Source organism: Pseudoliparis swirei, chromosome 13, assembly GCF_029220125.1.
Source record: "Pseudoliparis swirei isolate HS2019 ecotype Mariana Trench chromosome 13, NWPU_hadal_v1, whole genome shotgun sequence".
NCBI lineage: Eukaryota > Metazoa > Chordata > Actinopteri > Perciformes > Liparidae > Pseudoliparis > Pseudoliparis swirei.
Genome location: NC_079400.1, coordinates 18,353,777 through 18,409,752, shown reverse-complemented (window position 1 = coordinate 18,409,752; position 55,976 = coordinate 18,353,777). Strand labels below are relative to the sequence as shown.

The 55,976-nt window shown below is 43.2% G+C and overlaps 3 protein-coding genes, 2 long non-coding RNA genes and 1 pseudogene across 5 annotated transcripts; 5 read left to right on the top strand and 1 right to left on the bottom strand.

Moving 5' to 3' along the window:
- The first annotated feature begins 3,550 nt into the window (after nucleotides 1–3,550).
- Nucleotides 3,551–14,018, top strand: LOC130203178 (gastrula zinc finger protein XlCGF57.1-like). Its single transcript, XM_056429101.1, has 2 exons — nucleotides 3,551–4,540; nucleotides 12,150–14,018. Exons 1-2 carry the CDS (start codon nucleotides 4,411–4,413, stop codon nucleotides 13,847–13,849), a joined length of 1,830 nt encoding a protein of 609 aa, XP_056285076.1. The 5' UTR covers nucleotides 3,551–4,410; the 3' UTR covers nucleotides 13,850–14,018.
- Nucleotides 14,019–16,154: 2,136 nt separating this feature from the next.
- On the top strand, nucleotides 16,155–18,362 carry LOC130203195 (uncharacterized). The gene is made up of 2 exons (XR_008833469.1): nucleotides 16,155–17,389; nucleotides 17,537–18,362. It is a non-coding gene; the product is annotated as an uncharacterized LOC130203195 (long non-coding RNA).
- Nucleotides 18,363–20,413: 2,051 nt separating this feature from the next.
- On the top strand, nucleotides 20,414–24,971 carry LOC130203983 (gastrula zinc finger protein XlCGF8.2DB-like; annotated as a pseudogene).
- A 3,607-nt stretch (nucleotides 24,972–28,578) lies between these two features.
- LOC130203196 (uncharacterized) lies at nucleotides 28,579–34,083 on the bottom strand. Its single transcript, XR_008833470.1, has 2 exons — nucleotides 34,046–34,083; nucleotides 28,579–28,896 (listed from the first exon to the last, which is right to left on the bottom strand). It is a non-coding gene; the product is annotated as an uncharacterized LOC130203196 (long non-coding RNA).
- Nucleotides 34,084–34,441: 358 nt separating this feature from the next.
- Nucleotides 34,442–40,433, top strand: LOC130203981 (piwi-like protein 1). The gene is given in 16 exon segments (XM_056430451.1): nucleotides 34,442–34,542; nucleotides 35,015–35,212; nucleotides 35,300–35,408; nucleotides 35,722–35,851; nucleotides 36,100–36,217; nucleotides 36,431–36,545; nucleotides 36,643–36,830; nucleotides 37,165–37,237; nucleotides 37,425–37,625; nucleotides 38,853–38,956; nucleotides 39,117–39,187; nucleotides 39,280–39,433; nucleotides 39,714–39,839; nucleotides 39,914–40,061; nucleotides 40,318–40,333; nucleotides 40,336–40,433. Coding segments are annotated over 16 exon segments (1,950 nt in total).
- Nucleotides 40,434–53,580: 13,147 nt separating this feature from the next.
- LOC130203980 (gastrula zinc finger protein XlCGF57.1-like) lies at nucleotides 53,581–54,699 on the top strand. Its single transcript, XM_056430450.1, has one exon. The coding sequence runs from the start codon at nucleotides 53,581–53,583 to the stop codon at nucleotides 54,697–54,699; it is 1,119 nt and encodes a 372-aa protein (XP_056286425.1).
- The last annotated feature ends 1,277 nt before the right edge of the window (nucleotides 54,700–55,976 follow it).

Here is a 55,976-nt window from a genome sequence, read left to right as displayed (position 1 = left end):
TGGCGGCCCATCTCAGTTTCGCCTTCCGTGGTTTCCAAATTGTAAAGTATTCTCAAAACTGGGCACTACGCAGATGGTGGAGAAACAGGCTTCCGGACACGCATGGATTAAGTTATCAACATTTAATGGCAGGAAATGTGAATCAAACATTCAACGCGCTCTCTCCTCGTGTCAAGGCTGCAGGCTCTCGGCACCTCCCGAGAGCACAACCTTCCCTTCGGGGCTTACCTGAGAAAAGAGGCCGGTCTCTCTGAGATCACGGAGTTTTCTCTCACCGGTCGAAACGTCACTTCCGGTTCCGTCGCTAAAGTATTTTCACAATAAGATTCCAGTCTTGGTTTTGACTGCATTAAAAGTCACCTTCACGGAATTCAACCGGCTTCATCAATCTATAATACAAACATACAGTCACTCTCATGCAACATACATTAATTCTTGCCATTTACATTTGCATAGAGTAAACATTACCCCTATGCTTCATAATACATTAACAATATCAATATTCTCCTTAATATTGTCTATTATAATATCTTTCTATATGTATTAATTTAAAACATAAGACCTCTGCAGATGTTATCAAAATAAACTATTACAACTTAACAATGTATACATTTATAAATATAGTTAATATTATACTATTATTGTATTTATTATTATTAATATTATGATGATGATGATTTGTGTGATTTGATCTACAATATTATTATAATATATTGCTAATTATTGTGGTTAATGTTAAAATTATAAAAAAATTATAGTGTACAAGTTTTTAAATCTAGCATTAGATCAACTACTCTTATTCTTATTAATATGAAAGCAAAACCACATGTATAAACGTGTATAATGATTATTTACAAGGACAAACACAGACGAAACCTCAGAGGCTCCTTCTAGACATTTTTGAAACCTTTGTACACGCCGACAGAACAGATGTTGGTCTCATCTCGCAGCGTGTCGTTCAGGTCGCAACCACACGGGGCGCCCTCGAGCCGCGAGGAATCAGGAATGAAGTTTAATACATCTGGATTAAAAAAACAAGTCTTGTCATTGTTTATATAATTAAATTAAATCATCTTAACTTCTCTACACATTAAGAAATGTTTCATATATGAATATATATATATATACATCCATAATATATATTCATAAATATATATAAATATATATATCCAGAAATGTATATATATATTATAATTATTTGTATTAATATTATAAGAGTGACGGTCCAGTAATGGCGACGATATTGATTTGGGACTGTTGTTGTGTTTAACTACAGAGATACAAGTACATATTCACAAATCAACTCTGGATGCACGGACAGTGCATGAAACTAAATGTATAAACCTCAAATTAAAACAAACTATTTTGGACAAAACTTTAGGTTGGGGTCATGACATGTTAGGAAGTGTTATTAATTCTATCATGTCTGTAATACTCTCACATTATTTCAGGAATGGACGACATCAAGCAGCACATGGAAGAACCCTCCCTGCAGCTAGGTGATGCCACCAGGTCCAGTTCATCTGATGAAGAGGACTTCTTCGTCATCTCAAGCGCATGACAGCAGCAAACAGCTGGATGGAGACGTGGATCACGTTGACTTGCTGAAATGCTTCCCAACTGTGTGCAGGCTGTCTGTGAAGCTAGACACACTCTACCTGCACCATCAGGGCCTGTGAAGCTAGACACACTCTACCTGCATCAGGCCTGTGATGCTAGACACACTCTACCTGCATCAGGGCCTGTGAAGCTAGACACACTCTACCTGCATCATCAGGGCCTGTGAAGCTAGACACACTCTACCTGCACCATCAGGGCCTGTGAAGCTAGACACACTCTACCTGCATCAGGGCCTGTGAAGCTAGACACACTCTACCTGCATCAGGGCCTGTGAAGCTAGACACACTCTACCTGCATCAGGGCCTGTGAAGCTAGACACACTCTACCTGCACCATCAGGGCCTGTGAAGCTAGACACACTCTACCTGCACCATCAGGGCCTGTGAAGCTAGACACACTCTACCTGCATCAGGGCCTGTGAAGCTAGACACACTCTACCTGCATCAGGGCCTGTGAAGCTAGACACACTCTACCTGCATCAGGGCCTGTGAAGCTAGACACACTCTACCTGCACCATCAGGGCCTGTGAAGCTAGACACACTCTACCTGCACCATCAGGGCCTGTGAAGCTAGACACACTCTACCTGCACCATCAGGGCCTGTGAAGCTAGACACACTCTACCTGCACCATCAGGGCCTGTGAAGCTAGACACACTCTACCTGCACCATCAGGGCCTGTGAAGCTAGACACACTCTACCTGCACCATCAGGGCCTGTGAAGCTAGACACACTCTACCTGCACCATCAGGGCCTGTGAAGCTAGACACACTCTACCTGCACCAGGCCTGTGATGCTAGACACACTCTACCTGCACCATCAGGGCCTGTGATGCTAGACACACTCTACCTGCATCAGGGCCTGTGAAGCTAGACACACTCTACCTGCATCAGGGCCTGTGAAGCTAGATACACTCTACCTGCACCAGGCCTGTGATGCTAGACACACTCTACCTGCATCAGGGCCTGTGAAGCTAGACACACTCTACCTGCACCACCAGGGCCTGTGATGCTAGACACACTCTACCTGCACCATCAGGGCCTGTGAAGCTAGACACACTCTACCTGCATCAGGGCCTGTGAAGCTAGACACACTCTACCTGCACCATCAGGGCCTGTGATGCTAGACACACTCTACCTGCACCATCAGGGCCTGTGAAGCTAGACACACTCTATCTGCACCATCAGGGCCTGTGAAGCTAGACACACTCTACCTGCATCATCAGGGCCTGTGAAGCTAGACACACTCTACCTGCACCATCAGGGCCTGTGAAGCTAGACACACTCTACCTGCACCATCAGGGCCTGTGATGCTAGACACACTCTACCTGCACCATCAGGGCCTGTGAAGCTAGACACACTCTACCTGCACCATCAGGGCCTGTGAAGCTAGACACACTCTACCTGCATCAGGGCCTGTGAAGCTAGACACACTCTACCTGCATCAGGGCCTGTGATGCTAGACACACTCTACCTGCACCATCAGGGCCTGTGAAGCTAGACACACTCTACCTGCACCATCAGGGCCTGTGAAGCTAGACACACTCTACCTGCATCAGGGCCTGTGAAGCTATACACTCTACCTGCATCAGGGCCTGTGAAGCTAGACACACTCTACCTGCACCACCAGGGCCTGTGATGCTAGACACACTCTACCTGCACCATGTGAACGGCTCTTCAGCATCGCAGGACTCGTCTTCAGCCCCAGAAGAGCGACACTAAAATCTGTCCATTTTGAAAATCAACTTCTTTTGAAGATGAACAAGACATTTTTCACTTTAAAGTGATGATTCTGTTTTTTACTTTTGGTTCTGCTTTTTTCTGTGTTCATCGTGTTTTTATATTTTAGTAATTTCATAGTATTCATATATTGCTAAATTCATCCTAGACCTAGCTCATACTCCTTGTTCATGGCGGCCACAGCACCCAAACAAATAAACTTCATAATTCTCAAAATTCTGACCCTTTGTTTTTTTTATTAACAGCATTTACTTTTACTTTTACTTTCAATACTTAAGTACATTTAATATCAGAAAATTACTTTTGATACTTAAGTACAAAAAAAATCAGATACTTTAATACTTTTACTCAAGTAGTATTCTCATAGGTGACTTTTACTTTTACTTGAGTAATTTTCCAGTCAAGTATCTTTACTTTTACTCAAGTATGACTTTTGGGTACTTTATACACCACTGCATTCGGGTCAAATCCACAGAACAAGAGAGAGAGAGAGAGAGAGAGAGAGAGAGAGAGAGAGAGAGAGAGAGCTCTGTTGTCCCTCAGACATGAAGAGTTACTGACTGCTGACCCCTGGTGGTGACAACAGGTAAATGCACCAGAATATAACGAGTAGAAAAGACACACAAACACGTTTCAATGTAAAATAGCTTTGAACCTGTCAAATTAAACTGAAATTATTTCAAATCAAGATTTCTTGTTCAGTATAAAAACCAGATGTGTGTCTCTTAACACGGTCCTCCTTTGACCCAAGCCCGTTGGTTCCTACTGATCCATTCAGTAATAATCAGGAGGAATGTGTTTACATTCTTTACTTGATGGGACAAAGTATGGATTCATTAAATAAAGTCGGACAGATTTCAGTTTCCTTAAGGAATAAGCAGCAAGCCAAAGAAACGGTGACATCCAGCTCGAGCTTCACGTTGATCACGTGTTGGTGACGTCAGAGCAGGCGGGCTCACGTCGGACACGCACCCCCCGCGCATGCGTAGTGCGCAGGTGGACTCTGCGGCTCCTCTCCAGCGAGCCTCTGTGTTGTCTCCGTGTCTCCAGGAGAAATGCTGAGACTGTTGGTGAAGCAGCAAGTCGACGCGGTCGTTGAAGAGGCTTTTGTGCTGTTGGACACATTAACAGCAGCTTATGAGGACACCGTGTCTCGTCTAGGAGAACATGAGCTACACACATCAGGTTGGTGCTGCTTCACGATGGTTCCCGGGCTTCATCTCGTTTTACGGCTTCAAGTCACATGGAGTCCGTTTCTGGAGTTAGCGGGACTTCTGGTGGACATCCGAGTTGTTGGATAGTCCATTTAGTTCCAGACGGTTCCTACTGAGTTGGTTCTGAACGCTAAGGAAAGGAGCTTCAATGCTTCCTTTATTTGCTCCTTTAGCATAGGAAACACTGGAGCTGCCGCCCCACAATCCCTTGCGGCGGTAACATTTAAAGTGACGTTCAATAGAACAAAGGATTATGAAGATGAACGCAGATCATGCAAATAACAGTTAACTCAACTTAAGTTAACTTTCAATAATCTGTTAAACCGGCTGAACTGATGATTCCTGTGTATTTACTATTATTAGTACAGTGATGGTTCCTGTGTATTTACTCGTATTAGTCCAGTGATGGTTACTGTGTATTTACTAGTATTAGTACAGTGATGATTACTGTGTATTTACTAGTCTTAGTACAGTGATGGTTACTGTGTATTTACTAGTATTAGTACAGTGATGATTACTGTGTATTTACTAGTATTAGTACAGTGATGATTACTGTGTATTTACTAGTATTAGTACAGTGATGGTTACTGTGTATTTACTAGTATTAGTACAGTGATGGTTACTGTGCATTTACTAGTATTAGTACTGTGTATTTACTATTTACTAGTATTAGTACAGTGATGGTTACTGTGTATTTACTAGTATTAGTACAGTGATGGTTACTATGTATTTACTAGTATTAGTACTGTGATGGTTACTGTGTCTTTACTAGTATTAGTACAGTGATGGTTACTGTGTATTTACTAGTATTAGTCCAGTGATGGTTACTGTGTATTTACTAGTATTAGTACAGTGATGATTACTGTGTATTTACTAGTATTAGTACAGTGATGATTACTGTGTATTTACTAGTATTAGTACAGTGATGATTACTGTGTATTTACTAGTATTAGTACAGTGATGGTTACTGTGTATTTACTAGTATTAGTACAGTGATGGTTACTATGTATTTACTAGTATTAGTACTGTGATGGTTACTGTGTCTTTACTAGTATTAGTACAGTGATGGTTACTGTGTATTTACTAGTATTAGTCCAGTGATGGTTACTGTGTATTTACTAGTATTAGTACAGTGATGATTACTGTGTATTTACTAGTATTAGTACAGTGATGATTACTGTGTATTTACTAGTATTAGTACAGTGATGGTTACTGTGTATTTACTAGTATTAGTCCAGTGATGGTTCCTTTGTATTTACTAGTATTAGTCCAGAGGGTGAGCCGTCTGACCAGAGGTGGTGCCCCTGTGTGTCGGAGGCTCTGGTAACTCTAGTCCAGGTCTCCTTCGGGTCTGTTTGATGGACTCGTTCAGACCATTTGGGCTTTGTAAATGATGCTGGCTTCTTTAAGGCTGATGCGGTTGTTAAAACTTCAAAGCGTATGTTTGTTCAGGATGTGGCAGTGATGATGGGTTTGCGGTTGCTTGTCAAAGACTGAGTGCTCTCTTATTAGGGCTGCAACTAACGATTATTTTGATAATCGATTAATCGGTTGATTATTTTATCGATTAATCGATTAATCGGATAAAAAAACAAAAACTTTAATTTTCAACCCTTTATACAAAACAGGGTCCGTACGGTCATGGAAAACCTGGAAAAGTCATGGAATTTTTAAATGGCTATTAGCAGGCCTAGAAAAGTAATTAAAAAAAATAAAATCCCAAAATATTTGGAAAAGTAATGAAAATTTGTTTCATTCACATTTTAATTTACACGGTATATATACAGTATGCTTTGGAATTCTCATTGTTAGTTTAAATACTAAATCTTCTCACTTTGTCACGTATAGACAGAGTTTTCACAAAATGTTTCATCATGGAAATTTGGTTTAAAGTCATGGAAAGGTCCTGGAGATCCACTGGTCAGCATGTGATGAACCTGTTCACTGGTCACCATGGTGATGAACCGTCACAAACAGACTGACAGCTTTCCTCTCCTGAGCAGTGGTCCCCATGTGGCCCCGCCCCCTGAACAATATCAGAGACGCGTTCCGATTTATTATTTTTTTCACCTCGCCCGCTGCCGTTGAGATTGCAGTGAGACACGGAAGAAATGTGAAGTGGTGCTCTTCACAATAAAACATCTTTGATGGGACGTGTCGAGTCTCGGCCAATCAGCGTTCAGATGTCCACAGCGTTTGGGAAGTTAGGTTAGCTTGAATGTTAGTCCACTACATCTGCTGCTGTCACGCTGCAGCGATACCAACAAAGTACCCGTACGTTAAACACGATGTGATTCAGCATATTTTTAGTATCGATACTTCATTAAAAGAGCGATCAGAGCGCACGCGCTGCTCCGCTCCGTTAAATGTTGTCTGCACGCGCAACGCAGCGCTCAGAGCGAGTGGCGTCGTGGTTTATCTCCGTTACCTTTCTCCGTGGAAAAATATTTTCCGCTATCCGCCACGGAATAAATAACCACGTTTTCTACGTTATACTCTTGTGGAAATGCCACACACGTCGTGACATGTCGCGCCCTGGTGTCTGGGGTCATGACGTCACCCGGAGGCGCACTCAGCTCCGTGAATGTCTCCGACTACGTGAATGACTTCCGCATCCAGCGCCACGTGAGCAGCAGCAGCCAATTAGATTCATCAACAGAGGAGCAGCTCAGCGCTGATTGGCTCTCACAACGCAGCGTTCAGTCTCTCCTCTCCCTCTCGCTATGCTCTGGTTTCTCCTGCGCCGCTCTGCGCTCAACTCAACTTTGTTTATACTCCGTGACTTATTGAGCGCCGTAATAATCGCGCGACACAACGAATCGATAATGAAATTCGTTGCCAACTATTTTAATAATCGATTTTTATCGATTTTATCGATTCGTTGTTGCAGCCCTATCTCTTATACAGAGATGCTATGGGCTTGAGTGCTGCTGTGCATGTGAGTGACCAGCTGGTCAGATCATGGACTGTAGGAATGACCTGGCTGCGTTCTCTGTCGAGCTGTTTCTGATGTGCCTGAAGTTTCCTAGGTTGAATGTGATGTAGGTCGCTACCTTTTTGACATGGCTCTTAAAGGTCAGGGTGGAGTCTAGAGTTACTCCTACGGGCTTAAACTCGGTTACCAAGTCTAGCTCTGTTCTCTTTACGAATATGTTCGAGTTTGTTATTTTTTGGGCACGTTTGGAAAAAGCGATACATACAGTTTTTTTTAGCATTCAACAGGAGGCAGGATTTAGTGAGCCACGCCTGGACATCAGACATAGCGGATGATAGGATGCGTAAAGCTTCTTGGTTGTTTTTAGCTGATGTAAAGATTACAGCATCATCCGCATACATCTGTGTATGTATATTCTGACAGGAGTTGGGTAGTGTGTTAATAAACAAGGGAAATAAAAGCGGCCACCTTCCAGGCTGAGGGGACCCCTACATAGAGATAGATAGATAGATATATACTTTATTAATCCCCAAGGGGAAATTTGTCGAGACAGTAGCAGCAACACACAAGAATAAAAAAAAAAAAACACAAAATATAAGAAGGGTTAGGGTGATCTGGCAAGAGGTGGCAAGAGGTGAACTCATAGCCTCACAGCAGCGGGCGAATGTTCTCCTGTATCTGTCCTTGTGGCAGCGGAGCTGGAGAAGACGCTCTGAGAAAGTACTCCCTGTAGGAGGTGGTGGAGGTGGTCCGGGTTGGGTCCAATATGGACACCAGTTTCTTCAACGTCCTCCTCTCCACCACCTGTTCCAGGTGCTCCAGCTGGCAGCCGATGATGGAGCCAGCCTTCCTAACCAGTTTGTTAAGACTGGTGTCACCGCCGATGCTGCTCCCCAGCAGACAATGGCAAAGTGCAGTACACTGGCCACAACCGACTGGTAGAATAACTCCAGCATCATCTTCTTGGATCAGCTGAAGAAACTTTCTCAGAAAAAGAGTCACTCCCTTCTTGTACACAGCGCTGATGTTGATGTCCAGTTCAGTCGGCTGTCGATGGAGAGCAGTACTTGTACTCCTCCACCATGTCCACGCCCACCCAGGACACTCAGAGGTGTAGGAGCTGTTCCCTCCTTGTCCAGTCCACATGTTTGAGGGATAGTTAACCAGACGAGTTACGGGGACCAAGGAGTCCTTCTGTTCCTGATGCAGCAGGTACCATGGGGAAGAGAGACAAACCATGGTCCTCGCCATCTTGGAGTTCACTACAGATCTGAGACACATCAGTCAAGGAAAACCTGAGTCCAGGAAAACCTGGACCATAACAAGATGGCTGGGGATCAGGTTACTGGACCCGGACGTAGGTTGGAGGAAGTCAATGAGGAGGGGCTGAGGGGAGGAGGTTGGTGGGCCCCTGTCCCAGGTGACACCCAGGCAAGACGTTGGTGGCAGAGAAGTTGTAGCACGGATGCGGATGGAAGGTGGGCCGGACTTGTGTTGAGTGTGGCAGCACGGTCCACCGTCACACAGAGGCCTCTTTGGCTCAGTTCTTGGTACCAGAGAAGAGGTTTGATCAGGTAAATGTGGACTTAGTAGGACCGTTGCCCCCATCCCGTGGGTTCACACACCTCCTCACAATGGGAGACAGCGCCACTCGCTGGCCAGAAGCTGTTCCGTTGTCATCTAAATCGGTGGATGAGGTGGTTTGGGCTTTTGTTCGGACCTGGGTCGCCAGGTTCAGAGCCCCAGTGCAATGGCAAGAAGCCTGTGTGTGATGCCAGGGCTCCAGACTGCGACCAAATGGTCGCATTTTGCGCCTAAAATTAGACACAGTGCGAGTAAATTTTTCATCAACTCGCGCATGCGCGACCAGTAAATTAGCAGATTTTTATTTTTTTTAATTAAATATTTTTGTTGCTGACAAACTTGTTCTAGACTTTAGCCCACTATAGTTAGCGGTAATGCCTGAATGACTGGTTTGCTAACCGACATTAACTCCAGAAGAAGAAGAAAGGAGACGAAAACCGAAGAAGGCTGGCCTGTGTGTGAGCGGGGGGGGGCTAATGTGTGAAAGAGGCGCACCGCGGCGGAGGCAGAGTGAGAGGAGGTCAGAGGATCTTCACCACCGAGCAGCGCCCGTCCCCGAGTTGAATCACTGGGTCAACTCAGCCGACTCATGTCTGCCCCTATAGACTGATGTTCACGGTAAACGCATTCGATCAGGAGCTGCGAGGGTTTTTTGATAAAGTTAGCGGAAGGATTTAAGTGACAACATCCGGTTTTGCAAAGTTAGCGGAAAGAACCACGTGAAACAACATCCGTTTTCAAAATAAGATATCGACAAATCATACACGAACATATAAAAGTAAACAATGAACTGATTTTGTATCTTTATAGATCGTTTCTGAGATTTAGCTGTAAAAGTCCTAAATGTTTAAAGAAATCGGTAATTTATTTAATGTTTGAGTTGCTTTATATATGTATTTCCTCATAGTCCTCATAGCAATAATGCTACACAATAAATAGAATGCTTCAATCAACACCGTGATCGGTGATCGGTATTATCGGATCGGCAGATACTGATTTCAGTGATCGGTGATCGGCACCAAAAACCTGATCGGTGCAGCTCTAGAAACCAATAAATGTTTTGATTGGCCACATCAAGTGCAACATGCACATGCTCAAGGTATGTTTTCTTAAAATATGTTTAAACTCAATACAGTAACTTCTGAAGAGTTCTGTTGTGAATTTTTTGCAGTTCATGAAGGCAAACAGGCATAAGATTGTATATTGTCAAATTATTTATCAGTAATACAGTAAAATGATGGGAAAACTTTGCAAGTCGATTCATAGTGTGCAGGATTTTTCCTGCATAGAGGAAATGTGGGTGCGCCTAAGCCGTTTTCCCGAGCGCCTATGACAAATTCCGAGCGCCTAAGGCAAAAAAAAGTCTGCGTTGAAAAAACAAAAAACAACTGTGTTCATCAGGTTCATGTCAGCGAATATGTTCTCAATAGTATGTTTCAAGGAGGTGTGCTCACCTGTGTGCGCGTATCACGGCAGAGCGGCCAGCTGCTGATCACGCACTCAATAGCTCGACTGCATGAATAGAAGGTGCGCGCATAACGCGCAAAAATTTTTTTTGGGAGCACCCAAGACCCATTTTGACCCAGGAAAAAGTGCGCCCCTAAATTTTCTGCTTGCGCCCCTAACATTTTAAGTTAGGAGCGACTGTGCTCCTAGTTAAAAAAGTTAGTCTGGAGCCCTGGATGCTCCATCGAACAACGGCCTTCCACCCGCAGGCTGATTGTTGATGGGAGCGGTTCCATCGCTCTAGTAAAACTACTGGGAATGTTGCTGATGGTTTTGTGGATTGAAATAAACGGCCACAAGTTGCGGCCAAAGGGAATACTTCCCTCTTCGTTATTTCCACGCTCCAACACTAGCTTGTTATTCAGGAGGACCTCTGCTATGTCATGGTTATTTTGGTGAGAATTTACTGTACAGTTTTTGAGAAATTCAGATGTATTTGAGAGTGTAGGTCCTGTATGAGGTGAGAGAATGAGACCGTTGAGTAGCTTTGTTCTCTCTGACATGTGGAGCTTCTTGCTGACGTCTCCCCGTCTCTTATCATTATTATGTCAGAGCATCCCGGCCCTCGCTCTACAGTCTCCTTTCTACCGGTTAATACTGGAACAGCACACGGTCGCTGTGTCTCTCTACGTCTGGCGTTCTTGTAACTCGTGTCTGGGAGAGAGATGTGTGTGTGCTCTAAGTCATCTTTGTAGTTTTAATTTAAGCCTAATATAAAACTTTGCACAAGTATAACACACTTTCCTCTATTTTTTGTGGCAGCACACAGCACAAAACATTTGATCTTCCACATATTCCAACCACGGGGTCCATCCCACGTCTCTTATTTAGTCATTTCCTCACTTCAAGCGGAAGTTGTTCTGAGTCGACATATTGACCTCCGTCCCAAAGCTCTGATTTCTGATGTGAGGAGGGATCTCTGAGGAGCCATGAGCGAGGACGCAAGAGAGCTACCAGGAAGTGTAGGGTTAGGGAATACTTCTGTGACTCATGGTGTTACTTATGGTATTACTCATGGTGTTACTCATGGTATTACTCATGGTGTTACTTCTGGTATTACTTATTGTATTACTCATGATATTACTCATGGTGTTACTCATGGTCTTACTCATGGTCTTACTTATGGTGAAATATTACTTTCTTGGTTCTATTTGTTCTGAGTTTGTACTCGTGGTTGAATTCACTGATTGTAAGTCTCTCTGGATAAAAGCGTCAGCTAAATGACATGTGATGTAATATAGTTTGAATAACTTGTGTCACTTCACTTTAAATCAAAGCCATTTTAGCTGAGCCTGTAACACCCTGTTAATGTTGTGTCCGTCTCCCCAGAGATTGGTTCATTCCCATCACCTTTTCCATCGTCTCCTGATTGGTTCATTCGCTTCACCTTCCCCCAGCCTCTCCTGATTGGTTCATTCCCTTCACCTGCCCCCAGACTCTCCTGCTTGGTTCATTCCTTTCACCTGCCGCCAGATTCCAAATTCCTTGAATGTCTCCAGTAATGAAAGTTGATATCAGTCTGAAGTCACCGTTGTTCATCATGTGCTCCTTGCAGATGTTCCCCCTGAGGGCCTGGACCAGGGCCCGGAGGACCCGGAGCCCCTTCACATGAAAGAGGAGCCGGAGCCCCTCCACATAAAAGAGGAGCCGGAGCCCCTCCACATGAAAGACCTGCAGGATCTCTGGACCCGTCTAGAGGGAGATCAGCTCATTGTGCTGCAGGAGGCCGATATCGCCAAGTTCTCATCCATTGTTGTTACTTTGAAGAGTGAAGATGACGAACCTCAGACCTCACAGCTTCATCAAAGCCAGACAGAGGACGACAGAGAGGCGGAGCCTCCTGCCGGCAGCTCAGCTACACCGATAGAAACAGAAATGGATGGAGAGGACTGTGGGGGATCAGGACCAGCCTGGAACCTAAATCCACTTAGTCTTTCACATCCAAATGCTGATGATGAAAAGGCTTCAGGATCTTCTGAGACTGAAGTCATTCATGGGGATTGGCAAGAACCGTTGTCAAATTCTGGACCTGAAAGTGAAGACGGGGATGATATCTGGAAGGAGACCAGGGAATCCTTCAGCTTCTTCAAGTGTAGTACACGGTGTTACTACAAGGGGTTTCTGCAGAAACACATGAGGTGTCATTTTGGAAAAATATCCTCCAGCTATTTGGTTAGAAAGAAATGTTTTAGAGAGAAGCCAAAGAAAGAATCACGGCCAATAGGTCTAACAGGAGAGAAACCATTTAGTTGTGATGTTTGTGGGATGAAATGTCCAACCCAGGAATCTCTGAAGAGACACATTAGAGTCCACACAGGAGAGAAACCATTTAGTTGTGATGTTTGTGGGATGAAATGTACAACCCAGGAATCTCTGAAGAGACACATTAGAGTCCACACAGGAGAGAAACCATTCAGTTGTGATGTTTGTGAGAAAAGATTTACACAACAGGGCTTGCTGAAGACACATATGAGAGTCCACACAAGAGGGAAACCATTCAGTTGTGAAGTTTGTGGGAAAAGAGTCGCAGGCCAGGGACATTTAAAGTCACACATGACAGTCCACACAGGAGAGAAACCATTCAGTTGTGATGTTTGTGGGAAAAGATTTACAGCACAGGGAAGCGTGAAGACACACATGAGAGTCCACACAGGAGAGAAACCATTCAGTTGTGATGTTTGTGGGAAAAGATTTACAGTACATGGAAGTGTGAAGACACACATGAGAGTCCACACAGGAGAGAAACCATTCAGTTGTGATGTTTGTGGGAAAAGATTTGCAGTACAGGGACATTTAAAGTCACACATGAGAGTCCACACAGGAGAGAAACCATTCAGTTGTGATGTTTGTGGAACAAGATTTACAGGCAAGGAACATCTGAAGGTACACATGAGAGTCCACACAGGAAAAAAACCATTCAGCTGTGACGTTTGTGGGAAAAGATTTACAGCACATGGAAGTGTGAAGACACACATGAGAGTCCACACAGGAGAGAAACCATTCAGTTGTGATGTTTGTGGGAAAAGATTTGCAGTACAGGGACATTTAAAGTCACACATGAGAGTCCACACAGGAGAAAAACCATTCAGCTGTGACGTTTGTGGGAAAACATTTACAGAACAGGCAAGTGTGAAGACACACATGAGAGTCCACACGGGAGAGAAACCATTCAGTTGTGATGTTTGTGGGGAACGATTTTCAGAACGGCGACAGCTGAAGAGACACATGAGAGTCCACATGGGAGAGACCATTTGAAATTAATGTAAAATGTTTTCACGGCTGAGTGTCGGCTGAATGCTGTGGTCCGGCTTGATGCAGCCAAATGTGAGCCAGCTGTGGCGCATTTAATTTGAGCCATATATGTGTGTGTGTCTGTTCTGTATTTCTAGTCCTGTTATAATCTAATATAGTTTGTAAAAGTTGATTCTAGTTCTGCTTATTAATTTTGATATAAATGCAGATAAGGATGCGGGGCCTGGTACATTATAACAGATATAATTGTTTTCCAGGTTGGATGTGAAGGACTAAGAACAAGGCTTTCAAATGAGTTGTAATTTCATTTAGGATGTATTAATAGGCTCGAGTCAAAGATGGCTGCCACTCCACCTCCATGGCCGGTGACTCGAGGAACCACCGGGCTCGGGTCTGAGTGCCACACCCCGGCTCCAGAAGTAAGACCGTGTTCAGTGACACGCAACTGGTTTTGATACTGAACACAACATCAAGTTGAGTCGTGTCTCTTGGCAACGCGCTGTATCTCACGGTAACAACACACGACTCCCCAGAGACTGATGGCACGACGCGCTCCGAGTTGCTCAACATGCTCTTTGGTGAGTTGGTAACTCTGGTTCCAACCGTTTTCTTTACGACATTCAGAGCACGAAGCAGCAACCGACGATTATCTCTGGAGATATAGAGGAGTGATGCAGAATGAAGTCTCCCTCCTTCGGTGTGGTTGTTGTCAGAGTCTGGTTGGTTGACGTGGACGTGCTCCACAGCAAAGTGCTGCAGGGACGACGTTGTTTTGAACTTAGCGTCTCACTGGGTCCCTCAACAAAAGGCTGTTGGGATTTGTTTTTTAAAGTTTGCAATATTACGAATTAAATATATTCTGGCTGACAGTAGACACTGAGTGTGGACGCTGGATCTCTGTCTCATGGGACATGTTTCATGTATTTCATCATGAGAGTCAACTGTAATTGGGTTTGCTTTACTTTTTATATAAATCATCTTATTGTAACTGGAACCATCGATTCAGACAGATTTGAGTGAGTAGTAGAGTCAGTAATAGTCAGTAGTAGTGGAGTCGGTAGTAGTAGAGTCAGTAGTTATAGAGTCAGTCGTGGTAGAGTCAGTAATAAAAGAGTCAGTAGTAGTACACCGTGGACAGATCCAAATCCATCACAGACTTCTCTTCCTCCTTCTACCAAGAGTTTACCCCACCCAGAAGTTTCCCCACTAGGAACCTTTCCCACCAGGAAGTTGCCCCATTTTTAAGTTTCTCCATCAGGAAGTTTTCCCACGAGGAACTTTCCCCACTTTTCCGAACAGGAAATTTCTCCATTAGGAACTTTCCCACCAGGAAGTTTAAGTTTCCCCACTCGGAAGTTTCCCCACCAGGAGTTCTCCCGACGTTAACATCTCAACATGAATAGAGCAGTGTTCTGCACCTGTGCAGTAGGAGCTCTTTGGTTCCTTGTTGTATTGGTTCTGTTGGGAGGAGAAACCCACCGTGTGGCGTCTCAGTGTGTGAACACGATGTTTCCAGAAGCAACCACAGCGGCTGCTGAATCCTCTGCAGCCAGACTGGACCACCACGGAGGTCTGGGTCTTTCCTCGTGGACTTCCTGCTTGCTCTCTCCATCCGTCTTGGAACTCTTCTCAGCCAATCAGCTTCCTCCTCTCTCGATGTTTCATTGCTGATGTTACACACTGAAGGAAGACAATGTCCATTCAGCATTCCAGATGTTGTTGTTGTGCTCTGTCAACACACCAAGACAGACTCACCTGAGCAGCTGCGTCTGTGATCTGCTGGTCTAACTTGTTTAAGGCAATAACGACATTAATTGTGACCAGACGACCTAAAACATCATCAAACACAACTGTTTATATCTGTCATGGGACACAACATGTAACTATCTAATCTTTCATTTCATTTATTTGTACAGGGACCGTACACATTAATCAACCCAGGGGTAAATGTTTCATGGAACAATGTTTCATGGAACATTGTAATTCTCAGGCAGGTTACTGATGCTACAATGGTGCTAAAATGCTAGTGCGCAATTAGCATCCACGAGCTAAACGGCGCTAGCCTTAATTAACTGTCTTCTCTTTAACTAGTACACACTTAATAACTATCAGAACATAGCCCCGCCAAAGAGAGCGAACATAACATTAATATATATATATATATATATGTATGTATATGTATATTTATATATGTATGTATATATCTATATGTATGAATATATATATGTATATATGTATGTATATATATATATATGTATATATATCTATATGTATATCTATATGTATATATGTGTATATATATATTAGTGCTGTGAAAAATAACGCGTTATGATTAAATTACAGGATTAATTAGTTAATTTTTTTAACGCATTTAACGCATGCGCAGAATGAGCTTCCAATATACCGATTCAATCTGAACTATTTCCAGTTCTAATGCAGTCAGACGTTAACTGCTATCCAAGCAAGCAACATGTATAATTCCGATGAGCCTGGGGACCTTCTGGATGGGAAGTTTGTGTTCCAAAAATTCAAAGATGGAACATTAAATAAATCAAAAGTGATATGTACATTCTGCGGCAAGACGTTGTCGTTTCACCATAGCACAACCAGCCTTAAGTACCATCTCAACGCGAAGCATGCGTTTGTCGGTGAGGTGAGTGGAATGCGCCAAACCACCCTCACTGAACAACGTCGGCCCCTCACTAAGTCTGCCTGTGACAAGCTAATGAGCACAGTTGCGGAATGGATTGCAAAAAGCTGTCGACCAATTAATATTGTTGAGGATGAGGGGTTCACCAAAGTTTTGTGAGTGGCAACGGGGGACCCGAGCATCAAAGCACCGCAAAGACGCACTATCATGACAAAAATCCACGAGCTGTATGAAGCTGAAAAGAACAAAAAGGAAAAAGACTTGGCTGCTACGGAACATGTGGCGCTGACAGGGGATCACTGGACCTCTGTGAGTAATGATAATTATCTGGGTGTAACTGCACATCTAATAACCGACAAATGGAAATTAAAGTCGTTTGCACTGACGTGCATGAAAACCGAAGAGCGCCACTTTGCAGAGGCATGTGCTGAACAGTTCAAAACTGTTGCAAGCAACTGGGCAATTGATCAGAAAACGACCACGATAGGGACAGACAGTGCACGCAATATGGTAGCCGCGGCTAGACGACTGTCATCTGAGCACACGCCGTGCATCGCTGACATTTAGCAGAGAAGCATCACCGTGAGCCTCGCTGACAGCGGGTTTGTGAATGCGTTGTCCAAGTGTCGCAAAATTGTCGGCCACTTCAAGCACAGCCCAGCAAACACGGCGGAGCTCAACGCAGAGCAAGAGAACCGCATGCAGGCGCAGCAGCCACTGATCCAAGACGTCCCAACACGCTGGAACTCAACGCTGGACATGGTGAAACGTCTGATCCGCAATACGGATGTAGTGACGGCAGCCCTGGACCAGCAGAACCACAAACTAGTGATGCTGACGCCACAGGAATGGGACCGACTGCAGAGACTGGAGTCTCTTCTAGAGCCCTGCAAGTAAGACATCCATGATAACGTGACTATTATAACATTAAATTGGACTGATTAAATTCAAATTATATTTGTGTACCTGTTTTAATAACTTAATTATCTCTCTCACCTCCTCCATCTTCCTCTCTGTGTGTGTGTGTGTTTCCACTGAAGGTATGTAACTGGTATTCTGGGTGGGGAGGCCTCTGTCTCCTGCTCTGTGGTACTGCCTGCACTCTGCCACCTGCGTCATGTAATGGAAGTCACCGAAGATGACCCTGCATATGTGGTCAAATTTAAGACGGCATTCAAGACAGACCTAGCCTCCCGCCAAGAAAATACCAACAATGAAGAATGACTGCTCAAGATTGCAACAGTGCTGGATCCACGTCTTAAAGACCTGAAGAGCCTACCCAAGAGTGACAGACCAGAGGTGTGGACCACACTTGAGAGATTGCTGCAGGAACAGTCACCCGGGGCCAGGAGGCCACAAGCTGCTGAAGATGGGCCACCCAAGAAGAACATGAGCCTTCTGGTAATGGGCTCAGATTGTGACTCGGATGAAGAGGTGCAGCAGCCTCACAGAGCAGAGCCCAGCGTTGGTCTGGAGGTCTGGCCCTTGGAGTGGTGCTCATCTCATTCAGGAGCCCATGAGCAGTTGGCCTCACTAGCTCGCAAATATCTAGCCACTCCTTCTTCCACGGTTCCATGTGAAAGACGGTTCTCAGTCGCAGGACACATTGTGCAAAAGAAGCGGTCAGCTTTACTGTCAGAGAATGTGAACAAGTGAGTTTGCCTCACCAGCTGGCTAAAGGAAGACTAGCTAGGCGGGCCTTTAGATTGTGTCATGGTGTTAATGGTTGAAAAAAAAGAGAAACATGTTCTGTTTAAACATTCTGTTTAGAATGAGGTTATATTAATGTTCCTAAACTGATAAATAACTGCTGAGTTGCAGCACCATTGTTTGTTTTTTTATGAATAAAAAAGAATGTATAAATGATACGTCTTTTGTCATAAATCTTTATGTTCTCACAAAAATATACAGAGAATATTGGTAATATGTGATTAATCATGATTAATCCACAGAAACCTGTGATTAATTTGATTAAAAATGTTAATCGTTTCACAGCCCTAATATATATATGTATAAATATATATATATATATGTATATGTATATATACATGTATATATATATATACATATATATATGGCGCTTGTGTACGCTTCTCATCTGTAAACACCAAGACTGACTCACCTGAGCAGCTGCGTCAGTGTCTGTGATCTGCTGGTCGAACTCGCTTGTTTAAGACAAGAATTATGGCGCCAGTCATGGGAGAACCCGCGACTGCCCCCTACTGGCGAACACAAGTATCGCACTGCAGCTACTTCAGGTGAAAGCAAGTGAGTTTGAAGTTAACACAACACGTTTAAAATGATAATAACAAGAAAATACGTCTGGTGGGGGCAAGGTACTAACACAATACAAAAACAATTCTGACAACAGTATTTCCCCGTACATCGCCCAGGCTGCCACCCTGAGCTGAAGAGGCGTGAAACGTTATCCATCATATTGATGCTGAGAGGGAAATGAAGTTTAGCAACGAGTTTTCTTTAAATTTCCATTTAATGTCTTAAAATCATGACTGACATTAAGACAATACTTAGTTTGGTTACACATTTTCAGAAAATCTTATGTTTGAATATGCAAATGAAGCATTACGTAATGGTAACTTTAGGATACTGCTCCTGAACGCATCATCTCACTCTTCCGGTAAGCTCCGGTTGCCAGCTCAGCAGCGAGCATGACTTATTCTTCTCTCCCTCCCGCTCCCTCTTGCTCAGTGTGTCTCATGTATAGTTATCCCTCTGCCTCCCTTAATGATAACGATACATGCAACAAGTGTAGCTTATTTGCTAGGTTGGAGGCAGGTCTAAGTGGGTTAGATGCACGGCTCTGCGCCATCGAAGCTCAGACAGCTATGCTAGTTAGCCCGCCCTCTCCCGTAGCCGGCGCGGAGCTACCGTCAGCTGATAGCTGTTCCCCGGCAGTAACCGTGCAGCCGGGTGGTTGGGTAACTGTTCGCAGGAGTAGTAAGTCTACACAGAAGCCCGCTGTGCACCAACCACTTCACGTTTCCAACCGGTTTTCCCTGCTCAGCGACACACCCGCTGAGGAACACACCCTGGTTATCGGGAGCTCTATAGTCAGGAACGTGAAAATTGGGAGACCGCGGACCACAGTCGTGTGCCTCCCGGGGGCCAGAGCGGGCGATGTGGAGTCTTGTTTGAAGCTGCTGGCTAAGGACAAGCGGAGATACAGTCAGATTGTAATACACGCCGGTGGTAATGACGCCCGAGCCCGCCGCTCGGAAGTCACTAAAATTAATGTGGAATCCGTGTGTGCTTATGCCAAGACGTTGTCAGACACCGTCGTTTTCTCTGGCCCTCTCCCAAATTTGCAGACAGACGAATTGTATAGCCGAATGTCGTCTTTCAACCGCTGGCTGTCGAGGTGGTGCCCAGCGAATAATGTGGGCTACGTAGACAACTGGAAGACTTTCTGGGGAAAGCCTGATCTGATGAGGAGAGACGGCATCCATCCCACGTTGGACAGAGCGCGTCTCGTTTCTGCAAACATAAGCAAGTTGATCAACGGACAGCCGTATCTGTGACAACGCAGGGTTAATGTCATAAAGCAGAAACAGAGTAGCCCCACGCCCCTGTCATCCCTGTCACCCAGTGTCCCCCATAGCACATCCTCCCGGGCATCCGCCCCTCTCACCCAGTCCCTCCTAGAGCTCCATAGAGACTGTGTCTGACCCACGGCCACTTAATCTTTAATTAATTCTCGAGAAACCATTTAGTTGTGATGTTTGTGGGATGAAATGTACAACCCAGGAATCTCTGAAGAGACACATTAGAGTCCACACAGGAGAAACCATTCAGTTGTGATGTTTGTGGGAAAAGATTTACACAACAGGGCTTGCTGAAGACACATGAGAGTCCACACAAGAGGGAAACCATTCAGTTGTGAAGTTTGTGGGAAAAGAGTCGCAGGCCAGGGACATTTAAAGTCACACATGACAGTCCACACAGGAGAGAAACCATTCAGTTGTGATGTATGGGAAAAGATTTACAGCACAGGGAAGCGTGAAGACACACATGAGAGTCCACACAGGAGAGAAACCATTCAGTTGTGATGTTTGTGGGAAAAGATTTACAGTACATGGAAGTGTGAAGACACACATGAGAGTCCACACAGGAGAGAAACCATTCAGTTGTGATGTTTGTGGGAAAAGATTTGCAGTACAGGGACATTTAAAGTCACACATGAGAGTCCACACAGGAGAGAAACCATTCAGTTGTGATGTTTGTGGAACAAGATTTACAGGCAAGGAACATCTGAAGGTACACATGAGAGTCCACACAGGAAAAAAACCATTCAGCTGTGACGTTTGTGGGAAAAGATTTACAGCACATGGAAGTGTGAAGACACACATGAGAGTCCACACAGGAGAGAAACCATTCAGTTGTGATGTTTGTGGGAAAAGATTTGCAGTACAGGGACATTTAAAGTCACATGAGAGTCCACACAGGAGAAAAACCATTCAGCTGTGACGTTTGTGGGAAAACATTTACAGAACAGGCAAGTGTGAAGACACACATGAGAGTCCACACGGGAGAGAAACCATTCAGTTGTGATGTTTGTGGGGAACGATTTTCAGAACGGCGACAGCTGAAGAGACACATGAGAGTCCACATGGAGAGACCATTTGAAATTAATGTAAAATGTTTTCACGGCTGAGTGTCGGCTGAATGCTGTGGTCCGCTTGATGCAGCCAAATGTGAGCCAGCTGTGGCGCATTTAATTTGAGCCATATATGTGTGTGTGTCTGTTCTGTATTTCTAGTCCTGTTATAATCTAATATAGTTTGTAAAAGTTGATTCTAGTTCTGCTTATTAATTTTGATATAAATGCAGATAAGGATGCGGGGCCTGGTACATTATAACAGATATAATTGTTTTCCAGGTTGGATGTGAAGGACTAAGAACAAGGCTTTCAAATGAGTTGTAATTTCATTTAGGATGTATTAATAGGCTCGAGTCAAAGATGGCTGCCACTCCACCTCCATGGCCGGTGACTCGAGGAACCACCGGGCTCGGGTCTGAGTGCCACACCCCGGCTCCAGAAGTAAGACCGTGTTCAGTGACACGCAACTGGTTTTGATACTGAACACAACATCAAGTTGAGTCGTGTCTCTTGGCAACGCGCTGTATCTCACGGTAACAACACCGACTCCCCAGAGACTGATGGCACACGACGCTCCGAGTTGCTCAACATGCTCTTTGGTGAGTTGGTAACTCTGGTTCCAACCGTTTTCTTTACGACATTCAGAGCACGAAGCAGCAACCGACGATTATCTCTGGAGATATAGAGGAGTGATGCAGAATGAAGTCTCCTCCTTCGGTGTGGTTGTTGTCAGAGTCTGGTTGGTTGACGTGGACGTGCTCCACAGCAAAGTGCTGCAGGGACGACGTTGTTTTGAACTTAGCGTCTCACTGGGTCCCTCAACAAAAGGCTGTTGGGATTTGTTTTTTAAAGTTTGCAATATTACGAATTAAATATATTCTGGCTGACAGTAGACACTGAGTGTGGACGCTGGATCTCTGTCTCATGGGACATGTTTCATGTATTTCATCATGAGAGTCAACTGTAATTGGGTTTGCTTTACTTTTTATATAAATCATCTTATTGTAACTGGAACCATCGATTCAGACAGATTTGAGTGAGTAGTAGAGTCAGTAATAGTCAGTAGTAGTGGAGTCGGTAGTAGTAGAGTCAGTAGTTATAGAGTCAGTCGTGGTAGAGTCAGTAATAAAAGAGTCAGTAGTAGTACACCGTGGACAGATCCAAATCCATCACAGACTTCTCTTCCTCCTTCTACCAAGAGTTTACCCCACCCAGAAGTTTCCCACTAGGAACCTTTCCCACCAGGAAGTTGCCCCATTTTAAGTTTCTCCATCAGGAAGTTTTCCCGAGGAACTTTCCCACTTTTCCGAACAGGAAATTTCTCCATTAGAACTTTCCCACCAGGAAGTTTAAGTTTCCCCACTCGGAAGTTTCCCCACCAGGAGTTCTCCCGACGTTAACATCTCAACATGAATAGAGCAGTGTTCTGCACCTGTGCAGTAGGAGCTCTTTGGTTCCTTGTTGTATTGGTTCTGTTGGGAGGAGAAACCCACCGTGTGGCGTCTCAGTGTGTGAACACGATGTTTCCAGAAGCAACCACAGCGGCTGCTGAATCCTCTGCAGCCAGACTGGACCACCACGGAGGTCTGGGTCTTTCCTCGTGGACTTCCTGCTTGCTCTCCATCCGTCTTGGAACTCTTCTCAGCCAATCAGCTTCCTCCTCTCGATGTTTCATTGCTGATGTTACACACTGAAGGAAGACAATGTCCATTCAGCATTCCAGATGTTGTTGTTGTGCTCTGTCAACACACCAAGACAGACTCACCTGAGCAGCTGCGTCTGTGATCTGCTGGTCTAACTTGTTTAAGGCAATAACGACATTAATTGTGACCAGGCGACCTAAAACATCATCAAACACAACTGTTTATATCTGTCATGGGACACAACATGTAACTATCTAATCTTTCATTTCATTTATTTGTACAGGGACCGTACACATTAATCAACCCAGGGTAAATGTTTCATGGAACAATGTTTCATGGAACATTGTAATTCTCAGGCAGGTTACTGATGCTACAATGGTGCTAAAATGCTAGTGCGCAATTAGCATCCACGAGCTAACGGGCGCTAGCCTTAATTAACTGTCTTCTCTTTAACTAGTACACACTTAATAACTATCAGAACATAGCCCGCCAAAGAGCGAACATAACATTAATATATATATATATGTATATATATATGTATATGTATATTTATATATGTATATATATCTATATGAATATATATATGTATATATGTATGTATATATATATATATGTATATATATATGTATATCTATATGTATATATGTGTATATATATATTAGTGCTGTGAAAAATAACGCGTTATGATTAAATTACAGGATTAATTAGTTAATTTTTTTAACGCATTTAACGCATGCGCAGAATGAGCTTCCAATATACCGATTCAATCTGAACTATTTCCAGTTCTAATGCAGTCAGACGTTAACTGCTATCCAAGCAAGCAACATGTATAATTCCGATGAGCCTGGGGACCTTCTGGATGGGAAGTTTGTGTTCCAAAAATTCAAAGATGGAACATTAAATAAATCAAAAGTGATATGTACATTCTGCGGCAAGACGTTGTCGTTTCACCATAGCACAACCAGCCTTAAGTACCATCTCAACGCGAGCATGCGTTTGTCGGTGAGGTGAGTGGAATGCCAAACCACCCTCACTGAACAACGCCGGCCCTCACTAAGTCTGCCTGTGACAAGCTAATGAGCACAGTTGCGGAATGGATTGCAAAAAGCTGTCGACCAATTAATATTGTTGAGGATGAGGGGTTCACCAAAGTTTTGTGAGTGGCAACGGGGGACCCGAGCATCAAAGCACCGCAAAGACGCACTATCATGACAAAAATCCACGAGCTGTATGAAGCTGAAAAGAACAAAAAGGAAAAAGACTTGGCTGCTACGGAACATGTGGCGCTGACAGGGGATCACTGGACCTCTGTGAGTAATGATAATTATCTGGGTGTAACTGCACATCTAATAACCGACAAATGGAAATTAAAGTCGTTTGCACTGACGTGCATGAAAACCGAAGAGCGCCACTTTGCAGAGGCATGTGCTGAACAGTTCAAAACTGTTGCAAGCAACTGGGCAATTGATCAGAAAACGACCACGATAGGGACAGACAGTGCACGCAATATGGTAGCCGCGGCTAGACGACTGTCATCTGAGCACGCCGTGCATCGCTGACATTTAGCAGAGAAGCATCACCGTGAGCCTCGCTGACAGCGGGTTTGTGAATGCGTTGTCCAAGTGTCGCAAAATTGTCGGCCACTTCAAGCACAGCCCAGCAAACACGGCGGAGCTCAACGCAGAGCAAGAGAACCGCATGCAGGCGCAGCAGCCACTGATCCAAGACGTCCCAACACGCTGGAACTCAACGCTGGACATGGTGAAACGTCTGATCCGCAATACGGATGTAGTGACGGCAGCCCTGGACCAGCAGAACCACAAACTAGTGATGCTGACGCCACAGGAATGGGACCGACTGCAGAGACTGGAGTCTCTTCTAGAGCCCTGCAAGTAAGACATCCATGATAACGTGACTATTATAACATTAAATTGGACTGATTAAATTCAAATTATATTTGTGTACCTGTTTTAATAACTTAATTATCTCTCTCACCTCCTCCATCTTCCTCTCTGTGTGTGTGTGTGTTTCCACTGAAGGTATGTAACTGGTATTCTGGGTGGGGAGGCCTCTGTCTCCTGCTCTGTGGTACTGCCTGCACTCTGCCACCTGCGTCATGTAATGGAAGTCACCGAAGATGACCCTGCATATGTGGTCAAATTTAAGACGGCATTCAAGACAGACCTAGCCTCCCCAAGAAAATACCAACAATGAAGAATGACTGCTCAAGATTGCAACAGTGCTGGATCCACGTCTTAAAGACCTGAAGAGCCTACCCAAGAGTGACAGACCAGAGGTGTGGACCACACTTGAGAGATTGCTGCAGGAACAGTCACCCGGGGCCAGGAGGCCACAAGCTGCTGAAGATGGGCCACCCAAGAAGAACATGAGCCTTCTGGTAATGGGCTCAGATTGTGACTCGGATGAAGAGGTGCAGCAGCCTCACAGAGCAGAGCCCAGTTGGTCTGGAGGTCTGGCCTTGAGTGGTGCTCATCTCATTCAGGAGCCCATGAGCAGTTGGCCTCACTAGCTCGCAAATATCTAGCCACTCCTTCTTCCACGGTTCCATGTGAAAGACGGTTCTCAGTCGCAGGACACATTGTGCAAAGAAGCGGTCAGCTTTACTGTCAGAGAATGTGAACAAGTGAGTTTGCCTCACCAGCTGGCTAAAGGAAGACTAGCTAGGCGGGCCTTTAGATTGTGTCATGGTGTTAATGGTTGAAAAAAAAGAGAAACATGTTCTGTTTAAACATTCTGTTTAGAATGAGGTTATATTAATGTTCCTAAACTGATAAATAACTGCTGAGTTGCAGCACCATTGTTTGTTTTATGAATAAAAAGAATGTATAAATGATACGTCTTTTGTCATAAATCTTTATGTTCTCACAAAAATATACAGAGAATATCGGTAATATGTGATTAATCATGATTAATCCACAGAAACCTGTGATTAATTTGATTAAAAATGTTAATCGTTTCACAGCCCTAATATATATATGTATAAATATATATATATGTATATGTATGTATATATACATGTATATATATATATACATATATAGGCGCTTGTGCTTCTCATCTGTAAACACCAAGACTGACTCACCTGAGCAGCTGCGTCAGTGTCTGTGATCTGCTGGTCGAACTCGCTTGTTTAAGACAAGAATTATGGCGCCAGTCATGGGAGAACCCGCGACTGCCCCCTACTGGCGAACACAAGTATCGCACTGCAGCTACTTCAGGTGAAAGCAAGTGAGTTTGAAGTTAACACAACACGTTTAAAATGATAATAACAAGAAAATACGTCTGGTGGGGCAAGGTACTAACACAATACAAAACAATTCTGACAACAGTATTTCCCAGACATCGCCCAGGCTGCCACCCTGAGCTGAAGAGGCGTGAAACGTTATCCATCATATTGATGCTGAGAGGGAAATGAAGTTTAGCAACGAGTTTTCTTTAAATTTCCATTTAATGTCTTAAAATCATGACTGACATTAAGACAATACTTAGTTTGGTTACACATTTTCAGAAAATCTTATGTTTGAATATGCAAATGAAGCATTACGTAATGGTAACTTTAGGATACTGCTCCTGAACGCATCATCTCACTCTTCCGTAGCTCCGGTTGCCAGCTCAGCAGCGAGCATGACTTATTCTTCTCTCCCTCCCGCTCCCTCTTGCTCAGTGTGTCTCATGTATAGTTATCCCTCTGCCTCCCTTAATGATAACGATACATGCAACAAGTGTAGCTTATTTGCTAGGTTGGAGGCAGGTCTAAGTGGGTTAGATGCACGGCTCTGCGCCATCGAAGCTCAGACAGCTATGCTAGTTAGCCCGCCCTCTCCCGTAGCCGGCGCAGAGCTACCGTCAGCTGATAGCTGTTCCCCGGCAGTAACCGTGCAGCCGGGTGGTTGGGTAACTGTTCGCAGGAGTAGTAAGTCTACACAGAAGCCCGCTGTGCACCAACCACTTCACGTTTCCAACGGTTTTCCTGCTCAGCGACACACCCGCTGAGGAACACACCCTGGTTATCGGGAGCTCTATAGTCAGGAACGTGAAAATTGGGAGACCGCGGACCACAGTCGTGTGCCTCCCGGGGGCCAGAGCGGGCGATGTGGAGTCTTGTTTGAAGCTGCTGGCTAAGGACAAGCGGAGATACAGTCAGATTGTAATACACGCCGGTGGTAATGACGCCCGAGCCCGCCGCTCGGAAGTCACTAAAATTAATGTGGAATCCGTGTGTGCTTATGCCAAGACGTTGTCAGACACCGTCGTTTTCTCTGGCCCTCTCCCAAATTTGCAGACAGACGAATTGTATAGCCGAATGTCGTCTTTCAACCGCTGGCTGTCGTGGTGGTGCCCAGCGAATAATGGGCTACGTAGACAACTGGAAGACTTTCTGGGAAAGCCTGATCTGATGAGGAGGCGGCATCCATCCCACGTTGGACAGAGCGCGTCTCGTTTCTGCAAACATAAGCAAGTTGATCAACGGACAGCCGTATCTGTGACAACGCAGGGTTAATGTCATAAAGCAGAAACAGAGTAGCCCCACGCCCCTGTCATCCCTGTCACCCAGTGTCCCCCATAGCACATCTCCCCGGGGCATCCGCCCCCTCTCACCCAGTCCCTCCCAGAGCTCCATAGAGACTGTGTCTGTCCCACGGCCACTTAAACTTAAATTAATTCTATCAAAAGAAAGCAGAAGAGGAGTCGTACACAATAACCTTATTCAAGTTAACACCATTATTTCAGCAGTGCAACAAAACAGGACTATTAAATGTGGTCTCCTAAATATTAGATCTCTGTCATCTAAAGCTGTGTTACTAAATGATTTAATATCAGATAATCACATTGATTTATGTTGTCGAACTGAAACCTGGCTGAGCCATGAAGAATATGTCTGCCTAAATGAATCGACTCCTCCAAGTCATATAAATACTCACATTCCTCGAGGCACCGGTCGAGGAGGTGGAGTAGCAGCCATCTTTGAATTGAGCCTATTAATTAATCCTAAACCAAAATTACACTACACCTCATTTGAAAGCCTTAGTCTTTCACATCCAACCTGGAAAACACTACAGCCAATTCTATTTGTGATTCTGTACCGGCCACCAGGTCCATATTCAGAGTTTATATCTGAATTCTCAGAATTTATATCAAGTTTGGTTCTTAAAACTGATAAAGTTATTATTGTAGGAGATTTTAATATCCATGTGGATGTTGATAATGATTGCCTAGGTGCTGCATTCATCTCATTGTTGGACTCGATTGGCTTCTGCCAGAGAGTACAGAAACCCACTCACAGCTTTGGCCACACGCTTGATCTTGTTCTTACCTATGGCGTTGACATTGAGCATTTGAAGGTCTTCCCACAGAATCCTCTTCTGTCAGACCACAACCTCATAACTTTTGAATTTATACTCCCGGAGTGTACTCCGTTTGTCAAAAGTTTCTACACCAGATGTCTAACTGACAGTGCTGTAGCTAAATTTAAAGCGATTCCTTCTGTATTTGATTCGATACCACGTCTCAATATAACAGAGGACTCCTGGTCTAACTTTAGTCCATCCCAGATTGATCATCTTGTTGACAGTGCCATAGGCTCTCTGAGAATGACACTGGACTCGATAGCCCCTCTGAAGAAGAAGACAGTGAGGAAGAGGAGGTTTGCTCCCTGGTATAACCCTCAGACCCGCAAACTAAAGCAAACGTCACGAAAGCTTGAAAGCATATGGCGTTCAACTCATCTGGAAGAATCCCGCTTAGTTTGGCGAGATAGTCTTAACACTTATAAGAAGGCCCTCCGTAATGCCAGAGCAGCCTATTACTCATCAGTAATAGAGAAAAATAAGAACAACCCCAGGTTTCTCTTCAGCACTGTAGCCAGGCTGACAGAGAGTCACAGCTCTGTGGAGCCGAGTATTCCTATAGACCTCAGTGGTAATGACTTCATGAACTTCTTTAATGAAAAGATTTTAACTATTAGGGACAAGATTAATAATCTCTTGCCCTTAACCAGTGCCAATCTGTCCTCAAGTGGAATGGCCTTGAAAACCGCTGTATGCCCTGGTGTATATTTGGATGGCTTTTCTCCCATCAACCGTGACCAATTATCTTCAACGGTTTCTACTTCGAAAACCTCTACCTGTCTCTTGGACCCCATCCCGACGAGGCTGCTTAAAGACGTTTTGCCTTTAATTGGCAGCTCTCTATTAGATATTATCAATGTGTCTCTGCTAACAGGCCACGTACCACACTCCTTCAAAGTGGCTGTTATTAAACCTCTCCTGAAGAAGCCCACTCTGGATCCAGAGGTGTTGGCTAACTACAGACCGATCTCTAACCTCCCTTTCCTCTCCAAGATCCTTGAGAAAGTGGTCGAAAATCAGTTGTGCGACTTTCTACATCATAATAGTTTATTTGAGAAATTTCAATCAGGATTTAGAAAACACCACAGCACCGAGACAGCACTGGTGAAAATTACAAATGACCTCTTAATGGCAGCAGATAAAGGACTCCTCTCTGTCCTGGTCTTGTTAGACCTTAGTGCTGCATTCGACACCATTGACCATGACATCCTATTACAGAGACTGGAGCAGTTGATTGGCATTTCAGGCACGGCACTAATTTGGTTTAAATCCTATTTATCAGATCGATCTCAGTTTGTATTTGTAAATGACGCCTCGATAACCACCAACGTTAATCACGGAGTTCCACAAGGTTCTGTGCTTGGACCAATTTTATTTACCTTATACATGCTTCCTTTGGGCAATATTATCAGGAAACATTCCATAAACTTTCATTGTTATGCAGATGATACTCAACTATATTTATCGATAAAACCAGAGGAGAGCAACCAACTCGGTAAAATTCAAGCATGTCTTAAAGACATAAAAACATGGATGACCTGCAACTTCTTGATGTTAAACTCAGACAAAACCGTAGTAATTTTAATCGGCCCTGAGCACCTCAGAGATCAATTATCTGGTGATGTGGTTTCTGTAGACGCATTGCCTGGCATCCAACACCACTGTAAAGAATCTTGGCGTTATCTTTGATCGACTTGTCCTTTAACTCCCGTAAAGCAAATCTCAAGGACTGCATTCTTTCATCTACGTAATATTTCAAAATCAGGCACATCTTGTCTCAAAAGATGCAGAAAAATTGTTCACGTTCGTTACTTGAGACTGGATTACTGCAACTCCTTATTATCAGGCTGCTCTAATAAATCTCTTAGGTCCCTCAGTTGATCCAGAATGCTGCAGCTCGTGTTCTCACTAAAACTAGAAAGAGCTCACATCACTCCTGCACTAGCTGCTCTGCACTGGCTCCCAGTAAAATCAAGAATCACTTTTAAAATTCTTCTCTTAACGTACAAAGCCTTGATTGGTGATGCACCATCATATCTTAGGAGCTTGAGTACCATATTGCCCACTAGAGCCACGCTCACTAAATGCGGACTACTTGTAGTTCCTAGAGTCTTAAAAGTAGAATGGGAGCCAGAGCCTTTGGTTATCAAGCTCCTCTTTATGGAACCAGCTTCCACCTTCAGTCCGGGAGGCAGACACAGTCACCTCGTTTAGAGTAGACTTAAGACTTTCCTCTTGACAGAGCTTATAGTTAGGGCTGAATCAGGTTCACCTGGTCCAGCCTTGATACTGCTATAGGCTTATAGCTGCCGGGGCGTTTAGGATGCACTGAGTACCTATCTCCTCTTTTCTCTCCTTAAGGATGAATTTTCATCTCTCAATCACACATTACTAACTCTGCTTTCTCCCCGGAGTCCTTTTGACTTCACGTCTCATGGGGTCATCGGACCCTATGAGACGACATAGATCCTATCTGCCTGATGGATCATCGAGGTCTGGGCCGTGGAATTCCTGCTCCTGACTACGCCACTGTCCTGTTGAGACTCCGCCCACTGTTGAGACTCCGCCCACTCCTCCTCCCCACCGCCATCTGCCTGATGGATCGTGGAGGTCTCCATCGTGGAATATGCCTACTATGAACTATTCATACACTCTGTCACATTCATTGAATGTATTTAAACTCTAAATCTGTCCTTCTGTACACATTACATCTATTGCATTCAATTCAATTCAATTCAGTTTATTTGTATAGCCCAATTTCACAAATTACAAATTTGTCTCGGAGTGCTTTACAATCTGTACACATAGACATCCCTGCCCCAAAACCTCACATCGGACCAGGAAAAACTCCCAAATAACCCTTCAGGGGGAAAAAAAGGGAAGAAACCTGGAGGAGAGCAACAGAGGAGGATCCCTCTCCTAGGATGGACAGATGCAATAGATGTAATGTGTACAGAAGGACAGATTTAGAGTTAAAATACATTCAATGAATATGACAGAGTGTATGAATAGTTCATAGTAGGCATATTCCACGATGGAGACCTCACGATCCATCAGGCAGATGGCGTGGGGAGGAGGAGTGCGGAGTCTCAACAGGACAGTGGCGTAGTCATGAGCAGGAATTCCACGACCCAGACGATCCATCAGGCAGATAGATTTATGGCCTCATAGGGTCCGATGACCCCATGAGACGAAAGTCAAAAGGACTTCCGGGAGAAAGCAGAGTTAGTAACGTGATTGAGAGATGAAAATTCATCCTTAAGAGAGAAAAAGAGGAGATAGGTACTCAGTGCATCCTAACGTCCCCCGCAGCTATAAGCCTATAGCAGCATATCAAGGGGCTGGACCAGGGCAAACCTGATTCAGCCCTAACTATAAGCTCTGTCAAAGAGGAAGGTCTTAAGTCTACTCTAAACGAGGTGACTGTGTCTGCCTCCGGACTGAAATTGGAAGCTGGTTCCATAAAAGAGGAGCTTGATAACCAAAGGCTCTGGCTCCCATTCTACTTTTTAAGACTCTAGGAACTACAAGTAGTCCGCATTTAGTGAGCGTAGCTCTAGTGGGGCAATATGGTACGACAAGCTCCTTAAGATATGATGGAGCATCACCAATCAAGGCTTTGTAGGTTAAGAGAAGAATTTTAAAAGTGATTCTTGATTTTACTGGGAGCCAGTGCAGAGCAGCTAGTGCAGGAGTGATGTGATCTCTTTTCTTAGTTTTAGTGAGAACACGAGCTGCAGCATTCTGGATCAACTGGAGGGACCTAAGAGATTTATTAGAGCAGCCTGCTAATAAGGAGTTGCAGTAATCCAGTCTCGAAGTAACGAACGCGTCAACCAATTTTTCTGCATCTTTGTGAGACAAGATGTGCCTGATTTTTGAAATATTACGAGATGAAAGAATGCAGTCCTTGAGATTTGCTTTACGTGGAGTTAAAGGACAAGTCCCGATCAAAGATAACGCCAAGATTCTTTACAGTGGTGTTGGATGCCAGGGCAATGCCGTCTACAGAATCCACATCACCAGATAATTGATCTCTGAGGTGCTCAGGGCCGATTAAAATTACTTCGGTTTTGTCTGAGTTTAACATCAAGAAGTTGCAGGTCATCCATGTTTTTATGTCTTTAAGACATGCTTGAATTTTACAGAGTTGGTTGCTCTCCTCTGGTTTTATCGATAAATATAGTTGAGTGTCATCTGCATAACAATGAAAGTTTATGGAGTGTTTCCTGATAATATTGCCCAAAGGAAGCATGTATAAGGTAAATAAATTTGGTCCAAGCACAGAACCTTGTGGAACTCCGTGATTAACGTTGGTGGTTATCGAGGCCATCGCTTACAAATACAAACTGAGATCGATCTGATAAATAGGATTTAAACCAAATTAGTGCCGTGCCTGAAATGCCAATCGACTGCTCCAGTCTCTGTAACAGGATGTCATGGTCAATGGTGTCGAATGCAGCACTAAGGTCTAACAAGACCAGGACAGAGAGGAGTCCTTTATCTGCTGCCATTAAGAGGTCATTTGTAATTTTTACCAGTGCCGTCTCGGTGCTGTGGTGTTTTCTAAATCCTGATTGAAATTTCTCAAATAAACTATTATGATGTAGAAAGTCGCACAACTGATTTGCGACCACATCTGTCCATCCTGGAGAGGGATCCTCCTCTGTTGCTCTCCTGAAGGTTTCTTCCCTTTTTTTCCCCCTGAAGGGTTATTTGGGAGTTTTTCCTGGTCCGATGTGAGGTTTTTACTGGGAGCCAGTGCAGAGCAGCTAGTGCAGGAGTGATGTGATCTCTTTTCTTAGTTTTAGTGAGAACACGAGCTGCAGCATTCTGGATCAACTGGAGGGACCTAAGAGATTTATTAGAGCAGCCTGATAATAAGGAGTTGCAGTAATCCAGTCTCGAAGTAACGAACGCGTGAACCAATTTTTCTGCATCTTTTTGAGACAAGATGTGCCTGATTTTTGAAATATTACGTAGATGAAAGAATGCAGTCCTTGAGATTTGCTTTACGTGGGAGTTAAAGGACAAGTCCCGATCAAAGATAACGCCAAGATTCTTTACAGTGGTGTTGGATGCCAGGGCAATGCCGTCTACAGAAACCACATCACCAGATAATTGATCTCTGAGGTGCTCAGGGCCGATTAAAATTACTACGGTTTTGTCTGAGTTTAACATCAAGAAGTTGCAGGTCATCCATGTTTTTATGTCTTTAAGACATGCTTGAATTTTACCGAGTTGGTTGCTCTCCTCTGGTTTTATCGATAAATATAGTTGAGTATCATCTGCATAACAATGAAAGTTTATGGAATGTTTCCTGATAATATTGCCCAAAGGAAGCATGTATAAGGTAAATAAAATTGGTCCAAGCACAGAACCTTGTGGAACTCCGTGATTAACGTTGGTGGTTATCGAGGCGTCATCGTTTACAAATACAAACTGAGATCGATCTGACAAATAGGATTTAAACCAAATTAGTGCCGTGCCTGAAATGCCAATCAACTGCTCCAGTCTCTGTAATAGGATGTCATGGTCAATGGTGTCGAATGCAGCACTAAGGTCTAACAAGACCAGGACAGAGAGGAGTCCTTTATCTGCTGCCATTAAGAGGTCATTTGTAATTTTCACCAGTGCTGTCTCGGTGCTGTGGTGTTTTCTAAATCCTGATTGAAATTTCTCAAATAAACTATTATGATGTAGAAAGTCGCACAACTGATTTGCGACCACTTTCTCAAGGATCTTGGAGAGGAAGGGGAGGTTAGAGATCGGTCTGTAGTTAGCCAACACCTCTGGATCCAGAGTGGGCTTCTTCAGGAGAGGTTTAATAACAGCCACTTTGAAGGAGTGTGGTACGTGGCCTGTTAGCAGAGACACATTGATAATATCTAATAGAGAGCCGCCAATTAAAGGCAAAACGTCTTTAAGCAGCCTCGTCGGGATGGGGTCCAAGAGACAGGTAGACGTGTTGGATGGACCGGGCGGCTCCAGAATCTTACATAGCGGAGTTATTTCCCCACAGACCCCCGATGGCAATAGCGGAGACGCAAATCGTCATATTAAAAGTCATTGTAGCGGCAATTTTTTTTTCAAGCTGTTATTTTAAGGTCCAAAAGTTACATAGTGTTGCTTTAATGCACGTAATATGTATATGTATCAACCAAATTAAATATCCTAAAAATGTAATGTAAATATGGTTATTGATGGTGCATTTTCAAATATGAGTGAATCATTACATCTGATTACAAAAACGTAACTGCCGATAACATTCAATATAGCTTTTTAGATCTTTGGAAACTTAAAAATGTAAAATAAATGTTGCTAACATTTTACAGGATCTTGAGAATGCTCAACATGAAGCAGATTGGATGCAACTACTACAACCCCAATGATCCACTCAACATCCCACAGCACAGGTCTATACATTTACCTTGCATTTTGATTAAGCTGTACAAAAGAAAACTGAGTACAGATTAAGCTAGTTGAAAACTAATGGCAGGGCTATATGCCAACACAAGGAGTGTGCATGTATAACAGTCTACGAAATGGTTATTTAAAACTGGTAAATGTAGAATATTTACACAGTTCTGTTAAAATAAGTCTTATTTGCACTCAGGGAGGTTTAATGAACTTAACATCTGCTTTTGTAAATGTAGGCTAAGAAATGTAAGTCTCTGTTTTGCTGCTTTCTTTAAACAAATACAATCAGATGGTAAGAACCATCTCTAAGGTTTTTACCAGTTATGGTGTTTTTAATAGCTAAAATAATGCTCCCAATAGACTGGTTTAAATCAAGTAAAAAGCTGTAGCAGAGTTCAGTAAATGGGCAGTCATCGATGATTAACTTTGATTAGGTTTGGTGTGAAAAAAGTGAATGTCTCTCCTTAGGCTGACCATCTGGCCAGGCTACACCACCACCATTTTGAGGTTGGAGTCAGCCATTATGCTGTGTACTGACGTGAGCCACAAGGTGCTGCGTAGTGAGACGGTCCTCGACTTTATGACCAACCTGAGAGAGAAGTGTAGAAATCAACGATTCCCTGAGGTCTGCGCCAAGGAGCTGATTGGACTCATCGTCCTCACTAAGTAGGATCCATGTTTCTGACAATGTTGCCCAAATAACCAAAGGAAAGGGATGTCTATTATTTTTTCTGCCTCCTTTTTTTCCTAGGTATACAACAACAAGACCTACAGGGTTGATGATATTGCATGGGATCACACTCCCAACAATACATTCACAAAGGGAGACACCGACGTTTCATTCAAGAGCTACTATAAGACGGTAGCTGTCATGCACTCGACAAGTGTTTGTAACTCGTAAAATAATCGAATGAAGCTTTTCTGCGTCAACAGGTGCACACTGACACGCTCACAAATTTAAGTTTGCATTGAATGCTTTTTGACACTCAGTTTGCACAATTTAGAATTGGTATATTGACCAAAGGGAAGGCAATGTATATAGACTCAGTAGATTTTGAAGTCTTTAGGGATGATTTTTAGGCTAAATCTAGTGAGTTATGCGCCTAAATATAACCTTATTCATGGACATTTTCTATTCTGGTTTGCGCTCAGATATTCATACTTTCTGTTTTAAGCAATACGACCTGGACATCGCTGATGGGAACCAGGTGCTGCTGGTGAGCCATGTGAAGAAGGTGCTGGTTCCTTCTGGAGGTCCTCCTCCTGGCCCGGCCATGCTCATCCCAGAGCTGTGCTTTCTGACAGGTTTGCAATCTTATTCTCCAGTGTGACTAAATTCACTTTTAGCAATGGTATGTATATTTATGTTTAAAAACTGTTAACACTTGTTTTCAGTTTTGACAAGCGTAACCTTCTGATCACAACATGACTATCAATATCCTTCGTGGTTATTGATGATGGTAGTTGGCTTATTTGGCTGGCATCCATGGTAAACTCTAAACATTCAGTGAAATTTATCGTAGGTTCAAATGCAAACTCAATGTTTTTGGCAGGCTTGACCGACAAGATGCGAGCCGACTACGTCATCATGAAGGACTTGAGCATGCACACCAGATTGGAACCAAATCAAAGGGAGGGACGCCTCAACAGATTTGTCAGTAATATCCACAAGTAGGTGACTGCCCTGGGTTCTTTTGTCTGTTGTTATTGCCCCAAGTTTCCTAGTCACATGTTACTCTTTTCATCCCTGACTATTTTTATACTCTTAACACTTCAGCGAGAATATATATTTTAAGTGGTCCTCATCCTAGCAGCTTGTGTAATTCCTCTGTTCGGAAGTTCGACTGCAAGGCTTTTATTTAATTCCTAAACATTATTTCATAGGAATAAAGATGCTCAAGCTGAGTTGGACAAGTGGGGACTACATTTTGAAAAGCATCTTCTACAGCTGACTGGCAGAGTCCTTCCAGCGGAGAGGATTTTCCAGAGACAGAAATCGGTATAATATCCTTGTAGTTGCACCAAATTGTTCTTTTGAATTACTCTAATTTTATTTGTATGATCTTAATTGAGAGATTATCATTTGTGTCACCCAGTTTGATTACAACCCCATGCAAGCTGACTGGTCCAAAGAGATGCGTGGGCTGCCTCTGATCAGCTCTCCTCCACTGGATAACTGGCTCTTGTTCCACACCCGTCGTAACGGCACTGAAGCCCAGGCCCTGATGCAGACCCTCGTCAGAGTCTCGGGTCCACTCAATATTAAAATACGGAGGGCCGTCGTGTGAGTTCTAGCATAAGAACGGTGGGGCGGGGGGGATGGGGGAGGATTTTGAGCTTCATGTTGTGCAGACGGATGCCTGTTTTGGGAGGTTAATTTTTAAGGTTTAGTGTAATTTCTACTTCAATATACATATTCTGACTTTCACTGGGAAAGGCTTTTTTGCTTGCTATACGTGATAAACTGGCAACTGGGTGCATAACCATGTCACACTTTACTTCAAATGTTTTTAACATGATTATTTAGGAAATAAAAACTTCATAATTGTATTTATTAACCTTAGACTGTTTATCGTTGCCTATATAAGCACATTAAACTCTCCTCTTTTTTCATTCAGGATTGAGTACAACGATCATCAGGAGTCTCTCCTCAGAGCCCTGCAGAGTAATGTTACAACCCAAACACAGATGGTTCGTAACTAAATATATAATGCATAAAGGTGCAGATGACCTTCATATGTTTACATATTTACTCATTTCTTAACGACAATTGATGAACGTGAAACTTTTACTTGTAGCCAGGTTTGCATGCTGTGTGGTTTTTGAGGCATAGAGATGTGCTCTTCCAAGCAGTTAAGACCTTCCAATTGTTTGTTAGGTCGTGGTGGTCCTCTCCAGCAACAGGAAGGACAAGTACGACACCGTCAAGAAGTTCCTTTGTGTGGACTGCCCCATTCCCAGTCAGTGTGTCGATGCCCGTACCCTCGCCAGACAACAAATACTCATGACTGTTGCAACCAAGATTGCTCTTCAGATGGCTTGCAAGATGGGAGGAGAGCTCTGGAGTGTGGAAATCCCTGTAAGTCATGTGCACACTAATTCATATCTACGTTGAAGTGGTTAGGCGCATTTGAAAAAGCAAGATGAGTCGATCTCGAGTGGATTAAGCTGTTGGATGTTTGAGAAGATGGAGAATGGAACTGTTCTTGTATTAATGTCTTATCATTTTTGCACATTTGTATCCGTCATATTTATACAATACACTCCAGGATATAGATATAAAAGTGAATAGATTACAATTGGGTTTAATTGATTTGGAGCTGGTTGCACAAAGTCTCAGACCAGGGGGAGGCAACCGTTAATCAAAAGGCCAGTGTTTGTGAGGTCGGAGTGAGACGAGGAGAAGGGTGATGACGTGATCTTCGCAATACAACATCTATGTCTCTCGTCTTCGCTCATCAGTGTTAAGAGTTGAGTTAGCTTGAATGTCAGCCCGCAACATCTTATGGAAGGACCTATGTAGTCATCTGGTCGGATACAGACAGAAGGCCTACATAGTGTCTCATCAATGCTGTAATGGCACCATGTAGTTCATTCATATCTTGCTGTAGGCTAATACTAATATTAATGCCATTTGTTAAGTGTTCAAAAAGCTGGGCAGGAATCAAGCTGGTAAAAAGGGAACCATACAGATGTTTTATGTATTATTATAAATAAATATACCACAATTGTCTCTGGTATCATATTTATGGCAGGTATCATATCAAAGTTAAAAATGTTGGTATCGTGACAACCCGAGCAGAAGGTAGAGGCAGAACACTGCAAGTCAAAGGCCTATGGCTAAGCACCGCTAAAGAGTCCTTCAAGGACTTGTTCAGGCCACAAAAAAGGAAGTTTGTTCATGAATGACTTTACCCATATTGCATATAATGAAAATGTATATTTATTATTGAGGCCCAAGCACTGACTTGGTCGGAGCGGAGGACCTATTCATATATTTAATACCCTATGTGTTTTCTGCTAAATGTTCTTAATCAGATCAGTTGAGAGTTTGTTCAAAAGACCGTAGTTATAAAAAGCTTTGTTTCATCAAACGATGCAGTGTAGCTTTACCCATATGTTACTACTGTGTTTTCACAAGTCTGGCTCAGTAAATTAATTCTGTAACTGCTTGAAATCAAATGTCTTTGTCCAAGGTTAAAGGAGACGCATGGTTCAAGGTCGTGTTCGTCCATTTAAGCTTGAGAGGGGTACAAATGCAGACATTGCTAACCTGTACTGGTAATTCCTCCCACCTTTTGTGCAGCTCAAACAGCTGATGGTTGTGGGCATTGACTGCTACCATGACACCGTTGCTGGGAAACGGTCTATTGGAGCTCTAGTGGCCAGCCTCAATCAGCGCATGAGCAGGTTAGTTTCTACAACAGTTTCTTTCAATTCTCTCCCTTGGTCTACAGCCTAAAGAAGGTTGCACAAGTCTGCTTTAGAGTAGTATTAGTTACTTCAGTTCTGGATTTAGTACCACAGTACAACTATTGCGTTGTCTGACATTTCTAATGTCTTTGTCAAGGTGGTACTCAAAGTGTGTGCTACAGCACAGAGGCCAGGAAATCATGGATGAACCGAAGATGGCTTTATGTGGCAAGATACTTTCTAGGAATTTATTTTATTATACACATTCATTCTCCATCAACAATGTTGGCATACCTGTCTTACATTTTTCTCTTTTCCAGGTGCACTGAAAGACTATCGGAAGTTCAACAACTGCTTGCCTACACGCATCATTGTGTACAGAGATGGCGTGGGAGACGGCCAGCTGCACAGCGTGGTCAACTACGAGGTTGCACAGCTCGTCAAAGCCATCCAGTCCATGGGGCATGACTACATGTGAGGTTTTCATTGTTAATGGCGCTCAAAGAGCTGCTGCACCAAGTAGTTTATCAAATGTGCTGAGGACATAATCGCCCATATTTAACGGTTTCATGTCTTTTGATTTGTGACTAACAGAACAGCTAAAAACAACTTATACCATTTACTATGGTTTAAATGTGGACTTTTTAAATATTAGTTGGCTGGAAGAGTTCACACACTATAAGGAGTTGACATGGCTCAAACTTATTTGTAAATTGACATTTATTCATGCACCCTCTCCGTCCGCTCGTCATAGGCCCACGCTGAGTGTGGTGGTGGTGACGAAGCACATCAGCAGTCGTTTCTTTGCCTCCATAAAAGGCAATGTCGCCAACCCTCCCCCAGGCACCGTTGTGGACTCTGAGGTTACCCATCCAGGGTGGTATGTCTTTGTTTTGAGCTGTTGTTGTTTTGTGTGTTTTCAAAGTGGCTACCGGTAACCATTTTGTTTTCTAGGTATGACTTCTACATTGTGAGCCAGGCTGTCCTCAACGGAAGCATTTGTCCAACACACTACAATGTTGTGTATGACACCAGTGGACTCAAGCCCGATCACATGCAGCGGCTTACCTACAAGCTGTGCCACATGTACTACAACTGGCAGGTAGGCTTGTTTTATCCTGGACTCTTTTCTCAAACGTTGACTGCAATTATACTGAAACTTTCAGTTCAGGAGTTGTTTTAAAATATATATATATATATATATATATATATATATATAGTTAGGTTCAACTTGTTATTGAATTTCAGATGTTTAAAGAATAACTGGTCAGAACCCACATTTAATCCAGCAAAGCATTAGTAAAGGTCGATGTTTTGTAGACTTCAAATGCTGTAGTTTATTTTTCTCTGTGCTTTAGGGGATCATCAGAGTGCCGCTCCCTGCCAGTATGCCCAAAAGCTGGCTTACCTTGTGGGTGAAAGCATCCATAAAGAGCCCAGTGGGAAACTGGATGACCTCCTCTTCTTCCTTTAACAAATCACTTTATGTCCTCAAATTATTTTAATAAACTTTGTTTGTGCTATTTCATTTTGTCATTAGTTAAATCATACATGCAAACTTTACAAAATATCAAATTGATTTTGTTTTGTTTTATAGAAAAGATTGCACTTGCACACCCACACAATATTTGTAACCATCAATATAGGCTGATAAATCTCATCATAAAGCTAGCACACAACTGCAGACTTTAAACAATATGGTCTTCAAGACACCATGGGGAAAGCTTGCACTGTTTCATTATAAAGTTAACTGTACAAAAAAGGCAGTTTGAAAAAGTATAAACATTTAAAACAATTTTTACAAATGGACAGTACAAAAAGCAACAATCTCTCAAAATGAATAGAAGCAATGTCTGACGACGTGATAAACAGGAAAAGCTGTACCTCAGTTTATCGTGGCTCTTCGGCCGAGAATTGTACGGAAAGTTTTACAGTGTTTTTCGTACATTCTTTTTTTGGCAGTTTCAGTTTAACGTGTGTATATAAAATTATAAAAATTGCTAGATTTTCAAAGACATGAGGATGAAATGGCAAACAATGGTCTGTGGGGGGGGGGGGGGGGGTGGAATGTTTCATTTCACACACAGACGGACATCTGCACAAGCCTTTTGGGCAGCTTTGAAAATACATTGGTTTTCAATTCATACATTCACTACTCTACATTAAGGTCTCGATATATATTGATGTACAGACTTGTTTTCTGCTCCAACTAAACGGGCACACTGAACAGGCTTCAATGACGGATTGGCTTGACTCATGTTTATAATCTACTAGATTTTGGGTTTGAGGGTACAAGGGGCAGCCTAGAGCCTTGTGTCATCGTCAACAATTGTGCAAACCTTCAGTCTTCTAGTGCATGTTGTGAATCAAATGCAGTACAGAAAGGGACTTCATTTGGTGAAGCTCGTCCCAGATTTAACTGTCGTTTTTTTATGTTGTATGGAGGAGTCATTGTTTAAAATCCAATCGGTGTGGCATGAAAAACTGAACTCATTAAAAAAATCCCTTGATTCACTGTCTAGAAAAATTGGTATGCAGACATTGTTTTCCCTTTTAATCACCTGTTCCCTACGATGAGAGAATTAAGAATGAAGTATTCATATCAAGTACTTAAAGGGCATGTGAACGCGGGTGTTGAACAGTTATATGTCCGCCCTGGTCCTATGGAAATTAGCACAGTCACCCATTACCCTGCACATAACAAGTCAGGATTAATGTTTGCTTACAGATTTCATAAAGTACCAAGATAAATGATTAGTAGGCATGGAACTGCATGCTTTACTTGGCCAAGTACAAACCATTGTGCGATTATAAGGCCAATACATGGAGGTTGGGTCGAGGCATTTCCATTCAACCCGATGTCATGCAGAGACCACTCTAGAGACGGGATGGGCTTGTATTGGGTGTCTGACATTGTGTGGGGAACACTTGCCTATCACAGATGTCGAGAGGGCGGTAAAAGTTAACTTTGACGATTTGTCAGTTTACAGCGAAGCCTGTCGGCCACGCTGTATTTCTGTACTGCATGCTCCAGTGTCCATGTTCTAAGCCTGTCACAATGCCTGTGTCCAAGAGGTCAGATGGGAATGTGCTGAAGTAAAGCACGCAAACCTCTCGTACAATGCAACTGACTGGCTGCCTGAAACAAGCTTGTGGCCCTCGGGCCATTTTCTTCAGATTTAAAATGGAGGTTTACTTGATCCCCCAATGTTTGTATGACATTGTGATTGATGGACACCGAGACACTGCTCAGGCTTGTAATGTGGTGTAATCGGTGCCATGAGACATGACATGGGGCTAAATGGAGAGTGCCCCGTCTCCGTCTACACTAAAACATCCGCTGGAGACTCAGAGGCAAGATACTCACACACATCCGATCACAATATGACATGTTATTGAAAATATGCGGTTGCATTTGTTAAACTCACAAATGCCACCTGTCCATGATAGATTTTGTAAAACACTACAAGGAAGTGGATGACACTCCAAAGTATACCAAGAAATTGTTTTACAGCGCCAAGTCTTTGCAATAGTGTCGTCTATTTTGTAGAGCAGTCCCCTCTTCTTTGTGGAGAAGTACATGTCCAGTGGGGCCCTGATGGGACTTCAGGGATGTGTGGATGCAGTGTGGGAGAGCCTGCTCTTCTGGGCGGAACCCGATTTCTTTCCATTGGAACCTAATGGGAGACCCGTCAGGGTGTTAAACATCCCTCTCTCTGCCAAGTAGAAACATGTGTTTTTAAATGCTAGGATTTATCTAGTTGTAGGCATTACTTTGACAACGTCCACATCACGGTAAAGTGACAACATTTCCAAACAATGAATATCAAGGGGCAGGGCAGTACCTCACACATAAACATACATTTGCTTTTTGGGACAAGTGGGACATATTTACTCTCCTTACCATAAAATGTACACATTGAATATACTATGATTTATACGGACGGTGCTAAGAAACCTGAGACAGGAGTGACAGGATTTGGGGTGGCAATACCAGATAAAGGAGTAGGGATCAACAGGAGAACATCTGATAGGCTAGGGGTCTACAGTGGAGATGGTGGCAGTGCTGGTGGCGTTACGATGGGTGGAAACGGCAAAACAGGACAAGGTAATAATATGCTCCGATGCAGCTTCAGTCCTAGCAAGCCTCAGATCTTTTCATTCAAGCAGTCGGCGAGACATACTCTCTGAGGTCCTTCAGTCGGCCTCACGCGTTACCAACCAGGGAGGTCAGGTCAAATTCATGTGGGTTCCAGCACATATAGGGGTGAGTGGGAATGAGAGGGCAGACAAGTTGGCAAAGAGGGCTTTAAAGAAAGGAGACATAGAAATGAGAATTAGCATCAGTAAGGCGGAGGTCAAGAGTATTAACTGGGAAAACGTCAACCAAATGTGGCACAATAGGTGGGACAGAGAGAAGAAAGGGAGACATTTGTATCTTATTCACAGGAGTTTTAAGGCAACCAGGGTGGGAAGTTGGAACAGGAGAGAGGAAACGGTGCTGACAAGGCTACGGTTGGGCCACACTGCACTCAACATGACACTGGAAATGATCGGAAAACAGCAGACAGGGCTGTGTGAAGGATGTGGAGAAGAGGAGTCAGTGGAGCATGTGGTGGTTAATTGTAAGGCGCATGAGACTCATAGAGAGGTGATGAGGAAGAAACTGGGGGAATTGGGGGTGCGTGAGTGTCCACTGAAGGGAATACTGAGCATGGGGGGAGCACAGATTAGAGTACTGTTCACGTTCTTATAGGGTATAGTTGAAATGTAGGGATGAGGGTTACATTTATTTTATATTATTATTTTATATATATATATGTTGTTTTGTTTGTTTTGGGGGCAAGGCGTCAACTGACAGATTAGTCCTCCAGAGGGTGGCGGTAATGCACCAATTATATGGATGCCAACCGCCGTTAAAAAAGAAGCAGGGATCGTGGGGACAGTGTTGCCAGGTCTGCGGTTTTCCCGCGGAATTGGGCTACTTTTGAAGTGCTGCCGCGGGTTGAATTTTTTGTCCGCTGGTTCGGGTAGACCTATTTTGCATGCAAATTACATGAATGTGACTGTGTCTGTCCCACGGCCACTTCAACTTCAATTAATTCTATCAAAAGAAAGCAGAAGAGGAGTCGTACACAATAACCTTATACAAGTTAACAACATTATTTCAGCAGTGCAGCAAAACAGGACTATTAAATGTGGTCTCCTAAATATTAGATCTCTGTCATCTAAAGCTGTGTTACTAAATGATTTAATATCAGATAATCACATTGATTTATGTTGCCTAACTGAAACCTGGCTGAGCCATGAAGAATATGTCTGCCTAAATGAATCGACTCCTCCAAGTCATATTAATACTCACATTCCTCGAGGCACCGGTCGAGGAGGTGGAGTAGCAGCCATCTTTGAATCGAGCCTATTACAGTTTTTTTCGTTTGCTAAACGACAGTGGGCACAACTGGAGTCACATGTGCAAAACTCTAACTCCAGTCTGCACAGCAGCAGTTCATGTGGACCAAACTCTAGTTTGTTTTTCATTGCTTGAACACAGTTTTCAAAACTCTAACACTTATCCCACGACTTTAACCACAACCTGCACAACACTGTGGATTTACAGCACTTTGTTCAAATGCTAACACACTGCTGTCCAAACTGTGAACCACACATTCAAAACGGAATAGATTTCAGCCTGGTGCCTTTCAAACACTGCGGATTGCAATTTCAGCTGAAAGGCTAAGCAGGTGTCTTGTTTTAGACTTGTTAGTGAACACATACATATATATATATATATATATATATATATTACAGTATATATAGGTAGAGCTCAGAAAGACTCATTTTGGAAATGGAACAAGGAAGACGGGTTCGTGGAGGGAGAAGGCTGGCAGGGAGAGGGGGATGCGTGGAGGAAGACAAAGAGCTGTTATTCCAGATGAAATAAGGGCTCCACTTATAGACCATGTAATGTAATGTCGTGAACCAAGTGTTTGGTCACCACCCACATGACCAAATGTCTCTTTTGTGAGGACACAAGTCCAGAGGACTGCCAGGGATGGATAAGGCCCTCCAGAAGGTTCTTCCCCAGGTGCATGGCAAGAGAGAACATTAGATGTGGTCTGATGCTAGAGAGAGGCAGGATTAGCCCCTCAATTATTTGTTTGAATTATGTACTTTTTGTTTCTACCTTTTTTTTCTCATTACTGTAATTCCGTAAATTACTGCAGACTATTGAAGCAAGCTGCTAATTCTCATTTACCTTAAAGAATTGTTTTGTTCTAAAAAATTTCATAAATCATGTGAAAGAATGTCACTCTTTTCTTTGAAGAAAATATTACTTTGTTTGAAGTCACTGAAATTGTTCAAACTGTAAAGATGAAAAGTTAGTATTTTCTGTATTGGTGTTTGATGCTCGTGTTTTTACTCTCCGTGTGTTCTGAGTGACAGTGTGTGTTACCTCAGTGAGGGGTGTGCAGAGTGTTTGGCTGCACTGAGCGTGTTTTGAATCATGTGTTAAGAGTTGTGTTGCTTGGAATGAGTTTTGCAGGTGATGTGAACTGTTTAGCTCAGGTGACTGTTGGTAGTGCAGACTGTGGTTAGAGTTTTGCACATGTGACTCCAGTTGTGCCCACTGTCGTTTAGCAATCGAAAAAAACTGTAAAAACCCGGAAAAAAACAAAATTCCTTCCTTCAAAGGTTAACAACTCCTCAAATGTTTGTACTATATGAACAATTTCAATTGTATTCTACCCCATTTGGGAGTGGCTACAACCTGGAAAAGAAAGCTAAGCTCTGACATGTTTACCCAATTTGACCCTTTGGACCTGTTTTTGGGGCCCTTAGCTCAGAGCTATCGGTCCAAAACTGTAGGGTATATCATATTCAGAGGCCCCTCTTTGGATCTGAAAATAATCCAGATCTTTAAGTTGATTGAAAGTGTGCAAAATTAACAAAAAGACTGGTTTTAAGGATCGTATAAGGGTTATTGGCACGGTGACAATTTTCTCTTGTGAATCTTTTGGAGGGGATTCCCCTCACGACCTCAAAGTATTATATTTAGGTAAATATAATATATTTAATATATAGCAGTAGGGTTATATCTGAGAGACAATTGGGAGGTCAAAGGTCAGTCTGCAGAGTATGCGTGTGTGTGCATGTGTATTTGTGTGTGTGTGGGTGTGTGTGGGTGTGTGTGTGAGAGTGTGTGTCTGTGTGTGTCTGTCATTCTGTGTGTGTGTGTGTGTGTCTGTGTGTGTCTGTCATTCTGTGTGTGTGTGTGAGTGTGTGTCTGTCTGTGTGTGTGTGTGTACGTATGTGAGTGTCTATGTGTTTCTGTCAGTGTGTGTGTGTGTGTGTGTGTGTGTGAAGCGATGTATTAGTTTGCATGCATATCAGTGGAAGTTGAAGGGTAAATCATGTTTTATTTACAATTCCCAAATTATTTTCCAGATTTTTCCAGATACCTGCTCTTTTTGTTTGATGAGAAGTAAACACGCCCTGTAAATAACCCCATGAAGGGTTTATTGTTTTGAGTTGTTTGACTGTTCAGCATTTTCCTTATTGATTTTGATGTATGCCTTTTATATTGTATTGTTTGAATAAATATAGATGTTTTATACTACTTCCGCTTAACAGACAAATCGGACTTTTATTTTGAAAGGTAACAAGGAAGCGCATTTTTTTTAGGTTAAAATGCGAACTTTATGGTATAGATTACGGACAGATGCGCATTTTATAACAAGTTTAATAGTTGATTTGACCCATATGGGACTGACTCTGTTAAGGTGGTGATGAGGTGGTGATAGTTTACGAGTTTTAATTAATGTATTGTCACCTAAAAAAAGAAAATAAAGGAGAGTCACCAGCAGTAAGTCTTCACGCCAATTCATCTGATCCGACAACGCTTATTGCTGTCAGAATTCGCAGGCGAAACAACATATATAACATAATAATAAATAAGACTAGAGGACGCTTTTTACAATTCATAACAGCATTGTAGAAAAGAGAGATAACAAACGGCAAAGATACGTTGATCAGAGACGTATTTGTTATTATAATACGTCATATACAAACGTAATCTAGAGAGAAATACGTTTCAGTCAAACGTAATTTGGAGAGAAATACGTTTCAGTCAAACGTAACTGCAAATTGCATTTTAGGTCTGGGGGAACGTAATTTTTGTGATACAGGGTTGAAAATGTATGGACATCAATTATAGGAAACACACTTAACATCCTGAGCTGTAGCACAGATAAAGAATGACAATTCAAAATATTACATAGACTGCATTGTACACCACTGCTGAGGGGCAGGCTGGGCCTAGGTTCCCCTACATGTAGTAAATGTAACTCTGAAATTGGTACTTATATACACATGTTTTGGAAATGTGCAAAAATTCTAACATTCTGGAGAGAAGTAAAGGATGAGGTGGTTTCTTTGATCGGCTATGACCTGGAGCTTTCACCCCCTCAATGTGTTCTGGCAGCTAAAGTGAGCAGTGCAAGGAGTAATAACGACGCTAAACTGATTCGAATACTGTTATATATTGCTCGAAAGACTATCCTTAAACTATGGATTTCTAAAGATACCCCTTCTACAGATGACTGGTACAAGGGGATTTTGGAAGTTCTCCCTCTAGAAAAGTTGACCCACACCCTCCATGACAATGTCAAGGGATCTGTTAAAATATGGAAACCAGTCTTAGACGTGGTGGACCCCTCCGGGGTGGACTTTGCTGTGCCAAATTAAAAACACTGGTACCGATGCTGACTTGATTTGATGATGTAACCTTAAATATGTACTTATACTGGTGATGTGCGAATGTGTTATGTGCTGTGGTTTTTCTAATTATTTTGTATCCATTATTTATTTATTTTGTGTCTGTTTTGTTGTTGTTCTTTACCCTTTTATTTCTTTTTCACTTTTTATTGTATCCTTAATGTCCTGTCTTGTTAATTTTTTTAATCAAAATAAATATATATAAATATATATAAAATTTAAAAAAAGCATAATTCTTTGTAATGCTTTTAAATCTACATGTGGACTCGGCCCTGTTACGGCTGACTGCTGTGGTCCGGCTTGATGCGGCCAAATGTGAGCCAGCTTTGGCCTTTTTCATTTTAGCCAGATATATACATATACATATATATGTGTGTATATTCTGTATTTCTATTCCTGTAACAATCTAAAGTCGTGACTCTAGTCCTGCTGACTGTGTATTGGTGTGTGTTTGGTGTCATTAGATAAACAACATACACTCTGATGTCGGCCTGAGCCCTGATCTTTTTACTGAAGCCTTTACACTTATGAATGAATTTGTCTGGTGTGTGGCTTTTGAAGGAAACTCTTCAAACAGACAGATGAGACTGAGGAAGAGGAAGAATAGAGAAGAGTGTGAGAGAGATCATCATCATCAGGTTGTGAAACTTTTAACAAAAGGGTAAACAATGGTAGAACGTGGCTTGAATTTGTGTGAAATGTGAGGTACATGACCACAGTATTAAATAAGAGACATATTATCTCCTGACCGTCATTCATAAACACAGAGTACAAATGACGGGACATGAAGTGGAGTCAGTGTTCTCTGAGGTATGGTCTGATAACAGAGGGTTCTGCAGAGAGACTATTTCATATTCTATGTTAATGCCAGATGCTAGAACAAGGTCGAGGGTTAAAGCAGTGAGTCGGTTTCTGAACTCTCTGACAAGTCAATCACTTCTAATGAGATCAATGCAGCACGAAGGCAATCATCATCATCAACCACCATATGCACATACTGTCACACCGTGGTGAAGCTTGTCTTGTCTTGGGGTTTTGTCTCGTAACTTCCTGTTTTATTTTGAAGGCTAACTCTCCTCTCGTTTCAGGTCACTTGCCCTTCCTCATGTGTCACCGGTCTGATTGTCTCCCCTGATCCCTGATTGTTTCCACCTGTTCCCCATTACCCTCATGTGCTTATAGTCTGCGTCTTCCCTCTGTCCTGTGCCAAAGTGTTTCGTCTCATGGTCGTTCACCCAGGCCACATTCATAGCCACCGAACCTTTTTGGAAGACTTATTAGTTATTACCCACCTCTTAGGAGAGTTTTTGTTGTGATTAGTGAACTGCTCACTGACGCCTCAGCATTTGAGTCCTGATCGGAATCTCGGCCTGACACATACTACATGCAGCAGTAGTCGAGTTAGAAGTAGTAGAGTCAGTAGTAGTAGAGTCAGTAGTAGTAGAGCATACGTGTCAAACTCAAGGCCCGCGGGCCAAATGTGGCCCACGACGGCATGAAATAAATATGATGCCTTTTCTTAAAAAAGGGAGAAAAAAAATCTTGTGCTTTTATTTTGAAGGTCATTTTTTTTGCAGCGGTCTGTTCACTCTCCTTCATGCTGCGGTCACGCCAGAGGAGGCGAACACTTGCGTTGCTTTACTAAATGTACTCGCGTGAGTTCACTCGCCGGACTATTCGTCATTTTTTCTTCACTCGCGCGAGAAGTGCCGGAGAGGGGGCGTGGCTTATCGTGGCATAAAAGTCTCACCTACTTTTCCCACCCGAGTTTAAAAAATCAGCCCGAATGAGGCACATTTTTCGCAAATTCGCGGACGACACCACCCTCATTGGGCTCATCTCTGGGGGAGATTGATCATCTGGTGACCTGGTTTGGGCAGAACAACCTGGAGCTAAATGCTCTGAAGACAGTGGAGCTGGTCGTAGACTTCAGAAGGAACCCAGCCCCACCCACCCCCATCACCCTGAGGGACTCCCCAGAGTCCTTCCGCTTCCTGGGCACCATCATCTCCCAGGACCTCAAGTGGGAGCTGAACATCAGCTCCCTCACCAAAAGAGCTCAACAGAGGATGTACTTTCTGCGGCAGCTGAAGAAGTTCAACCTGCCAAAGACAATGATGGTGCACTTCTACACCTGCATCATTGAGTCCATCCTCTCCTCCTGCAGCACCATCTGGTACGCTGCTGCCACTGCCAGTGACAAAGGCAGACTGCAGCGTATCATCTGTTCTGCCAAGAAGGTGATTGGCTGCAATCTGCCATCTCTACAGGACCTGTTCGCCTCTAGGACCCTGAGGCGGGCAGGTCAGATTGTGGCCGACCCCTCCCACCCGGGTCACAAACTCTTTGAGGTCCTTCCTTCCGGCAGGAGGCTGCGGTCCATCAGGACCAAAACCTCACGCCACAAAACCAGCTTCTTCCCGGCTGCCGTTGGCATTATTATCAAGGCCCGGGACCCTCACCTGACGTGGACACTTATCCCGCCCCCACACCTCAAGCCTGTGTTATGTTAACACACACTACATTGCACACTGCACATCCACTTTTGCACTACTGCCCTGCTTTTTGTATAGTAGTACTTATTGTGTTTCTGTAGTACTTATTGTGTTTGTATGTTTTATGTTCACTGTATGCACCTATACACCAGAACAAATTCCAGGTAGGTGTAAACCTACTTGGCAATAAATACTATTCTGATTCATCTATCTTTATTTTGATGTATTACTTGATGAAATGGGATAATCCTGGAAAGTTTGGTCCATGCTGGAGGTGCTGAATGGCTTGTTGAAGGGTTCTATAAATAGTTAAATATAATGGCATTGATCTACATAATTCGACGTCACAGCAAAGCCAACAGAGCCGGATGTGAAATGATCCTCCCATTTTCCAGAGTTTGCGTCAGAGTTGACGTGTGCCTACGCTGACCAAACGATATCCCAGAATGCATTGCGCAGCAGCAAGGGGAAACGATAGCGGAGGAGAGAGCGAGGCATTGGGGGACCGGGCTCCAGAGAGCGGCGATGAAAAGGGAGCCGGGGGGACACGGGGAGGGGGGGGGGCTGACTTTTTGTTCAGAAAAACAGACACATTCCCTCAAGAATAATGGAAACAGGCTGGTTACAGACATGATTGACTTTAACCAGAGAGTTATTGAGAAGTTTGACCACTTTAAAGAGAGGAGGGCTACTTTTTTTTTTACATGTAGTGGGGTCTACTCTGTCAAACAGTTAGAAATGCACTCTGTCATTTCTTGTTTTCAATGTATTGTATTTTATTTTTGTTTGTTGTTCAACGATATTATTGTTGAGTGTTTGTGAATTTTATTTTAATGAGCTATTTTTATTTTGCGTTATTTTAAAAAATCTGTTTCCTACGGAAATTGCTCCCCATCTCTGTTGCACTTCCTGCTCCTGAGTCCCGTCTCTCCCTCACAATGGTTTTATATTGCTGAGGGTGAGTTGAGTGAAAAACGATGTCGCACTATTTTGGCTATATTCTTGAATAAAAATTAACCGTTCATGTTACATACAGTAATGGAATGCTAATACGATCACGGCGTCCAGCTGTCGTGTCATTTAGACCGTCAAAATATACGTTTGGTGGCGGTTTCATGGAGCCACTTTGGCACCGTTTGTTTAGCTACATCCGGTCGCCCCGACGTATATTTTCCTTGTGTAAATTGTGTTGTTTTGCGTGTATAGGAAGTGGAAGTGCAGAGACAGATCAAAAGGCAAATGTGTGTGTTCTGTTGTCTTCTGCAGGTATGTGTTTCCTTTTTGTTCAAAGTTAGAATTTTCGCTGTTTCTGCTGAAATGACTCTAGCTCATGTAGTTATTTATTTTGTCCATTAGGGGTCTCTGTTTTCCCCTTGTATGTTACATGTCATGGTTTTTGATGAGAATTGTTATTATTTAGATTTAATGTGGTCCTGTCTTCCATGGACAATGGTTTTATATTGCTGAGGGAAGTGGAAGTGCAGAGACAGATCAGAAGGCAAATGTGTGTGTTCTGTTGTCTTCTGCAGAATAAATAAGTGCTGGGAAAATCCACCATCTGAGCCGACTTCTTCCATGCCCGTTCCACATCTGTTACATCTGCTCTGAATCTCTTTCATGTGAGGGTGAAACTCTTTTATTTTGCAAACCTCTGAAACCCAACCCAATGTTCCTTAAAGCTGCTCTGAACCTCTCATGCTAAAGTCACAGTGTGTTGATAGTTGTTATTGGACCGTGTTGAGCACGCTGTGTTCTTGAAATAAAGCTTTGTTTTTTACAATATTCTACTCAAAACCTCTTTTCTTCTCATTGTTGAGTGCTATTTAAACCGCGTCGCCCAACTGCGCCCCCCCCCCCCCCCCCCCAAATGTCACCAGCCGCCACTGGTGGGGGCGCTGTTCTGGCTGGTTCGTGAAGTCAGGCATTGTGTGCTCCTTTACGTGAAAGTGACGATAAAAAAATATATATTTTAAACCCTAGAGGACATTCGCGTACCCCACAGGGGCGGTCTTCTTCAGTTCCTTTCTGCTCCTCAAGATTAGCTCTCTGTCCTTGCAGTTTAAGAACTTGACTACAATGGGACACTTCTTGTCAGCTCTGTGGTCTCTGGCTTTCTACTGGTGAGCCCTTTCAATATGCATGGCTCCAGCGTCCAGCTTTAATTTGTCAGAGATGAAGTTGCGGACTTTACCTTCAGTATCAACCCAGCTCTCCCGTGCTGATTCCTCAATCCCTTCAAAAATCAAATTATTTCTTCTCGACTGATTTTCTCGATAGTCAGCCTTGTTTTCCAAAGTGACAAGACTGTCACAAATGGTGCGCATACCACTTTCAACGGTGTCGTGGTCATCAGAGACTTTGGATACATTAGCTTTAATCTCATCTACTTCTCGCTGGGTGTAATGAATATTGTCCTTCATCTCCTGTACATTCCTGTTCATAGAGTCAAGACGCTCGTTGGTGGAGTCCAGAACCACCCGGACAAACTTATTAAAGGTGTCAGTTTGTCTGTCCAGCATCTCCACGTAATGGGCTTTCTGCTGTGTCAGCATTTGGTTGATCAGCTTTCAGCCGGAGAGGAGGCCTCTCCCTCGTATTCACTGGCTTGTTCATCACTCTTGTTGTTCTTGCTCCTTTCTTGCTCCTCCAGCCATCTTCCCGAGCTGCTTGCCGCTCCCTGGTGAAAGCTGGCTGCTGCCTGATGGTGGATGGCTGCTCTGAGGCCCGGCCTGGTATGAATGCAGGTATGTTACAGACAGTGTGTTGTTCTTTTGAGTGTTATTAATGAGTGAGTTGTTATTATTACTCTGTTATTTAATTGTTATAAATATGAATAATTAATTGGTTAAGAGACTGTTTCTGTTTCTTTTCATTTATTTTATTCACATGTAAATCCACTATGCGATCACTTTTTCTTTAGATCACTGTTTTGTATGTTATGTTATGTTGCTGTATTGAATTGGGTAATTAGGGCGACTCTGGATTCCTCAGTAGAATGGAGCACGCGCCGTTGCCCACAGAAGTTGGTGACGTATTCTGTCCCTTTTTGTATGAATGCAGAATAAACACAGTTGCTACAAGGGTGATTGGCAAGAACCGTTGTCAGCTTCTGGACCTGAAAGTGAAGATGGGGATGATATCTGGAAGGAGACCAGGGAATCCTTCAGCTTCTTCAAGTGTAGTAAACGGTGTTACTACAAGGGGTTTCTGCAGAAACACATGAGGTGTTATTTTGGAAAAATATCCTCCAGCTATTTGGTTTGAAAGAAATGTTTTAGAGAGAAGCCAAAGAAAGAATCACGGACAAGAGGTCTAACAGGAGAGAAGCCATTCAGTTGTGATGTTTGTGGGATGAAATGTACAACCCAGGGATCTCTGAAGATTCACATGGAAGTACACACAGGAGAGAAACCATTCAGTTGTGATGTTTGTGAGAAAAGATTTAAACAACAGGGCTCGCTGAAGACACATGTGAGAGTCCACACACGAGAGAAACCATTCAGTTGTGATGTTTGTGGGAAAAGATTTACAGTACAGGGAAGTGTGAAGAAACACATGAGAGTCCACACAGGAGAGAAACCATTCAGTTGTGATGTTTGTGGGAAAAGATTTGCAGTACAGGGAAGTGTGAAGACACACATGAGAATTCACACAGGAGAGAAACCATTCAGTTGTGATGTTTGTGGGAAAAGATTTGCAGTACAGGGAAGTGTGAAGATACACATGAGAGTCCACACAGGAGAGAAACCATTCAGTTGTGATGTTTGTGGGAAAAGATTTACAGGACAGGGAAGTGTGAAGACACACATGAGAGTCCACACTAGAGAGAAACCATTTAGTTGTGATGTTTGTGGGAAAAGATTTGCAGTACAGGGATATTCAAAGTCACACATGAGAGTCCACACAGGAGAGAAACCATTCAGTTGTGATGTTTGTGGGAAAAGATTTACAGAACGGGGACATCTGAAGAGACACATGATCATCCACACAGGAGAGAAACCATTCAGTTGTGATATTTGTGGGAGCAGATTTACAGAACGGGGAAATCTGAAGAGACACATGAGAGTCCACACAGGAGAGAATTCATTCAGTTGTGATGTTTGTGGGAAAAGATTTACAGTACAGGGAAGTGTGAAGAAACACATGAGAGTCCACACAGGAGAGAATTCATTCAGTTGTGATGTTTGTGGGAAAAGATTTACAAAACAGGGAGATCTGAAGAGACACATGAGAGTCCACACAGGAGAGAAACCATTCATTTGTGATGTTTGTGGGAAAAGATTTACAAGACAGGGATCTCTGAAGAGACACATGAGAGTCCACACAGGAGAGAAACCATTCAGTTGTGATGTTTGTGAGAAAAGATTTAAACAACAGGGCTCGCTGAAGACACACGTGAGAGTCCACACAAGAGATAAACCATTCAGTTGTGATGTTTGTGGGGAAAGATTTACAGAAAAGGAAGTGTGAAGAAACACATGAGAGTCCACACAGGAGAGAAACCATTCAGTTGTGATGTTTGTGGGAAAAGATTTACAGTACAGGGAAGTGTGAAGACACACATGAGAATTCACACAGGAGAGAAACCATTCAGTTGTGATGTTTGTGGGAAAAGATTTGCAGTACAGGGAAGTGTGACGATACACATGAGAGTCCACACAGGAGAGAAACCATTCAGTTGTGATGTTTGTGGGGAAAGATTTACAGGACAGGGAAGTGTGAAGACACACATGAGAGTCCACACTAGAGAGAAACCATTTAGTTGTGATGTTTGTGGGAAAAGATTTGCAGTACAGGGACATTCAAAGTCACACATGAGAGTCCACACAGGAGAGAAACCATTCAGTTGTGATGTTTGTGGGAAAAGATTTACAGAACGGGGACATCTGAAGAGACACATGATCGTCCACACAGGAGAGAAACCATTCAGTTGTGATATTTGTGGGAGCAGATTTACAGAACGGGGAAATCTGAAGAGACACATGAGAGTCCACACAGGAGAGAATTCATTCAGTTGTGATGTTTGTGGGAAAAGATTTACAGTACAGGGAAGTGTGAAGAAACACATGAGAGTCCACACAGGAGAGAAACCATTCAATTGTGATGTTTGTGGGAAAATATTTACAGTACAGGGAAGTGTGAAGACACACATGAGAATTCACACAGGAGAGAAACCATTCAGTTGTGATGTTTGTGGGAAAAGATTTACAGGACAGGGAAGTGTGAAGACACACATGAGAGTCCACACTAGAGAGAAACCATTTAGTTGTGATGTTTGTGGGAAAAGATTTGCAGTACAGGGACATTCAAAGTCACACATGAGAGTCCACACAGGAGAGAAACCATTCAGTTGTGATGTTTGTGGGAAAAGATTTACAGAACGGGGACATCTGAAGAGACACATGATCGTCCACATAGGAGAGAAACCATTCAGTTGTGATATTTGTGGGAGCAGATTTACAGAACGGGGAAATCTGAAGAGACACATGAGAGTCCACACAGGAGAGAATTCATTCAGTTGTGATGTTTATGGGAAAAGATTTACAAAACAGGGAGATCTGAAGAGACACATGAGAGTCCACACAGGAGAGAAACCATTCATTTGTGAGGTTTGTGGGAAAAGATTTACAAGACAGGGATCTCTGAAGAGACACATGAGAGTCCACACAGGAGAGACACCATTCAGTTGTGATGTTTGTGGGAAAAGATTCACACAACAGGGAGGTGTCAAGAGACACATGAGAGTC

What these genes read in the sequence shown, in the direction of transcription:
- LOC130203178 (XM_056429101.1), top strand. Translation starts at nt 4,411, where the DNA reads ATGCTGAGACTGTTGGTGAAGCAGCAAGTCGACGCGGTCGTTGAAGAG. An exon ending in ACATGAGCTACACACATCAG is followed by an intron (nt 4,541 to 12,149) that starts GTTGGTGCTGCT and finishes TGCTCCTTGCAG; the next exon opens with ATGTTCCCCCTGAGGGCCTG.
- LOC130203980 (XM_056430450.1), top strand. Translation starts at nt 53,581, where the DNA reads ATGAAATGTACAACCCAGGGATCTCTGAAGATTCACATGGAAGTACAC.